The sequence below is a fragment of the Pithys albifrons genome, chromosome 4 (genome assembly GCF_047495875.1).
Source record: "Pithys albifrons albifrons isolate INPA30051 chromosome 4, PitAlb_v1, whole genome shotgun sequence".
Classification (NCBI taxonomy): Eukaryota; Metazoa; Chordata; class Aves; order Passeriformes; family Thamnophilidae; genus Pithys; species Pithys albifrons.
The window spans coordinates 42,727,026-42,799,114 of record NC_092461.1 but is presented as its reverse complement, the minus strand read 5'-3'; the positions used below and the strand labels follow the sequence as shown (position 1 = coordinate 42,799,114).

Sequence of the window (72,089 nt, the reverse complement as noted above, 5' to 3'; positions counted from 1 at the left end):
ATATGCCAATTTCATGTGTGAGTTGAGGGATGGTGAAGAAGAGATTGATGCTGCTGTCCCTGTGACCTTCAGTAGTGACTTACAGAGCATTAGAGCAGTGCTGGCTCATTTGAAACTGGCATGGCTCTCTTGGCTCTTGGTGGTGTGGGTAATGCCCACCTGCTTAAGTCACTTGCAGGTACTACAGCCTTTGCTCTAGCTCTTCACAGCCCAACACTTTGGTGAGCAGACACTTGCTGGCTCATGCTCACCAAGAGCTCAGGGAATGCAGACGTGCTGTTACTCATCTGAGCCACAGCATCTCCGTGAGCCCTGGATATGAGGCCATGACTTTCATCAAACTGCCCAACCCTGAAGTTTGCTGCCTAAATCTGTAATCAAGCATGTGAGTGCACAGCCTGTGTCCAGAGTCTGGTTAAAGAGAAGCATCCATGAAGAGGGCAGAGAGAAGGGCTCTGCTTCCTTGGGCTCCCTAATTTTTCTCAAATTGACTTTGCAGCTCACTATAAACCTCTGTGATTTTAACACTGGCTGCTTACCCAAGCTTCTCGTTTTTGACATGCTGAGGCTGTACATTTCCTGGAAATAAAATGACTGAGGGAAGCAGAGCTGCAGAAGGAATTTGAAGATTTAGTGATTCACACACAAAAAGAATCTTCTTCTTCCAGGCATGCCTGCCAAGTTCCAGTTTTCAGCCTCTGATGCCTTTACTATTAGATTAGGGCCACTGAAGCGGATCCAGAATTGGTGCTCCCAAGGACAACAGCAGTTGCTTTGCTGAATGGCAGGAGTCCTAATAGCAGCCTCAGCACTCACAGGAACAGCAAGATCTCTCTGTTGTCTCTCTGTGGATATCATCTTGTTTTAGACTAAAAATGTCACTGCTGTGGAGGGTTCCATATTTGGTGTTTCTCCCTGCTAATCTACTCATAAAATCACTTCCTTTGCTTTCCCTTCATGTTATGCTTATTTCACAACTTCCCAGTTATAACTAGAGGTTTTGTGACTGTTTTACAGGGTGCTTGTTGGCTTAAGTAAAGAGTTCTGGTGCAATTGTGAATGTTTACTGTGTTTCGTGTGAGACCTCTCAGAGCACAGAATCTGGGTAAAGAGAGGGCTCAGATAATGAACCTGCAGTTCGGGAGTGTGTAAGGAGTCAGAAAGACCTTGCAATTAAACAGCACAGGGAAATAATCTGAACAGAGCTGGAGAGCCCTTGGAGCAGGAGAGGCTGGTGGGAGCTGCCTGGAGCCTCTGCAATGCGGTGAGCTGCGGCTCTGCCCCTGAAAATCCCATCCCTGCAGCTCACAGGGAGCCTTCTGACATCAGCCCTTATTACTGCTCACCATGGTTGCCCCAGCCAAGATCAAACTTTATTTGGGTCACTTGTAATTCTAGCCCTTCTATTCCTTCTTGCTTTGACAGGGCTGAAGGAAGGCTGAAATAATTTCTTATGTGAAATACGACCTGTTGTCCATGGACTCCTGTATTTCTGTGGGTATCTACCAATCAGCAGCAACTGATCAGTGCAAACAGTTCTGAAAGTCTCTAAATGCTGTTTGGTTGCTGTTTCTCATTTTCCTGAGCATCTCTGTCTCTTCATACTGATGGAACACACTCATTGCAACAGTATCACTGCCCTGCAATGAAAAAGATGCTACTACAGCACACCTTTGTAATTAGGAAAACTTTTTTTTTTTTTGCCAGGCTCTTTTGCGTACCTGAAGCTGTGTGTTAGAGAGGAGGGTCCCTAGGACTTTTATCCATAAATATAAAGCAAGATAAATGGAAATATACATTTGTTTCTTCTTTGTGTGGTATATGCTTGAAAATACTAATAATTCTGCTGTTCTTACACAAGCAAAAAATGGACTGCCTGCAAATCACAGCTAGAAATAGAGTTGCAGGATGTGCACTAGGTCATGTTTTATGCTTACATGAAAAATATATTTGAGATAAAGTTCATTGCCTGCCATTCACCTTTTAGCTGCTGTTTCCCAGGAACGATACAGGTCCCTCCTGTCAATTCTGACCATCTCCAGCAGCATCACAGCCTTCAGCTCATGTTCCACGCTCTGTTATTTGTTTTTATTGTCATGATTTTTATGAAAAGCCCCAAATAGCAGTCAGATAAATACTGGATGCAGCATTGCTTGGACAACTGCTCACAGGCCTCGGACAAGCCAGGCTCTGCCACTTCCTACCTGGGTGGTCATAATTAGTTTTTATATGATTTTGGTATTACGTAGTTAGCTAAATGTTTTGAGTTATAGTGATATAAATGGGGGAAGAGCAGGAATCAGATAAATCACAGAATTATACAATGTTTTGGACTGAAAGGGACCTCTAAAAGCCTGCTGGTTCCAACGCTCCTGCAATGAGTAGGGACATCTTCAATTAGATCAGGTTGCTCAGAGCCCTGTCCAATCTGACCCTGAGTATTTCCAGAGATGAGGCTTCTACAGCCTATCTGGGCAACCTCTGACAGTGTTTTACCAACCTCATTGTACAAAATTTCTTCCTTATATTTAGTCTGAATCTCCCCTCTTTTAGGTTAACCATTATGTCTTCTCCTAACACAACAGGTCTTACTAAAAAGTTTGTCCCCATCTTTCTTATAAGCCTCTTTTAAGTATTAAAAATTGTGAGTTGTTGCTAAACTGTAGGTTATACATGAACAAATGCAAAGCTGTCTTTGCATCAAAGCTAAAGCAAGTGTTGAGTAAAGTACATTGAGTGACAGCAATGTAGAGATCAGAAGAAATCCATCTGTGGTGAATGTGTGCAATCAGTCTCTCCTCATGTAAATCTTTCCCAGGAAATTCTCTGACTCAGTAGAAGGCCAGAGCTCTCACATTGTGTGCTGCAAAAAAGGTACAAGGGCTGAACCCAGAGCTTTGAAACTGTGAATCTAATTTAATGACTTAGGGAAACTGAGTCCAGTAGATGGCATTTTTGCATCTCAAATAATAAATCCACAGTTCTTTATGGCAACGGCCTGTAAATGATGGCATTACATTAGTTCTGTTGTGCAAAATGCCAGTCTTTTGTAAATCTACATCATTTGCTTCCTTTGAGCAGGAACGTGTACCCAGGTAAAGCCCATCTTCAGGGTGACATTCAATGACTGTTCAGGAGCCTTCAGCCAAACATTCCCCCAAAATAGTTCTGGTTTTGCTTAAAAGAAAAACTGTTTGTACTTTCCTTAAGAAAATGATACATTTCAGAAATTGTGTTTTTCACTGATTGGTATTTACTTACCTTAATCTTTGTGATGAAATAGAAGTCAGTGGTAAATGTCTTACCTTTGAGCCCATTTATCTCCAGTGCCAATGACACTTCATCTGACAAGGGTAGGATTGACCATGTAACTTTTGGATGCCAGAATAAGGGCAGAACAGCACCACACTCTACACCAGGGACACTGATGGGCAAAGTATTGAAATTGAGTTCCAGTATGGAATTCACTTTGAGCCTTGATTTGTGTGGGCATTGCTCAGATACAAGAGAAGGACAAGGTATAAACCCTGAAATAGGCAATAGGGATGAAAACATCTGTATATACCAGATAAGAAAATTTATTCATTACTAGGCAGCTACTTTGCAGTAGATTATCAAGCTAGCATCTGTCATAGTAGAATGAGCTATCATACTAACAGGAACATGTCATAAATATTATTGCTTTGAGAATGTTGCCTACTTTTTTCAAATCCTTTCAATTTTGTCCCCAGTTTCTCTCCAATCATTGTCAATGGTAGATCTGGATGGAAAACAGTGGTTTTGTTGTTGTACTCTAGGAAAAAATAATTTCTTTATCATTATTCTCAATTCTAAACAAAAACTTAGAGCCACCATGGTGAAATTTCCAATTCAGTAAAAGTTCAGACTTTTGGTCAAAAACAACAAAAGCATTTCATGGTGATAATGTCATGTATTAGGAAAAAGTTTCTTGTCCTGGATTTAGGGTAAACCTAAATTTAAGTTTTGATTTTTAGAGCAGGTCTCAGATTATCAGCTGACTCGAGCTGAGTCAGACTAGCTGACACTGACTTCTACTGGCCAATGGTATTCCATACCATATTCTGATGTCATCTCAGTGTAAATACAGTGGAGGAGGAGGTGCTTGTCTCTTTGCTTCATGGCTACTGGACTGGGAAGGACGTGTGTGCTGTTCTGGGGAAAGAGGCCTCATTGCTGCTCACTGCTACTTTCACAGCTGGTTTTGGTTTGGGAAAATAAACATCTTATTGTTGGTTTTTTCACCTCTTGCTGGGTATCTTTTGGATGTTTTTATGGGCTGGGATGGTGGAATCTGTATTATTGGTTGAGCAATTTGGTGTGGAGTTATTGTTTCTTTTTACCTTTGTATATATGTGTTATATTATAGTTTTACCTTTTAATTTTCCCTCTTCTGTGTAAATATATAGACCTGTTTTAAGTTTTAGGGTTTTTTCCTTTCTTTCCCTTTTCCTGTGGTGGGGGAAAGGAGAGAAGCTGTGCTGCTTTGGTTGATACTTGGCACTTTGCCAAGGTTTTCCAAACCAAAACAAATACACAATATCTAATTTATTAAATAAAATCAGAACATAAATACAAAAAAGCATTTTGACACTGCCACAACAAGCCAGCTGGAATTTTTCCTCTGAAAAATGCAATCAAATTTTACTCTCAAATCTAATACAACTGCATTTTCCAATTGAAGAACTGATCCATCAGCTGGATTTAACTTACAAAGCCTGATTCTGCCAATGGGTATACTAAAATTGACAGCAATCTTACTGGCTTAGAGTCACAGAGCTTTGGTCAAACTCCTTCTCTAGTTTAAATTTGAAAAAACTAATCTCTGGGACAGGGCCCTGGCTGATGAAAGACAGTAACCAGCCTGACTTCTGTGAGCCCTGCAGGGGTAATGCCAGATTAGAGCCACCTATTTCCTCATGGTCCAGAGAACAGAGGTGTGCTGATCCACAAGAGCTGCATTGGTGTCCCACAGCAAACACCTTGCCGTAGTTTGTCACATGTAAACTACAGCAAGAAGATGGTGCAAATCAGATTTCTTCCATTACTTGTGGAAACCAGGAATGAAAATAAACTTGGCAAAGCATCTCTTTTCTTGGAGAACTCTTGCAGTGATCTTTTCTTTCTCCAAATCCAATATGGTTTAAATCCATTGCTTCCTTCATTGTATACTCTTTTCTGTGTGACATTTTTGACAAGCCAAAGTAATTCTTACAGTGATGATTTTCCCTTAAAATGGTACAAACTGGTTTTACACCTAGTCATACTTTCAGATCTAACACAGATTTCTCTTTTTTGTCACATTTTAGAGAAAGCATAGCACAAAAAAAAAAGAAAAAAAGCCTTTCCATTAATTCTACCACATTTTCTGCTCTCCATCTTCCCTCTCTGAAGTAGGATTGATCCTCCCCTGCCCAGTGTGCATAATGAGCTCAATGCTCTTGCATCTCTACTCAGGAAGTTCCTCCTGCAAAGACACGGCAGGTCAGTGTCCTTGTGTTGTTAATCCATTGAACTAACAACTGAAACCTGGGAGGATTTTTAGCCAATTATAAATCAGCAAGTTATTAATGATTAAAGTTACTCAAGCATGACTTTGTATTCCTCGCTTCAACCCCGCTCCCCTTTGAATAGTGTCATCATCAGAGAAAGAAAAACCTTGATATTGAAATGTTCTTGTACTCACAGACTTTGGCAGAAAGTTAGCAAAAAATCTAATGCTTACTGGCTCTCTGTTATGTAGAAGTTGAATTGTTTTTAGAGCAACTTGGTACTTGATAAATGAACTTCACCTGAGATGAATCCAGAGCCATGACTTGTTATTTTCCAGCATGCTGTTGCAAACAGAGAAAATGAAAATTGTATCCTCAGAGGTGGATAAGCACACCAAGGTCAAGGGTTTTACATTGCATTTCTCACCTAAAAAATATTATTGCTGTTCACTGAACTGCTCTAGACAGCTTCTTACAGCAGTCATATCAGCCTTGTCAGCAGGAGGTCATTCCCAGTGTGATGTGACCTGAGTGATGCTGTTCTAGCCCCTGAGCATGGTACACTGACCAGAACACACCATCAGAGCCCTGCGGCTCTGCTAATCTCCTCAGGCATTCCATGGGTTCTTCAGTTCTCACAAAGTTTGAGCAGCTTTGCAGGTGTTTTAACTGTCATTTAAGCACATGGTCTCATTTCATTGTGAATTAAATTTTAGGTTTTTCCAGCAGAAGGAAAGCAGTAATCATCTATGATTTTCCCACAGCTATTCCAGGCATGTAATAGCTGAAATGTGCTTCAAAGAAGAAGCCTTGGTCAAGGTGAGGAGTTACCTAAATTACAAAGTTATTCTGTGGACTCCCCAGGTAATCCAGGGAAAGAGCATCATGGATCAATTCAGAGCAGATGCCCAAACTGGACTAAATTTCGGATGTCCATCTTCTCATCCTTCCCTCCTACTGGCAGCCCAGTTTCCCAGTCTAACCCTGACTTGAGGTTCTTCCCATCAACATTTGCTTCTTGAGTGTAACTCAGTGTAGCCTTTACTCATCCCTGTTCATAACTCTCAGTAGGTGACAGGGCTTATGAGGCAATTTTTTTTATTTTTAGGGATCTGTGCTATTGTGAGTGAAAACATTGTGTAAATCAACCTAAAGACAGATAAAACATTACCAACCAGCACCCCAAATAAACATACCTCCTGTCATTGCTCAAGTGAGAGTGTGGGCATAAGTAGCACAGAGTTTCTCATTGCTTGTTTCTAGTTATTGCAAGGATTTACATGAAATCTTCCCACATCCTGAAGGGAGTCCTGGTGTTTAATTTGTATTGCAGAAATAAAAATCAACACCAACTGTAAGTATTTTATGCTGGATTTTACCTGTGGCACACCCAAGTCTGGCCAAGCCTAGTCAAACAAAGCAGAACTGCAGGGAAGCATCTGCCATTTCCTCCTTATTCTGATGTGACCCATAAGCAAATCTGATAAGTAACTTCTGCAAAATGTTGCTTGAAATACAACATTTTAATGAAATGCCATAGAAAGTGGGAGAAGTGATTCTTAATGCACAAATCTCTTTTGTTCTATTATGCATTGATGAGGGAATTTGCATGATCATTAGGGGATGACTGAAGTTTGGAATCTTTTTAATGAATATTACATTCCCATCTATTAAGGGGAGGAATGACAGTAAATTCTCCTTGTTGTAAATTTCTGCCATCTGTGTAACTTTTCCCTAGAGCTTTCCTAGGAATCAAGTCAAAGAAAGCATCTAAATAGTGCAAAGGAAAGAATTTTAGCAAAGTAAGACCTAACCAGGTTTCCCTGTAGCTGGTAGCTTTCTCTGTGGAAGTTTGCCTTTTCTTGTCTTTATTCTTCTTCTCCCCCTTTTTTGTTTTTCATTTTGCAAATTGACCTATGCTCCATAATGTTCAACTGACCTGTCTTCACACTCTTTGTATGAAGTTTATGAAATACCATCAACAAACCAACTTATTATATTCACTGAAACATATTTGACAGAAAAATTGGCATGGATAAGTAGATTAAAAATACATGAAGTTTTGCAATAGTTTTCTACTTCTTGGAATCTACAATTTTCCAGTATTTTCATAATTTAATTAAAGGAAGTTCAGATGTACTAATTTCCTAGTTTTCAAGAGTATGGACATGTATTCAACCAGAATTTCATGTTTATGAAAGAAACACAAGGGGTTTTTTCTTAACTGAACATATATTTTAAAAAGATAACAAGTCTTCATTAAAAGGAGCCTGAGTAACAAGTAGTTACTCATGTACTAAAACAGCTAGCATGACTAACTAGAACTGTTTAAAAATGTTTCCCTCCCTTTTCATTATTTTGAATCCTAAATCAGTGTAATTTTTTCTCAGAGTGCTTCTGAAAACAACTCCAAATACAGAAGGTGTTGCTCAAACTCACCATAATCAAATCTGATTAATTTACATATTCTGTTATACTTGTCTTTCCCTCTTTATTGAGAAAGTATATGTGTCATGAGACCTTTCTGAAACAAAACATAATGAGAAATGTAATCTTCATGTCAGCAGGGCAACATGCTAGTAAAAGCTGATCCACAAAGCCATCGAACCGAATATTTGTACTGAAAACAGATAGAAAACATCCCCATTTCCACAGAGAAAACTTTTTGTTTGAAAAGTCATTTATCTGGAAAACAAATGGAATTTCTCTGTTTGCAATTATTTCAGTTGGCAGTTTAATTAATTCTTCAATTTATTTCCAAACTTCGGCCTCCAGCCATTTGATATTGTTGTTAAGGAATGACCCACTATTTCTTTAGAAATCACGCTGTTATCTGATATCTTTCTCTTACAGACACTTTTTAACCACTGTGCAATATTCTTTGACTTTCAAAAGCCAAGTTCATCTCCCTTGGTTTCCTCTCTTGAGGTCACAAATCATTCCTAGTTTCCCTCTGAATTCTTTCTAACTTTCAGAATTCCTTATGGACGGTTTTTTTTGAAAGTTTTTAGAATCTTGCCTTTCCCTTTCAAACACCCTCATAACACTCTTTCTTCTAATGCCATTTGTGCAGGTTTAAGAAGACAGGAATACATCTGACTACTTACTTGAAGTGTCTCACCACCCCCTCATACACCAGAAGTAACTCTCCTCCTAAGGTCTGATGTCAAAACTGCACCCAGCCTGTCTGATCCTTGGGCCTCTGAAAATGTCTGAAGTTCCAAATCCTTGCTGTTGAAAGGACCAAAGCTAAGCAGGACAATGAAGCAGATTCACCAAGACCCCATTAATAGGTACAACAGAAGGTGGACAGTGTTCCTCAGACAACAAAAGAGCTCCACAGTGTGGGTGTGTGAAGCTCACGTCAGTCATACCATGGGCAAGAGACCTGTGAAGATCACCTGAAAATGTGCTGCACACTCCCACACAACATATTTCTCATCTCTTTAGCTACTTTCCATCTTCTAGAGGTGGAAGAGAAAGCAGTGAGCTTTGTGTGGCCTTGCTTTTCCTGTTTTATGGAGCAGCTGTGACTCCTACTGGAGATTTGCTACTTACCAAACCCAGCACACTTGCATAAAGGCACATATTGGTTCACCACTACGTTAAGGAGAAACATGCTTGCATGGGAGAAGAGAGGCCACTTCTTCTGGAAATTCATTCATACACTGAGACAGATGACTGCTGAGATACGGATTTCAATGTTCCTACCACAAAACCTCCTGGGGAGACCTGTCCTTCAGCTGTTCTTCCTGTACTAGGTGTGGGAGAACTGGTCACTGTGACCTCTTTGTTCAGGCTGTGGCTACTCTTGGGAAAGAAATGATGCAGTGAGTTAACTGAAGGAAGCAGTTGCTGTCTTTCTTTTGCTGAAGCCATCAGTGTGATTTCTGACTTGGGGCAGGACAACATTAACAGCCCAGGCCAGCAGAGAGCTTATTGACTGCAGCTTCTCAGCTCTGGTGGAGAAAAGATGGTGAGTTAAATCTATAACCACAACCAGGCTGAAACTTGGGTGCTGTTCTATTTGGGGACTTATCAAGATTTAAAACATAGCTCAGGAGAAGAAATCAGTGTAAAGACAAGAAGAAGATACTTTTAAAGCAGAAAGAATGGTTTGACAATTCAAAAAATTCAGTGTATTTCCTTGTCTGAGCCATGACCCAACAGAGGTTAACTACTGAATTGTACTGCCAAAATGTGTATTAGTTAAAGTAATTGTCTATCTTGCCACTTCCAGGAATCCAGGATATATTTTTCTATCAGCGGATTAAAAATAGCCCACCGATACGGTGGAGAGTTTTCCGCTTCCAGGAGCCAGGCTAGGAAAGCGACAAGCAGGGCTCCCTAGGATCAGGCCCCTTAGAAGCGAGGGTCGGCTCCTCCCGCCCCCGGCCCGGCGACCGTCCCGAACGGAACAACCCCACACTTGCCAGGAGTCCACGAGGAAAAGCCAAGTTTATTGCCGCGCGCTGGCTTTTGAGGAGAGCATGGGAATTCCCCAGATGTAGGCGGGGAAGAGGGGCGGAGACGGGGCGGAGTAACACAGTTCATTGGGTACATGCAAACGAAGGGAAGGAGGGAGGGGAGGAGCAGCAAAAGGACCAATGGGAGAATGAGATGGGCGGGGAAAGTCTACCGTAGGGCTTCAGGCACTTCGAGGCAAGCACAGCCCCCGCCCAGGCTCCAGCGGCGCCTCGTGGGCGGTCCTGCCGGCAACCGCCTCCATGGCCGGGTCGGGCCAGGACAGGGGGGATGCCACCCGGAGGGTTCTGTGGGAAGAGGGAACCCGGACAAGGAACTACCAAGGGAAAAACAACCAGGGCAGACACATTGGGGTGTATAATATTCAAACTGGGGAAACATCAATATAGGGTGTGAACATTAGAGTCCTTATAAATCTCTCGCAGAGCTTCCATATTCGGGGAGCCGGGTTCCTGGACTTCGGCATCCTCGTCTATCCATCTCTTGTAGTGTTTTTGCCACTGTATAAACCCTGGGTCTCCTCAGACATTTTTCTTCTATTTCCATGATAGTATTTTATGGAAACAATTAAAAATAGAATACTCAATTTAGGCTGAAGTGAAGTACCTGAATCTTATATAGCCACCAAAATCAATGAACTAATTTTCAGAGATGCTAATTATTTTGCAGTTCCTATGAGAAAAAAGAGCCTATGAGTGTTTGGAATTTGCATAGACAATTTCTATTTTTATTCGTCTTGCTCAGTAAACCTTTATTCACTAAGAATATGTGGGTTGTTAGCTGTTAATTATTATTCTAATGATATTCTGCTAAAGGTGGTCTGGAAACCTGTCTTCCCACTTATTGACTCATCTAGTTTGAAAAAAATTGTATTAAGGCTGTTTAAAATAACTGTGACATTGATATTTTATCTAATCCCCGTTTTAACAGAAGTAGTCAGTGTCCTCTCTTTGCATGAGCAGATGAAGCTGTATATTGCCACTCTAATTCTCCAGTTCTGTGATTGGATTTCTTTAGCCTCTTAAGCTTAACAGCAGTGCTTCCAACATGGAAAGATATAGTATCCATAAAGATCTGCCCCATAATCTGCTGCTACAGGACGAGTCCTTACCTCCCTCTGAGGAACATGTGATTCTTGTAGACTTCTTCGGTGATTAAAGGTAACTCAGATTCAAAAATCCTTTGTATGTAGTACAGGCATTCAGCTCAAGATTGAGACACCCAAATTAAGATCTCCAAATGTAAGGTCTTGATTCAGGTGCCTAAACGTAGGTGCCTAGTGCTTTTCAAGATGCCCTCATGAGTTTCTTGACATGGTCATTTGGCCTTCAGTTGCATGTCTAGAAGAGCACAGATCTCCTGCAGGTCATGGCTATATCTGCCAACTGTGTAGATTTCCTAGGTTATCTCAAATGGCACTGGACACCTATGTTTACTAGTTGAATAAAACCCTGCATAGTATTAGACTAAGGGACACAGAGAGAGTCAGTGGAGAGATTCAGCTCTCACCAGGTTGGCAGCTGGATCTCCCTAACCTCCACTTAGGGTACTGACTACAGCAGGGATTTAGGCACCAAGCTAATCTATGGACATTTACTTGCAAACAACTAATTTTAGGTGTCTTTATCCCAAACTGAGACCAACCCATGAAGTGTCTGTTATAACAAAGGATGAGTTCAGAAAAGGAAGGCAGAACATGTGAAAAGGAGGGAACTGCCTTTGTCAGTGACTCAACACAAAATACAAATACTGGCTTGTAAAAGCTCTCCTCCAAATGTTTCAGTGAATGACATGCCCAGAACAAAGGTGATTATGAAACGGCAACTTTCTCTTTTTACCTTCCACTGTCTATGGGTAAACAGTGCTTCTTCCATGGAAGATTTATATCAGTGAGCAGCTGTAGTCCAGATACAATGACAGTTTTTTCATAATTGTCCTGTTCTTTTATTAACAGAATTGGCTTAAGCACCAATCAATGCATTAAAAGTAATCTGAACTTTATTGTGCCCTTCTGTTTCAATTAGGAGTATCTACCATATGCTTGACAGAAACGGACAATATTGAATGGTAGAATTTTTGAAATGCTTCCAAAATTAACCTTCCAGTTTCTTACACTACTAAAAACAATTCTCTCCTGCTGCTCAATGCAATTTGCAGGAGGTGCTGTGAAGGAACAACCTTGAATTTTCTTATGACAATAACTCCCATCATGAAAAATCTCAAGGTGAGAGCCTCTCTTACAACCATGTTTCTGGATGACATTATAGTCAGAGATGTTTTTTATAGTCTCTGGTGGAGAAAATACACCAAATTTTACTGGCAGCATCTCTCTGACAGATGCCACTACTGTCCTTGTTTAAACCAGCATTAAAACATTAAGCATAGTTGGAAGAAAACCCTGTTGTGAGAATTTTCATTTAATGAAGTATAGAAATTTAAAAAAAATCACCAGAAATTAAAACCGAAACTGGAATTTGCTAAAATAAAAATATGGCATTAAAGGTGTGTTGTGTGGGCTGCTGAATTCCAAAAAGTAGTCCCAATAGGTGTAAAATGGAATAGTTTGCAAAACTGACAAAAGAATTGCTGTGTGTGCCAAAACCCCCGTTTCTTTCTTAACCACTCAGTGAGTTTTAATTTGTTTAATGTCTACTTTTAGCACTGTTCTTTAGAAGTGGAGGAAACTATTTAGAAGCAATTTTACAAGATGGTGCCATACCAATTACATGGAAGATCACTTCATATTTTTACCTAAGGATTACAGTCCTGAAAACAGAAAAACACTCTTGCTTTTAAGAGCAGAAAATTGTGCCCTATTTGAACTGTCATCTTTGCATTTATCAGGACTATTATCACAGGTTGTTCTGAAGTTCAGAACAAAACCCCTAAAAGTTCTCTGGCCCACATGGCCAACCAAGCATTAGTCTGAGTGCCTGGAACTCTTGCTTTACTTTTTGTATTCACTCTTTGTATGATAACCTAAGTGAGATTTTCTGTGGCGAAGGGCTGGGTCTTCCAGAAGTCTAATCATGGCTTTACAGTGCATAATCCTGCAATCAGGACCTCTCACGCAGCTAGTTGCACCAGCAGCAAGACTGTGGGCAAATAGTGAGAGGCTCTGGAAAGTTATGTAGAGCTGCTACTGAGTAACTTCTGTGAAAGGTAACAGCCTTCTAGAAATCCCAAGTCAGTGACCTGAATAGGAATGACTTTAGATATTCCAGACCCCATTCCTGCCTTATCTGATTGTTATGGGTTTAGCCAGGTGGGCCTAAACTTAGGTTTTAAAGTTCAGCTAGGCCTAGGATCGTCAGCTGATTTAAGCTGGGCTGAGCTAGCTAACAGCTGACTTCTTCCAGCCAATAGTATTTTATTCCATACCATACTACATCATCTCAAAGGGTGTAAAATCCAGTGTGTGGGAGTGGCTTGGTTAGTTCCATCATGGCTGCACTAAGAGGAAGACATCTAGCAGCTCCTCTACTATGCTAGGCCCTGCTTCTGTTGCCTCTGCTTGCATTTTGTTTGCATTCAGGGAAGTAGAAACATTTTTGTTGTTACTCTTTCTGTTTCTTGCTATGTGTCTCTCAGAGTACTTACAAATCTAGTGTAATAGACTTTGCTTTGTATTAATTGGGGTGTGGGAAGTTATTCCTTGTTATATATATGTAACTTGTGTAAGTGTGTGTTATATTGTAGTTTCCTCTTAATTTTCTCCTTTCTGTATAAATACATGTAGTTAGTTCCAGCATAAACCTGGTTTTGAGGGTTTTTCTTTCCTCTCCCTCTTCTTTTCCCCTTAGCTGGCTGGGGGGAGGAGGAACCCTCTTCACTCTGTCTTGGAGAGTTGGCGTTTTGCCAGCTCAACCCAAGACACTGATCTGATGGAGATCTGTAATGTTGATGGAGCTGTGGAGTACAACAGGAGCCATGTGTGGTCATGAAATTGCTTGTCTCGTTTGTAATGCTGTTACTAATATTGAATTCCAACATAACCATAAGCATAGAGTAGTGTGTATTACTTGTGTACCGTTACTTGTGTAACATGTTTGTAGCATGTTCAGTAGTCATCTGCTTACTCATTATGAACACAAACATGGATGGCCTGTCTAGTCATTCAGTAAAAAGTGCTTCAGTCTTTCTGTTGTAGCTTTACAGCACAGAAAAATGTCTGAAATATCAATTTTTGCTGTATAGTAAAAGTGTTGCCTGCACAAATCCAACTACCATCATTCTGAAATCTCCTGTATTAAAAATTTTCCATATTTTGCCATGTCTTGAGACAGCAATTCCCATTTTTATGATTCAGACATGTAAATATTGGAATTAAAAGCCTACCATGAACATGTATCTTGTTTGTGCTCTGACACTTTCTATTTTCATTTGCTATATATTTCACAGATTGTTGTTACTGATTTCAGTTTAGCTCAGATGCATGGGCACTTTTTACTGTCAGTACTGTTCAGTACTGTTCATTAGTCAGCTACGTACATTTTCAGATACTTCCATACCTTTACATTGTTGTCCTTAGTAATTCTAAATATTCTGACCTCTACCATCTCGAAAAATACTCAGTAAACCTGTACTGAAGTAAAATCAGGAAAACTACACCTGTCCCTAGCTCTCACCAAGAAATATTTGTCCTGGTACTGCATTAAAGAGCCATATATAAACACCTTTAAGACAAAGAGATGGAAAGCAGCTGCTTGCATCAATAAGTCATTAGCAGCAATTAGGACAGAACAGAATTGGCATCTAGCTATTTCAGATGATGATAGAAGAGAAATCTAATTGTAAAAACTATGAGAATGTAAAAGAGGTATTGGAAATCCATATCCAGGGAACTAATGCAGGCAGTGTGAGCACAAGCTGCAAAAGTCACTAAAATTTGACAAGCCTTTTTGAGCAACACAGTTCTGAAAGCAGAGAAAAGGCATATGAGGTGTGAAATAGTCTGTAAGTTAATAGCTGATAGACTGCCTGGTCTTTTCCCAAGTTCCTTTGCTAGGTCTAAATAGTCAGCAGCACAGTGAGAATAAACACAGCCAGTTTTCTCTTGCACAGGTATTACTGCACTGATGTCAAGTGAGTAGCATTTTTTAGTGAGAGCAAAATTTGGTCCACAATGAGAAAGCAAAGCACAGATGAAACACCCTTTGACAAAATATGGCAAAGAAGTGGATGGAGTGGTGTTGATACAGCTCACAAGTGCAAGCAGGTGGGAAGTGCAGGAGATGGGACAGGCACCCAGCATACTCCAGCACATGCAATTCAACTAACTCTACACTGTGTTTGGATACCTTCCTAGTAGGATTCATTTGCAGTAATGCAGGCTGATTTAGGTACCCAGCCACGAGTGTGTGGATCTCCTGCATCAAATGGCCCAAATCCTCCTTAATCTGGAATTTGGATGCTTAATCCTTAATTTGGTTGCTGTTCATGGGGTATTTATTGTGCCTTTGCTAGCTGTGGAAAACAACAAGGTTTTCCCTGCTATGTAAATATCAACACTAGTATTTTTACACTTAAAAATTGAGCAGTTTTGCATGTGCAGAAAATATGCTGTATATACATGGTGTCCAAAATACTCTGAAAATCCTCAGAAGTGACTGCTAATGAATACAGCTTAACAAGGCTAACATTTCTGTCTCTGTGTCTATTTAGTACTCAGCCCTTCTGCTGTCACTACTCCTAATGGGCTGAAAGGCAGATGCCTGTGTGGCTGGAGGCATATTATTACTTCAGGTGCTTTCGTGCAAGTCATTAAGGCTTTCTCTGCCCATCCTTATTGGATCTATCAGCCTGTACCAGCCACATATTGTGATGATAGCACTACACAAGACCTACTTACAGATCTTTTTATTTATAGCATCATGTGAGGCCTAAAGCACTGCCAATTCAATGTGAGGCTCTAACAATGGTGTAGCAAAAGAGGAATCTGCTTTGGCTCAAGCAGCCTGTGCTTGGAGGCCACTGAAATAGTTGAAATGAATATAGTCATTTCCAGTGGGCTTTGGAACTCTCTTCTGGTTGTGTCTGTGAAGTCCTGAGTGTGAATCAGAGTGGCAGTTGTGGGCTTTTTATGTTTAGGACTATAAACAGAATCCTTCATTCAGACGCTGTGATGCTGAAATCTGTAGAAATCCCCTAGGCTCATATAAAGAGGAGGGCTCTTTTGTAAAAAGGATGGGATTTTTTTCCCCTTAAAATACTACAAAACCATGTTATTTCCATTTATTTAAAAGCAGCTTTCTAGCTGCCAATGGATACTTACAGTGTTGGATTATCCACTTGAGTATTGCGACTTCCTGATTCCAAACTGATTTTTCTCCCAAATGGCTATTAGATTGCCTTTATCTCAAAATGTTTTCCAGAGAAGACCAGTGACATTATTTGACTTTTACAGATCGAGAAACTTAAATCCTCAGAACTTCATCCCCATGAGCTCTCTCTGGCCCTACTATATTTCAGTTCAAAAATTCTTGGCCATACAACCTTGTCTCACTGCATGTCCCAGTAGATGCATATGAAATGAGATCCTGAAGGAATTAGCTTTTCAGAAGAGCTGCCACTGATGTTTCTGGTGATGTGATATGACCAGCAGGTTGAGGGAGGTGATTTTCCTCTCTACTCTGCTTTTTCAAGACCCCACCTGGAATACCGTGTCCAGCTCTGTGGTCCCCAGCATAAGAAGGACATGAACCTGCTGGAGTGAATCCAGGGGAGGGCCAAGAAGATCATCAGAGGAATAGGGTACCTCTCCTCTGAAGATGGTCTGAGAGAGTTGAGGTTGTTTAGCCTGAAGAAGAGACGGCTCTGGGGTGACCTTATAGCACCTTCTAGTACCTAAAGGGGCCTATAGGACAGCTGGAGAGGGACTTTTGGCAAGGGCATATAGTGACAGAACAAGGAGGAATGGCTTCAAATTGAAAGAGGGCAGGTTTAGATTAGATACCAGGAAGAACTTCTGTACTGTGAGGATGGTGAGGCACTGGAAAAGGTTGTCCAAAGAAGCTGTGGATGCCCCATCCCTGGGCAGGGTTCAAGGCCAGGTTGGATGGGGTTTTGAGCAACCTGGTCTATTGGAAGGTGTTCTGCCTATGCCAGGGGGACTGGAACTAGATGATCTTTAAGGTTCCTTCCAAACCAAATGATTTTATGATTATATGATATCAGTTCTCACACTATTAATGCTTTTACACTGTGGTAGAGGAGACTTGTATTGTTGTTTGTAAATGAAAAATTAATTCCAGAAAAGTTATAGCCACTATTTACCTTGTTGTCTAACTAGGAAAAAAATTAAGTAATTAGTTTTGGCTTATTTTATGTAAAAGGAGAGCATTACTTGATCTTTGATTATACAAATTTTTCTCAATATGGATCTCTTTCATTCTTTCAGAGCTCCCACTCTTTGTCTAGCCAAGGTTTGGAGAATAGGTTGATCACAGACTCAAAAATCTATCATTACCTCATTGGAGTAGACAATTCTATATTTTCTTATATAATAGGCACATTTCTTCTCTTCCCCCTGCTCCCAACCTTGAAATATCTTTTATCTTATTTTTTCCCCATCCAAATCTCCAAAATGCAGTGTGGCCTTTTATTTTGAAACTACCAGTCATTATGTGAAACTTTCATATTCAGGTGATTAAATTCATTTAACTTAATTGCACACATAATGTTAAGCCAAGTAGCAAAGGTTTCTCAAGCCTGGTGGAGTTGCAAAGTGGAAGCTATAATGTTTTGGACTGAATTTTGTACCATCATTGTCCTCTCTCCACTAAATATGCAGGAAAAGTCATGGGGAAAGAACCTTCAAGTATGTAGTAAAAATATAGTTCTCCAGTCTGGGAAATCTGTGCAAGGATTAAATACAAATAGGGCTTTGTGCTTATTGCAGCAGACATCATTGTTGGCTCATGAAGTTTAGTTTGCATAGAGCAGATGAAAGGTCTTATCTACCAACCCTGAAAGAGTCATTTAAACTATAACATCTTTATTGCTTTCTGATGCAGGCAGTACATTATTAATTTGCTATCTCACCAGGCTTATGTGCTTCTAAATTTGTCCATCAAGTGAAGATTTTTAACAAAGAGCTTCAGTTTACAATGACAAGTAGTGAAAGCACAGAGAATGTGCTCTTTCGGGAAAGAGTAAAAGCACTGCCATGGGAATTAATGAGGTGATAATTGGCGCAGAGGATGCTCGGCTCACACAGGGCTCTACTCTGGAGCTTAGCGTGTACCTTTTGCTCTGTGAATGTGTATGAGGCAAAAGTCATGGAATTTCAGTCATAATGAGACCTAAGTTTGAAATTCAAGTTGTCCTACAGCTGCAAGTGTGGTGTAGCTGGTAATCAGGGGTGTGCCTGGGTGTGCAGCCAGCACACTTGACCCTGAATTCCTGCTTCTGTTGCTCCCAGACAGCCTCTGATGCATGAAACAAGGGGTGTGCCCAAGACAAGACACTGCCTCCTGAGCAGGGCAATGCCTGAGCTCCCAGCCCCCGCACAGCAGAGCTCTTGGGCAGCTGCTGCAGGAGCCCCCCGGAAGGAGTGTCAGATTGGCCTGGAGATTACTGTGGGCAGCTCCTGCTGTGCCTGGATGGACTGACAGGCAGTATTTAGGTGTTAGATGTGTTGGTTGAAATGGACAAGAACCTGGACATCCAAAGGACCCATCTGGGCAGTTTCTGCTGCAGAACTGACCAGATTGTGCATAGGTAAGATGCTTGTAAATAGTGGAAGCTGTGCAGATGCAGAATTGGGCATAAAACACAGTGTTTGGTACAGAGTCAAGATAGATATTTTCTGTGTAATTTAATACTATCAATAGAAACAAATCATGAATGTGCTGCAGTGGTCATGCAGGACCACTGCCCAGATGGATCATAACAAGTGAGCAGAGGTTTGGGGAGTCTCACCAGGTCCAGCTGAAGATGCTGTTGGAAGGACCCTCCAATAGAGACTCCCATCACCATCTGGACAGTAACCAACCATGCTGTTTGAGGAACTGGAGCATTACTCCATGGAAACAACCCCTCAAATCTATTTATTTTTAACAAATGGTCTGTCAGTGAATGTAATGCTCCTGGGGCACAGAGAGAATGTGCAGAGAGCAGCCCCCAACACACACAACACACAGAAAAGAGAAACATGATTTCACCTCCTTTGTCATAGAAAGCAACCAGAACCCATATCTTACTCCTGAAACTCCTGTTTTGGACTTCAGGTCTTGTGCTAATGTATATTTTATTGTTTTACTGAAAGTGGGATCTGTAATAAATATTTTCTACCATCTTATAGGTATCATGTGGCAATTAGACAGTCTCCTGACAGGGAGAATTGAATTGAATCTTAGCATGGATACTTAAGCATAGATTCTACATGTCTCAGGAGACTATCTTTGTAACTAAGTAAGACCTCTTGCAATCTCCTCTGCCATCTTGCTTGGGCCTCCTCTTGCTTACTAGTAAGAGTCTGCTTAAGAGCTAGGAACTCTTGGCTCCCCTTATAGGGTCCGGTTTGAAGGAACCATTCATATCTGTTTTAAACATTTCTCAAAACCTTCAGTGACAGAGGGTTTGTGCCCTTGTTTACTTGTTCCATTGTTTAGCTAGTCTTCTAACTAGACAGGTTCTTGCCCAGCTTTCTCTTTTGCTGCAAATTATTATAATCTACTGCTTGTGCTTCTTGTGCTCTGCACAACCTCTGCAACATCATCTTTCTTTTGCCTTTCTACCAGCCTGAAAAGCTAAGTCAAACCTATTGTATTTCAGTCATGCCCTACAGAAAAATACTTTCAAAGTGCCACTTTTCTTAACACCAAGCAGACGGTCTTTATCTCTTCAGATATGCAACATCTAAAGAAGAACATGGCACTCCTTGCTGGGCTTTACAAGTGCTGGTGAGAAGAGAATGGCTGTCCATTTTCAAGGATAGAAGCTGCCTTTCTGGCAACAGCACGACATAAGTTATGTTTAGATTACAATTCCCTACAATCATCTTTTCTGCTGTGCTGCTGCTGCTGCCAAATTATTTTTCCTTTTTTATTTTGTTCTACTTTTCAAGTGTAGCACTTTTTGCTCTTGTCTATGCCACGCTCTATCTTCCCAACTTCAGATAATTTCTCTAATGTATTGTTTTAAATTCTAACCCTCTCAAGTGCTTTCTGTCTTCCTTTGCTCATTATTTTCACATTTGAGGACGTCCATGCTTTTCTGTTATTCAGGTCATTAATGGGAATATCACACAGTACACCTAACTGTGTACGATACAGCCTGTGTGAGTTATTGAAAATTGAGTGCAATCTTACAGCAATTTGTGCATTCACCTTTATAGTGTTTGAATCCACTGAATTCATACTCATTTCATAAACTCCATTAAAAACATCAGAGCTATGCAGGCTAGGCAGTAAAAAATGAAGTGTGGTTGTGAACAACTGGATGGCCAAAGTACCCATTTAGTCAGATTTTCAGCAATAAAACATTAATAAAGCTTTTTCTAGAAATCTTACCAAGCCCTTGGCAAAACCTCAAGTTTCAGCAACAGAAGATCTATGGGGAAGTAGGACTGACCCCTTCATACTTTAGTTAGAACACTTTATGCCCAAAAAGCTATTACTATCACTGCTAAGGTTATATTCTGAACTCTCCAGATTGTCTTTTACTTTTCATTTCTTTTCATAAGATCTACTACAAATGAGCATCTCTGGACATCAGTGTAACAGAAAGAACTGTTATCCTTATACTGCGAATAGTTCAGGAAAATTTGGCTCTGGACATCAGTGTAACAGAAAGAACTGTTATCCATATACTGCGAATAGTTCAGGAAAATCTGGGACTCTGGCTACTGTTAGAGTTATTGCTGGCTCAGATTACTAAATTTTTTAACTCCTTGATAAGTCATTTGAAACATAAGCTTCCCAGACTGTTTCAGTTTATTACTCTTTTTAAGTGAGCAGATCTAAATTAGAATCTCCTCAGGTCAATAGCTCATTTTTATCACAGAACATTTGGACTGTACCATATAGATCAGATAAATCATCTTTCACTGCGCTCAAAAGTTTTAAACTACAAATCTGTGGTGTAAAACTACCAAAGATTGGGTGCTAGGAAAATGATGCATTACAACTGTTTCTACCTACCTATGGCTTTTCCTGAATAAGTGCTGTGTTTCAGAAGAGAAATTATTTTAATTGTGGATGTTTCCACAGACGGCATGACATATTTCTCTCTCTTAAAATAGGCTATTTACTTTTTACATTACAACCAGAGTCTCTTCATTGGGTGTCATAGGCACTGTTCAGATTATTTACATTATGAAAAATACTAAATAAGTTATTTGACAACATGTGCAATCCAGAGCTAAACGCAATAGGAGACTCAAAGTGGAAGTTAAAATCACAGCTGTGTTCTTGTCAGTGTACAAATCACAGGATCATGGAAAATTCATACTGGAAGGGACCTTAGAAGGTCTCTATCCCATCCTCCTACTACATCCAGCCTGAATTTCTCTTTTGCATTTTATGCTTATTGTCTCTCATCCTCCCACCAGGCACAGCCGTGAAGAGCCTGGTTCTATCTACTTGATGACACACCTGTGGGCAGTGGGGGTTGCTTTTGGGTACTCCCCAAACTGTCTCTTTTCCAGGATGAACCAGCCATTGCTCCCTCAGCTTATCTCAGCATCTCAGTGGCCCTCAACTGAACTCGTTCCTGTTGATTGATGCCATCCAAAGATGATTACTCCTTGGTTTTGACATGTCCTAGTTCAGCAGGAGGGACCAGCTAACCCTGTGTGGGGGTGATCAAAGCTGTGTATTCTACCCCCTCTGTTCATTCCCCAAGGTCAATGGGCCATTAGCAGCAGCTGCCCAGGGAGCCATTATCACCTTCACACCCAGCCTGAGGGGGGCGGAGCTGCTAATGGGCCATCAACAGTTCAATACCCCCCTGGCTCCCAGCGTTGATCACCCATTGTGTGAGTCCCTGCCCAGGGGGAGGGACTGGGTGCTCCCTGAGGGTACATAAGTGGTGGGTAAGAAGACCTCGGGAACTTCTCATCGCATCCAGAGCAGCAGCAGGACCTTGATAGGAGGAGATCACCGCTCTCACCCAGACCACAGCCCTCGTCTGCACCAACAGGTTTTTCATTTCCTTTTGCTCTGGACTTGGGGGAACCACAGGGGTCTCAGCACAAGGGCAAACAAACCCCCTTGGGTTTGTGCCCCAGGACACTGGGTTATACTGCTGGGGTTTTGTGAGTTGAAAGCAATTTCCCTTGTGTGTCAGTGTTGTTATTGTAATATTATTATTAAATTTTAGCTCTGACTTATAATCTCTCTCATGGTGAGTTAATTTCCCCTGCTGGTTCGCCTTTAAACCAGCACATGACACTGCTACAGTTCTTACATTAAGCCATTATGTGGTGTCTGCTGATCAAAAACTGCCACAGCAAAGGTCACTACAGGGACTTCAGAGGCAGATGACATGACAGGGAATAGAACCACTTGAAATTTTTTTCTGAAACAACTTTTTTTCCTTTGGAAATATAACCTTGCAACCAAAACAGATGGGGTTTTCACAGCAATTTTCATTTTTTTTTTCTTTTCTCTTTTGCTTCTTTCAGCAGAAGTTCTTGAAGGTGTGTGAGATATATTTCTCTTCATTTTGCCTAATTCGTATGTCAAATTAAATAAAGGATTTTTAATCTCAGTTTAAAGTACAATTATTTTTAAACAAATAAACCTCTTTTCAGGCCCTGTAGTGAAAGATCCTGTGAATTTCAGGGCAGACGGAAGCCTGATGTAGATGGGGACCATGCAGAATCACATGAGCAGGAACATGTTCTTGCCATCCAGCAGGATACTGGTATGGAACTGCAGCCACCAAATCCCAATAATTAATTTACTCTCAGTGCCTTGACCTGAGTCTTTCCAGGTGGCAAATGTGAAAGGCAAAGTTTCAGAATCACAAAGATACAGACCAACATTTCCCCATGTTCTTGGACACAGGTGTTTATGAAATGCCTGAAGCCTTTTTCCAGGACACCATCTGTTGCCCTAGTCAAAGCATGGTTCCAGAAAGGATTTATACTGCTGTTAGAAAACAAGGACAACTTCCAGAGTTTTTCACTGTATTATCATTGCTTCTGTTGGACTTGCAGCCATAAATTACAGCATCACCACAGCAATCACAGGGAGGCATCCACATCTGTGAGTCTGGACAGGGTTACCTGGAGGACTGAGAAACAGGATTGGAATTCAGAATACTTTTGAAAAATTGAGTAAATGATTAAAACAAAAAAAGGAGATGCAAGTCAATCAGACCAAGTGAAAGGTATTTATACACAGGTAGTGGTAACTGTCTACTCCAATATGCAATAGCCAAAGTGGGGTAAGCACCAGTATAACAGGAGATCTGGCTGGGGCTGAGGGCACTTAGTAAATCACAAGAACCAAAGTCAGTAACTTTATACTGTTTCCAGAGAAGTATCTATTGCCATGAGATACATAAGCAGGATTTTGTCTATGTGACACATAGTGGAAATCTTTCTCCTTTCAGCACTGGCATGGCCCCAGCTGGAGGCTGTGCCTGGCTGCTGCCACTCAGAAGTGATGCATCCGCTGGTGAGTGTTCAAAACAACAGCCTGAAGGAACTGAAGCTGTTTGCCAAAGGAAAAGAGCACAGAGGCATGGCTGTGGCTTCTAATATGTAAAAGGTAGCTGTAGAGAGGGAAGGAATTAATTCTCCATTATGAAATAATGGCTTAAATTACAGTGAGGTTTAAGTTAGGCATTTGGAAAAGCTTTCTAATAGCAAAAGTAATTAAGCACAGAAATACTCATGAGGAATATCCATCATTGGAGGCTTTTAGAGAAGACTATGTAAGCTCTACAGGAATGGGCAGCCCAGCCATGGGGCTGAAAAGGGGGAAGAGCTGTACTGATTTGGGTGCTAGCACGTGGAGAAGACTTACACTTTTCAAATGCAAATCTTACAGCTGTAACACAGAGTTGTCTTCATAGCACTAGCACACAGATGACATGGAGCAATTAATTTATTGATGTGTGCAAACCCCAATAGAAGGCATGTTTTTACAGATGGCACCTCAAAATGTTAGGAACACATGGAGCAGAGCATCAAAGCAAACCTCTGATTCAGACCTTGGTATGAGGTTAGCTCAGATGCTCTGTAGGAATTGGGGTCCAGCTGACACTGCAATGTACTAGTATAGATATGCAGGAAAAAACCTAGCAGGTGGGTGCAACCAACCTTTGTAATAATCAGCATGCTCTTACTTACATGCCTTCCTGACAGATTTTGCTTAGATCAAATTTTTATTGTTCTTAGAAAACCCCAGACAGTGGGGGGGGTGGAGGGGGTAGGGTGGAGGGACACTGGTGAAGAAGTTTTTTTGTAGTAGAAACACTAACTTGTATTTTATCAAATCAGCTCATATGTTTGTATCCTACAGATCTACAAAACGAAAATATTTTTAAAAAAGAAAACTAGATCCAAATTTATCAACAGGCTTTTAATATTAGAAAAAAATTCAAGAGCCAGATTCATATTAAATGCAAACTTATGTACCAGCTTGATGCTACCCCTGGTATCATCAGGTAGCTCAGGGGCTTGATTACAGTCATCATGACAATGCTATAATAAAAGATTATGAATAGCTTGTTGCTGACTTGGGAGCATTCTGGAAATCTCATATCATAAAACCAGCATTCAGTCTCTTTAACTTCATTATGTTAAAAAAGTTATAAAAACTCACTTCATAATTTTTACTGTGCTCCATACACAAGAGAGCCATTATTTAACTCTTCATTTAATTTCCAGATGCTTCATATGCACCATATAAAAGGTATCCAGAGAATCTGGGCAGGAAACAGACTTACAGTAGGCAGCTCAAAGGTATGCATGTGTGGAAAATACCATTAAAATTATAGTTTGTCTAGTGTGATTTGCTTCCCTAAACTAGAAGTGTTTCAACTATTTCCATAGGCTGAGCTTCAGGCTGCAAGGTCCATGTCCCTTCAGCCTGTCTGGGAGTCCAGGAGGGCACTGCCTGGGGATCACATATATGCTACACTTCTGAGATGCTGGATCCAAGATTCTCTGGAGTTTTCTGCCTTGAAACACACAGCGTGTCCCATTTGGATCTCTTACAACACAGATACATCACTACATGCCATAATGCAGTGCAAGAGTGGCAGTTTTTGAAGTCCCAGTTCTGGCCTTATGCTGGACCTTTCAGTTTTACTTTAGTGAAAAGAGAGAGAAAATATGTGGCTGCAAAGAAAATCTTACTCAGGTAGCAATTTCCAGGAGACAGAGCAATGTGGGCTGCTTTTCCCCAGGAGGTTTCAGGCATGCCATCCTTGTGCAATGACACAAGTGTGGCTCAGGAGCCTTCATCCTGTGGATGGGATGCACCCAGCCTGAGTGCATTGTGCATACTCAGAAACCAGAGAGGGAGCAAGCAAAAAAAAGCAGCTCACTTCTTCATAGTTTCATGGTTCTTGAACATTTGAATTGTGAGACCTGGTTTTCTTCCTTCCAGAATATTACACATTATTGCAAAGAATATTTTGGAAGTCATGCAGGAAAGAAAAAGGGCTTGAGCAATGGCCAGTGCCTGCATAGCCTAGGCAAGAAGGACGTCAGGACTGCTCCAACAACACTGCAATTTGACAGGCTTGAGAAATCCTGGGTACTGGGAAGCCTTTACACAGATTGTCCCTGCAAATGCTTTTACCAGGTTGCTCTGTCCTTTTCCTAATTCAAACTGCAATTATAGTGATGATAAAATGGAAAATAAAAATATATGCAGTAGCTGAGAAAAAGCAATTCGTTTTGCACTGGTGAGAAATAATGCAGAACTCCTTGTGTTTTTAGCAAACTGGTGCTCAATATATATTGTAATGTATTTTCATGACCCAAATATACTTAGGAAGAGCATGACAACAAAATATACATTGGAAGTGTAATAAAGGAACTAATGCAGTAAAGTTACTATATTTTATTAGTAGAAGAAAACAATTAAAATGGTATCCAGGTAGTAACTTAGGAGCCAAATGTCATAGCTGTCTCTTTTGCTGCCAAAATATGTGTACTCTCTTTCTAACAGTCTCTTTCCCCAAGGAAAAATAAATGTATCTAAGAAATACTTGTTAGCAATGCAATTACCAGCCTGATTCCCCAACCAGCTGCAGACATCATAAAAACAAAACCAAGCAGAAGCCCTTTGCAATTGCAATGGAAAAGAGACAGAAAACCACTAAGTGCTCAGAGGAAGATAATATATTTTTATAACAAAAGCTGACACACTCTTTGACAATAACATTTGAGATGGCATAAGCATTTGTTTTTTCAACTGCACTCTCTTAAGCTACAGCCTAGAATGAAAAATTTCTTCTAAGGGTAGACTGTGCTACTCCTGAACAGGACTTTTGGGACACTCAGACACCAAAGTAGCTTGCCAGACTCTCAGAAAAGCAAAGCTACTTTGTATCAAAATAACATTTCTTGGCACTACTTACTTCTGAAGGTCTGGTCCCTCCAAGGAACTTAATGAGATCTGGGTTATTTGTATGATGTGGATTCAACCATGAGAGCTGAGACACTGGGAATCTAATTCAGAACACTTCTGAAATGCTGGCCCTAAGAAAATGAGATCAAAACAAAAGTTTGAATAAACAAGATAAAAAGGACAAAAAAAGCTAAACCTTATATTTTTCTTTTTTTCTGCTGCCATACAGAAAAACCTGTTTTCATATCACAGCTTGCAGAAAGAAAACCTTCAAGAGGCCTGGCACAGGCCATAGGAAGTTCATAGCTGTACAAGGCTCATGTCTGTGATGTCCTTCAGGATTCCCACTCTGGGGTCTAGATTCATCCATGTCTCCCCCTGCATTTAGCACTGCACTCCCTGCCCAGCCTGGGCACCCTGGGCTCTCTCACTATCCATAGCAAGGTTTTGAGCTCCTCCAGAGACTTCTCTCTAGGTAGAGGCTGTCTCATACCTTTGGCTTCTCCAGGAGAAACTCTGCGGTTGGACACTTCCCTGTGTGGGAAGTAGATGTCTGATATTCTGGACCTGAAGCTTCAGACTCTGTAGAAGGATTCCCACTTGATTTGGTAGCAGCATAGACTTGTATTGTTGGAGGCAGAGGTGTACACCACAAAATAGTATTGTGCTGTGTTTCTGCTAGATCCTCGCTCCCAATGCAAACTTGAATTTCTTTGACAAGAAGCTGAAAAGTCTTTTTCTCCCAAATGACTTTGTGCAATTTAAAATCTCATCTAAAACATTGCAGATGACTTCTACCCCTCAGTCAGTTACTATCAAAAGTCTCCATTCTTTTGAAATACTGTCAGCAAACCCAAGATAAATATATTGAAGTTTAAAATTTTAGTATTTTAAAATATTTAACATTAACATCTTTTTAATGATTTTTATATTGGATCTAAATCAGGGTAGATATTTTCCTTTTGACACTCGCTTATAAATGGTTACTGAATTGATAGGTTCACAAGAAGAAGAAAGTGGTTTTCCTTTCAACTTGTCTTGCCTCCAGCCTTGGATCCAAAAATGACAGATGGTTGGAAGGCACTGGAGCTTCACTGGGTGAAAAAGCATATTCTCACTCTAAATATAAAAACTGTAATAACCAAGCCCCAGAAATCACAAATGCCTGGATCCCTGGGTTGCAGGCAATGCAGTACAGAGTTACTAGTGCTGATGTCAGAGAAAGGTAGAGAGGAACTTTGCAGATGATCTCTAAGATGTCTCTTGGCTCATAAAAATGATCGACTTCACTGGCATTTTCAATTAATAGATGCACTGACTTTTCCTCTGTACATTTAAGCTGTCAGTATCTACTCCCATAATGACAGGATAAGAGGAGTTGGCTTTTTTCTTTTTCTTATTTAAAGTGTGGCTGATTGAAGTTGAAATGGGATCAAGGATATGCTTTTTTTACTAATGGAGATTTTGGATAATAATGACGAGAAGCTTTCATTTGCAAAAGCCAGTGTGATGCCTCACATGTCCTTATCGGATGTGAATCTTGAGAAATGTCCTTGACTAGGGTCATTAGAACTGGTATGATTGGATATGTGACATTTTTAATGTAGACTCAGAAACAAACGGCCTAAGATAAATTTATTGAGATGGTCTGAATAATTTTTCTGAAACAGAAATTCCACAGACAGCTGCTGTCTCTCTCTTAATGAGTTTCAGAGTCTGTATAAAGAGGAAACCCAAGTCTTTGTGGAAAGCTCTGAAAAGATTTCTTTCTATCTTGCCTCACAACCTGTCTCCCGAGAAGCACAACCATCAGCACTGACAATAATAAACACAAAATGCAAGTCTAGATTAAATGCTGTGAATGATCTATGGCTTTGTTTTGCTGGTATGCACCTGAGGCTCAAGACTCTTTTGCAAAATGATGGGAACATCTATCTCACTAAGAAAAGTTACATGCTTATAGTGATTAGAAACAGAAACTGGCTTTATCTGTAATCTTCTGAGGTGGATTTTAAATTTTCCTTATGTTGAGGGTGCTTGGACCTGATACTTTGGCTTAGCACCTTAGAAAGGCTGAGATCCACTGTAAATCAGGTCTCAGGCCAGGTTTGTTTTTTCAGGCATCCCCAGACTGCAACAGGATGTTGTTGTTTGGTAATTTCTAAAGAAAAATGAGTTGAGAAGCTCACAGAGACACTGCAATAACACTGACATTTATGGGAAGGAGAGCCAGCAGAAGCCCTTGTTGGGCATGAATTATAAACCTATGTCAGGTTCCAGAGTCCACAGCTGGAAAGCCATATTCTTTTTCTCCCTTATTCCCTCTTGGCAGCAGAATAAAATTGCTACTTAATGGCCTTTCTGGGGTGGTAAGTAGTGTGGTACTTCTGTTTTGTAAGATTCCTGCAAATGGCCTGGGTCCATACTGTTCATCTTTGGATGTGATTTTTTTTCAAACCAGCCTTGCCAGCCACCCACATTGTCAGGTCCAGTAAGTGGGAGCAACTTTAAAATACATTAAAGACCAACTTTTAATGGTCAGAAGGAGATTGGTGTTCCAGACATGAGTCATAGAATTGATCTCTTCCACCGATTGGCCTGATAAGGGTGCACAGGTGTGTATAAGCCCCTGGAAAAAAGCTCCCAAGGAAAGAGCATTAGAGAGGCAAAGGTGACAGCACATTGTGGAAAAAACCCCATGCGTTTCTGCTGTGGCTGTTCATAAAATCACCTGAGATACAGTCAGCTCCTTGGCTCACAGGTTCTGGGGGAACATTTGCACAGTTGACATGCATGAGGCAATGTGGGGATATCTGATGGCATAAATCCATTTTTTCATGTAGAATGCAACCCCACCTCCATGAATTTCAGACAGAGTGTGTGCTCTGCTAGCTGGGGGCAGGGAGTTCCCAGCTCATCATATCCATATTAGATTACCCTACCCATGTGAAAAGACTGCCAAATTTAGGTGCAGCCCCCAGTATTTTCTCACTGCCTAGTGCTAATCTCTCCTGCAAAGGCAGTGCACAGGTAGGGATCTCAATCATGGTTTGTTTCCACCAAAAATATGGTAAAAGACAGAAAGTGTCCGTGCAAAACTTCCCATTAGTGCTGAAGTGAATGTCTGAGGTCAGGCTGTGAGAGAGGTGAGGCTGGAGGTCTTCCCTCCTCCAGGGATTGTTGCTGTTGATAGAACTAACAAACTGAATAAAGCAGAAATAACAACCTGCAGTCCTTCCTGCTGAAATAAAGATTTCAAGAGCCTGTGTTGCAAATGGAAATAATAAGCAGTCTCTTCTCTTTTGAACCATTAGGAGCAAATATGACAGGGATAGAGATCAGTCTTTAGAGCAATTGCTCAGATTAAAAGGCTTGTGCAAACCTGAAGTGCAGGAGGTTTACTTTCCTCCCAAGCCAAGGAAGCAGAAAGGCAAACAGAGGTTTGACTGTTTCCAGGCAAATCAGGCTGTTTTAATCACCTTCCTTCTCCTTTCCAGGGCATCCATGCAAGCCCCTGTGTGCACTTTGATGTGTGCACACTGTGCTTGACCCCCAGCCCAGGACTGGGAGTGCACGCACCCACCGAGTGACCAAAGAGCATATCCAGCGTCAAACATGGAGGAGAAAAAAAGAAAAACAGGGAGGAAGGCCCAAATCATCCAATCTGCAATGCTCAGCAAGTTACTGGTTGGCATGGTAGTGACGCCACCAGCACTAGGAAAGCAGCTTTCTCTTGCAGTGGGTTTACTGAGAAGATTATTAAAACATTTTCATTTAAAAATATTTGATAGAGACTTCTGCATATGTCAAGAGGATACTTCTGCCCATATCTGCTTCCAACAGAGAAAAGAGAGATTGGGGGGGGTGGGGTGGGAAGAAACCTAAGCAAAACTCCATTGACTTTCCTCATGGCTACCAAAAAGGATCTTGAAAGAGCTTGTCTTGTGAGTGAGAAGGACACCAAGAAGTACTCCTTGGCCCTGGACAGGTAACACAACTCTGTTTCCTTCACTGCCACTGCTGTGTCTGAAAAATATGAGATCACTGATCTGCCGATGGGGTGCCGGAGTCAAAGCCCAGAGAGCTTCATAGTGCAGACAGGGAATATCTTTTACTACTTTCAAAATGTTTTGCTTGATTTTTTTCCTTCCTAAACTTTCTTATTAAATGTTTGAAGCATTTGCTAGACAGCAGTCTGACGTCTCTGTGTATGTGATGGATTGAACCAATCTACTGCTGAAGCAAGTGTCTCCTGCTATGTATTTTATAAGCTTAGTAGATTTATTGTAGGATGCAAAACCTCATGGATTATGCTGCAAATTTAGGCTGAATTATAATCATGCTATTGACACCATATTTGATTCAAGGCTCCTTCATGCTTGAATGTCTAAATTATCCATTTGGTTGGAAAGAAAGGTGATGCTTTATTCCTGTGGATAGTCTATTGGACTTAGAGCCAATGTACCTCTCATGTGCCAGAGGTTCTTGTGAGTAAATGCTTGTTCAAGTGAGGAAAGATCCTCTGAAAACATAAGATATGCTGTAGCTTGTGTTAAAAAACAAAACAAAACAAGACAAAACAAAAAAAAGACGTATAAATGCCTATCAGAAAATAGTTTTGCAGTTTAACTTATTTTCATTCTTCCTTTTGACTCAGACCAGTAAGTATTTTTAAAAGAAAATAGCTGCTCAGTTACAGCTTAGCACGTCTTGACATTTCCATTATCTCATTGGTTTTCAGGTTATTTATTGCTTGGCTCTCTTAAAATGTGTGGGACAGAAACTTGGCGTAAACACTGTCAGTTCAAATGGAAATCTACCCATGTTCTTATACTGGGGTCAGTGCCATCATATTTTAGTCTGTTGAGTGTCTGGGTTATTATTTAAATATTATTACGTGGCTCCATAAATATATATGGCACTGTCCAAAATGACTTCTGTGTAATATTTATGTTTCAGAAAGATCCCATATGATCCTGCAGTTCATTTTAGTTACTGAAGACTCTCAGGTTTTTTGAAAGTTTGCAATTTTGTGCACACAGCTTCGGTACTTGAGATCCTTTGGCCCCTCACCACCTCTGGACACAAAGGACAACTCTGGACAACCCCTGTACATGGTTTCCTGAGACAGGGACAGTTGTTAGGCTACCTTGTGAGGAAGTCCTTAGTTTCCCTGAGTCACTGATAACAGGGAATATTCCTGGTAAGAGTAGGAATAGGATGCACGCAGGGGCCAAGAATGCCTGGCAGCTGATCCTTCCATCTGTGAGCTGACTCACCTTCTGGAGGAGTCAATTTGTTACTGATGATTATGTCTTAGTTTAAGATTGAAGTTTGTTGGGGTGAATCTCTGGCAGCAATTGCAACTGTTGGGCTGATGGCTGCAGCTGCATCCAACACCTCTGAGCTGGAGGGCTGGTCTCAGCAGGGTTCTCCAGTCCTGAAGAGCCTGAGTGATGGAGGTGGTAACACCTCTCCAAAACAAGGAGGCCTTGTTGTCCAGCCATGTGGCTTTTGTGCTGCACCTCCGTTTGGCTTTTTCTCCCAGATGAAACTTAATTAACTGCACAATCTAATTACTCTGTCCAGTCCCAGAAATAACCAGAAATGGGACTGAGAGACAGTGACTTCCTTTTGTTGGGAAGAGCTGGAAGCTCAGGGGAAGCCCATGTCCAGCTCCCCATTGCAACCCAGTGGTCCAGGATGCCAGCCCAGCAGCTTGGGGTGCCAGCCCAGTGACCTAGAGTGCCAGCTTGCAGGCTGGAGCCAAGCCATCAGGGGATGCAGTCCACTGGGCTCGGGCTTACACAGACCAGCTGCCTGCACAGCTTCAGGTGTCTTAAGCTGATCAGTAGCAATAAGCCTTTGGTATAAATTACCACATTTTTCCATTCCCTTAGTGTAGGCTTAATGAACAGCTCTAATGCTTTCAACAGAATTTATTTTGCACACAGATTGCCTATTTCTTTGCCATCCCCCAGCCTCTTTCTTTTTGATAAATGCCATCATTAGTACACAGGAAAGAAGGGTTTGTCTTGACCATGTGAGTAGGAAGCCTGAAAGCAGACCCTTTTCCCTTCACTCAGGGTTGTTCAGGAGGCTGATTGGCACATGCCAGGTGTGTCTGTAGTCACTAGCAGGTTTGGATGCATTGAGGTTTCCCATGCTAAACCTGAAAGGTTTACAAAGGGCTGGGCTTCAAGTAAGCCCTCTGAAAATCAGATCAATTGTGGGCTTGTAGGGTAATTCACATTGGAAAGAATCTCAAGGAGGTCTCTGGTCCAGCCTTCTGCTCAAAGCAGGGTCTGCCAAGACACTGAACAAGATTGCTCAGGGCCGCATATGGTCTAGTCCTGAAAAAATCTCTCAGAATGGAGATCGCACAACCTCTCTAGGCAGTCTGCTCTAGTACTGAATTAATCTCACTGTTCTGATATTTTTTTTCCTCATATTCAATCTGAACTTGTTTCAGTTTATGACCAATTACCTCATCCTTCCTCCATGCACAGTAATAAAGGTCCATCTTCTCAATAGCCTCCTCAAAAATATGGGCAGGCTGCAGCTTGGAGATCATGGAGCCACCTTTTTTCTAGACTGGACAAGTCCAGTCCCTGCAGAAGTGGTCCAGCCACCAGCCTCAAGGAAGGGTATGAACCATAATGGTGACAGGCTCTGAAGCTGAGCACTCAGAACCTCCTGCTTCATGCAAGAAGTGTTGTCTGTAAGTCATTCAAAGACACAATCATATAATTTCTCTTTGAATTTGGTCAGAACTAGGTGTCTAAGATAGTTTTCTATAGTATTTTCACAATCAGTGCTGGTGGTAAGAGAGGATAAGTTCTTCCAATGATTAATCATTTATTATGCTGGATTTTATTTGTTACCACCTATCTAATGATCTACATAACAAATTATCACAGTCTAGGTAATGGCTCAACCAAATTCCAGAAATTTCCAGGAATGAAGACAGGCCAGATGATTTTATTTCTTGCTGGCAACAGATCACTGTAATATTGACCAGAAATATTCAATAACACACTTCACAGGTCTGTGACTTTGTATCTGATTGTGCCAGCTATACTGTGAACTAGATTTTGGCTTGATCCAGCATGGTTTTACAAATTGCCGATTATGCTCTTTATGTGACAGTGTAGTGGAATTTTGAATACCATCACACAAGTGAAGGTTTTTTGTTTTCTTTGGGTTTTTTTTGTTTTGTTTTTATTTTGTCTTTGAGACAAGAGAGAAACATAAGGGAGGAGGGATAATGCCAAAAGCAAAAAAGATGTGTAAAAATCTTAGGACTTGTCTTCATGAAAAAGTTTTTAACACAGGGCATTAACATGACCTGTAGATATTCTTACAGGGCATTAGTGTGACCTGTAGATATTCCTGTATATTAGTCTTAGGTTCATACTTGAGTCCTGCCTGCCAGGCTCATACCAGTAGGCAAAAGTTTGAAGCAAGCCTGGGAGATAATTTCTTCAAGTGAAGAGTGATTTTGTATGGCAAGTACATGAGGAATATTTTCTTCTTTTTCTGCCTTCCTGCAGGCAATATGAAAACTCTTATGAGATCAAAGAGCCCTCATCAAATAAAGGCTTTCCACCGCTCCTTATGCTTTACAGAAGTCAATGCTCAGGAAAACTGTAGTTGTGACTTCTGAAGTGTTTTAACTGAAGACCCTGTGGTTATGTCTCCTTTGTACTGGCTCACCAGCTGGTCCCACTAGCATGCAGTATTTTGGCAGACTCAGCAAAACCTATCCCACTGCCTTTGCCCTCCTGTGAGGTGACTTTAGGACCCTGCAGAAAGGACTGTGCCTGCCCAGTACTGGCCATACGCCATCTCCATTATGCCCACTTCAATTATGGCCACTTCATCTCAGAAAGAAAATTAGAACCAAGATAGTAAGTAGTATGAAACAGAAATTAAATAGCTAGGCCATCAGCTCAGAAAATTGATGGTTCAGAGGTATAACAATGATACATAAAATTATGAATGATGTCATGAAGGTAAACAGGGAATAGTCATTCATTATTTCTAACAGTACAAGAACTAATTAAAATAGCAGGCAGACAGCTTCAGAGTAACAAAGGATGCAATATTTTTACACAAATCATAATTAAACTATGGAACTCAACACTTTCAAGTCAGCTGGGATTGTGGAATAAAGATCTGTAAAGGGCTGTTAGGAGCTCTGGTTCAGCCATCTCTCAGCCTCCACATTTGTACAACTAGAGAGCAGCACCTCTCTGGACATGTTCATTTTTGGTACTTTGTCCTTATGTTTGGATACTTGGCTATTTGCACCTTTGGTCTGTCTCCAGGCAGCTATTGCTATACTGTTTTGCAGAAGGAAATTTATTGACAATACATTTCTGTGTACAGGGCCAGGCCCTCAAAATGAGACTAAATAAAATAACCAAGGCATGAATTCCCATTTACTAGACATCTAAATGCATGCAAATATGTAAATACTTGTCTTTATTTTGTGTCCACAATAAGGAAAATGAAAAACTGGACAACCAGGCTATTAACAGCGTCTTAAGTGCCTTGGAAATATTCAAGATTGAAGTCAGAATTCTGCCAGAATAAGGGAAGTGACTATGGCTTTGATAAATTTTTCTCTGAAGGCAGTTTCATTATCCTTTCCGGCACCAGAAAATTACTATTTTCCCTTGTGAAGGAGATGATCTCCTGTGGGAAGTGCAGTGATTCCACATTTTGCTCTTTTGACTGGGGAACTCATAATGGTCTAGGAGGATGGCAATTATTCCCATCAGCCTGCAGATCAAGACACCCAGCAGATCAAGTGAAAACAAACAAAAGGAAGTTGTAATAAAAAGCTATTGCTAATGATTTGTGTGGAATCTGCAATATGTATTAATATTTTCTACATTCCCCCTTCTGGGCATGACTCAGTAGGAGTCTTTCTGTGATATTCCCCTGTCTATCTTTTTTAACAAAGAAAAGAGAATTTCAAATGAAGAAAAGATTATTTTTTAATCTGTGACTCTGTAATGTGCAGGTTCAGAGATCTGATACTCAAAGGCTACATCTTGCTCTAACACACTCTAAAGGGGTTTCTGGTTTAACAGAGCTGATCTTTGCACCTTAAGCTTTTGATTCACTCTTTTATAAAATTGCCTCTTAGATTCTTTTAATTAGTGACAGACTGCTTTTGGAAGAGAAAAATAATATGCAGAAGCTGGCAGGAGTTTCCTCAACTCATTGGGCCAGATGCTGTTCTGTGAGTTCAAAGGGAGCAGTGAATGTTCACCACCTCTGGCAACTGGGGCACTTTTATTTAGGTGCCCTTTAGACAGAAAAAGTGACATTTGTAGGTTTATGCTCTCTCTGTTTGCTTTTGCATCTGTCCAACAATACCTGTGGATAGTGCTTTCCTGCCTCTCCATGATGCCCTAAGGTTTTGTTAGCTGACAGAGAGACCTGAAGATTAAAAAAAACCCAAACAAACAAACAAAAAAGGGGGGGGGGGGGGGGGGAGAGGGTCACAGAGTGACCTATTTTGTTAACAGCAAGGCAAGGATTTGGTGGCTCAGAAACATGCAGCAGTATTTTTGGCATCCCTGCCCTGACAGGCTGTTGAGCTGATTGTGACTCATGTCATTAAGGTGATTTTAACATTCTATGCCAGCTGATGAAAATTGAGGTAAGGGGAAATTAATTTTACATGCAAACTATAGAAAAGATCTATAGAGAGATCATGATAAAGAAAATCTTGCCTGCCCTGATCTCCAGGGGAGAGTGAGAGAACGACAGCATTTTATTCAGCCATCTGGAAAGAATTAATTTGTGGTACCTTCTGTGTCTAATTCATCAGGAAAATACTGTACAAAAGTGACACAGTGCACATGAGGACCCTGATGAATGTAAAACTAAAAGACTGGAGAAGGACTGGCTAGTGGGGAACCCAGCTGCCAGATGGACAGCCTGCTCCCCAGACAACCCAGCTCCAATTTATTCATTGTCGTGAAGAAAATAAAGAAAAACGCTGACAAAAGGACTAAGAAAACTCACTGTCTCCAAGCATCAGGCATTAAACCTGACCAGCTGATTTTTCACACAGGCTCCTATCATAGAGAGAGAACCAGTTGCCTCCTCTGAGCAAACAGAGACCACATGTTAACCAGGCTGGGAAAACAGGCTGACTCAGGGGAACAATGCATCCTTGGAACACCTCAATAATATTTACAAAACCAAATCCACACTGATTATCTACAGTTACAGTGCTTGGCAGCCAAGGTTGGTCAGCTTTTCTCCTTCTGCCAGTACCTCTGTGGTACTGATGAACACAAAAGGCCGCAGCATCCACAGCCCTGCAGGTGTCTTTGCCTCTTGCCCTCTGGTGTGGGGCATCTGGCAGGACTTCAGACATGCTAAGCAGCTGCAGCCTGCTCATGCTGCCCAAAAAACACAGCTAGAAAAAGCTTGTAATTTCAGTACAGTTTTTTCCTTGACATTGACTACTGCAGGTTGGCAGCCACCATTGATTTATTTCCAGTGAGATTTTAGGCATCTTGACACTTCCATAAACAATGCAGAAACACTATAGAAAGTCACCAGGATCCATATTACTTCCTGGAGCACAGGTTTTCTTCATTCAACTGAAGAAACAGTTCTTCTAGGTCCCAAAGGAAACTCTGAAGTTAGAATGGGGGAAAAGTGGCTGTTATTATTGGGGAAGCTAAGCCCAGGCCCACATCCTGGCCCCGGGCTATTTTCAGACTTGAAATAAAGCAGTGGGGTTTGCTGTGTTCCTGGGTCAGCCCAGACCTCAAACTGCTGCAATATGTGATTATGGGGATGTTACATACATGCATCTCAGCAAAATTCACCTTCTGATGCCACAGTCTCAATACACATTTACCACATCAGGAGTAGCTCTTGCAACTAATGTTTTATCTGGAGAGACGTAATGGGTTTCAGTTGAGCCTCCTGGGACAGTGTGAGCCTTTGGGCTCTTCTCAGTTGAGAGATAAGGAGAAGGGAAGATCCTTGCTCATCAAACCACCTTGACTGGGGCAGTCTCTGTGTTGCTCTAGTGAAAGCACCAGATGTCATGGTCATCCAAGAGCTTCCACATCTGCAATGCAGTGTGCTTGGCTCTGGATCTCTGTACCCTCACCCCATATTTCCTGTGCAGGAATCTTGACAGGGACAACACTGAGGTTTTCTGACAGCAGACTTGGCTGGGAAATGACCTTGTGATGGAGAAATGCTCAAAGAGCCACTTCTGCCGAACTTCTTGCCTTTCCATGAAATCAGTGACACAAAGGGGTTAGCATACTATGAAGAATTGATTTACTTGATTTTTTAAAATAACTTTGAAATTTTTGGAATAATATTTTCTATGCTCAGGTTCTGCTGGAATATTGATAGTTTTGGTACCTATCTGGAAATTTGAGATGAAAAAGTTCTGTGTGCAAAGAAAGGAAAGAAATATCTTTAGTCATTTATATTTGAGAAAAAGAAGTTTGATGTTTTGGGGTTTTTTAATAGTCTTTCTGAGAAAGTTGTTGGGAATAAAATCCTGATTTTTTCAGTCAAATGCCTCCATGCTGTGGTGAATTTGGTAACTATTTGCATGAGATATGACCTTTTGAAAATCATTTGGTGTACATGAAATACACAGGCTAAGAAAGCCACCCTGAGCTTCATAAACTGCTAAATAATGTAGGAGAACCCAAATGCTGGGAAATATAGCCACAGAAATAATTTTTGTGCAGCTCCCTCCTACAGAGCCCAGTTTGTGGGAAAAAAGCCTCTTCTGTGACCTGCTCTGGTGTTCCCAATGCTGCTTCTATTCTTTGAAAGTATTAATTACATAGTTTCTGGTTTGTAGGGCTAGATGCCCAAATAACCAGGGTTCTTCTTTTTTAACCTTCTGTTTCTTTCTATCCTGAAGGATGAGCTCACTTCAGAAGAATTTAAATGAAGAGAGGCAGCAGCAGGAAGCAGAAGTTACTGAAGCTAATCCAGCATATCACTGTCATGGCTACTCACAAGCCTATGAGAACAGAAAGAGGGAGCAGCATCAGGCCAAGAGGAAGCTCTGTGTAGCATCAGTAATTTGCATCTTCTTCATGATTGCTGAGATAACAGGGGAGTATTGTGTTCAAAGAGATCTCAGTCTGGTACAGCCACATTTATGCCTTCTGTACATTCTCTGCCTACAGGGGCCCATGGTACACAGAGGTGAACCCACTCAGGACTACGTAACTCTCCTTTGTCACCATTCACTAAAAGAATCATGGTGGGGGAGGTGCAGGTGTAAGTGAAATTATCAAAATATTTTCATATATTCATTCAATCATTGCGTCCAGGCAGGAATACAAAGATCTGTTAATAGTCTGAACTGTTCTTCCAGGTCTTTAACCTTGGCTAAAACTGACTACCGTGTCTTAGCATCATGCCACAAAAGGTTTCTAATAAATTGGGTTATATTTTTTAAAAAAGATTAAAAGATTTTACATATTTATTCTGGCCAATGAGACCTCAGCACTTATGAAGGTTGCTAGCAGAAGGACCTGATAACAAATGCAAGAGTCTCCACAAAATCCAGGGAAATCCAGGGCCAGATTCACCATCTGTTTTTCTACAGTTAAGTCAATGTATTTATGCTGGGCACATTTATCTTTTAAATTGGCCTGCTGGTGTGTCTCTGGATCAATGGAAGATTATTCCCCTACCTAATTAGCTTTCATTTCTGGACCCATCCTATAATATCCAATATAAGTATTTGGCTCGCTCATAGAGCATTAGCTTTCATTTTGTCCCACTGATCTACTCTCTCCATGGATTCTGCGACGTTTATTTCTGCCTGATAGTTCCTGGCTCGTTAATTTGCCCTTCTCCACAGTGAGGTGAGGTAAGGGAAGGCACAAGGATTCCTACAGACTTTTGCCATGTGTGTCCCAGGCGAGGTAACAAATATCAGCCAGGAAATCCTCTGAAACCCATATTTTCCCAGTTTTTTTTTCATGGGCATTTGTGGACCCCCATGAAAATGAAAGAGGAAGGCTTTGTCTTCCCCACAGGTGAGAAGTAAAGACACTGAAAGAGTTACTGCATTTCTGCCTTCTCCCCTGGCTGCCAAACCCAGCAGGGACTTCTCCAACTCCTCCCTCCCAGGCACTCCATCTGTATGAAGCCCCAGTGTTTGTAGGTCACGTGCATTTCCCCCATGAAAACTCATGCATATTGCTAATCCTCATGCAGTAATTTCCAGTGCCAGAAGTAATGCATGATTAACAAAACCATATAATCAGCAGGCTTAAGTTTGGTGAATGCAGCAATGCTAGAGGATAATTGGAAGGACAGATGATGTGTTAACTAAATGTTTCATGTTGCTTAATGAATCATACAGCTTTTTTGCAGTGACAGCTTAAGTAACAGGCTTGAAGACCATTTTGCTTCAGACCATTAAACTCTGACAAACCAGTTATTAACTGCAGTTACAGACAGCACTCTATGGAGATTTTTGTAATTATGAACCATACATTAAATTTTTTTAATAATTAGGCAAGATTTCCTCTTCCTGATGATTGACCATTGAGTGACTGACAGTTGTTACTACTTGTGGTATACAAAGCTGTAAACATCCATTGTAGGGAATAGTAAGCCATAAAGTCCAGTTGTTGGGAGTATTGATACAAAGCAGTAAAACCTATAACTATTACACAGGCTTTACTCTTGAAAGTAAAGAATATGTTCCCCTTCCTTCTACTCTAAGGGCAAATGGCTTCTCTGGGCGTTGTCATGCTAAACAGAAGAAACAAAGCTGCATCACTCTCAGAGAAGTTGAAAAGTTGTTCTTTGTTGAATGCTTAGGTCTTTCCATGATATTTGTGCTGGCCATTATTGCTCTCCCAAAAGGGGCTCTATTCACTGAGCCTGATATGCCAACTGTCTTTGAAAGACAATTATCTTCCATTCTTCTAAGGCAGACCCATCACAGTATCCATGGATTTGGAGATACTGGTCAAACCAATAATACCCTATGTAGAGCCCTGATGTGAAAGTACTTTCCAGGCATTTTTAGGGGTTAAGGACCAAATGTGGATTTCAAACTACTTAATTTCCATTTGGGCACTAGAAAGAGACAAACACTGCTTGTATCCTCATGTCAGAACACAATATAAAGACGTAAACAAGTTGCTAAGATAAGCAGATTGAATTCTCAGAAACTCACCCAAGGCATTAGTTATGCCCACAATACATAAAATAATAATCTGCAAACATTTTTCAAAGACAGAAGGCTAGAAGCAAGGTTTTGCAATGCTGTCCCACAGAACATGGAAATACAGTATCTAAAATGCAATAGTGTTTTGCCCACAGCTTCTGCTCTACCTATTTGTTTGCTGAAAGGGAGCTGCTGCCTTGGTTGTTATCATCTGTGCACTGTCAGACAACCCTTCTCCCCTCTGCTATGCACAACTGCCTCCCACTTGAGATACAACTACCCTGCTCCCATGAAAGCCTGAAAGCTGTGTCATGACAGAAAAGAATATGTGCCTATATACCTGTGCATGTCCTGGGAAATACCTATTCTGTTGAATGTTTCATTTTACTGCAAGGAATGAGATGCCCCCAAATTCTGCAGCCATGCTCGCTCCCTTCTGGGAAGTAACTTTCAAGCAGTTGTAAATGGGACATATAGGGAGGCAACAGAATAATTATATATGCCTTATATGTGCAAAATACTTCTCCTGTGGTGACAAAACATACAGAGTTTGGTATTCAAATCTAAAATCCGCATACAGGAGGAAATTAAATAGACAGTGCATCCTGCTGGAATAAAGACATTGCATCTATTAGGAAACAAGAAATATGTCTATATGTCCCTTTGGCAGTGGTATCCTGCCAAATATTTGAATGAATGTTTTCCAGGATTCATTGGTTCTCATATGGACGGTGGTCAGGAGAAATGGGTGAGCTGAAATTAATTAAATGAGTGAAGAATGGAAATGTATTGCCAAATGCAGAAACTAGGTGGTTTGCCTCTATTAGTTCACATTTCCATTTTTCTATGTTTGCACTCTGATGAAAAGAAGTGTCTTGCCTGTCATTCTTGTCTTCTCTTGTAACCATCAGAAGTGGGGTTTGTTTAGAGCAAACTTTTAGTTTATTTGGATTTGCCTTTAGCCCTGAGACATGGTTAGAAGAATTTGGCTAAGCAATGATATTTGGCTTACTGGGTAAAAGAAATGTGGATTACAATAACCTAAAATGGTTTGAGCTTGGTTTTTTTCCTTCAGAGCTCACATAAAATCCAACTGCCCCAAAGTAAAATGATATTCAGCCACATTTTTTGAGCTTTAGCAGGAAAATTAAATCATGTATTACAGATGCAAAATGACAGATTAGTCCTGAGAACAGAATATTTTTCTCCATGCCCTCACTCAAATGGTTGATTGTTTATCACAGCACTTCTACCAGGGCCTTTCCATGTATTTCTGTTTTAGTGTTGCCTGTGACAAATAAACGTCATGCATCGAGCCATCCAAACCTCAGGAAGAATATGCATATTTTCCTATAACAGGAAATGAATCCCATAAGCTACATCTCTGAGGTTTTGTGCATGCATAAAAATATCAGTGTTCTATGAAAAGATAGGGAGAGGATACTGGAAATGTGATTCTTAATAGGGCTTTTCATGAAGAAATCTGATACTAAAATAGTCACAGTAAAACAGTCCAATAGTAATATAACCGCAGAATTAATGCATCACAACTCTTATTGTTCTTGAGTCTCTCACACATAAAGAAATTTGGCTTGTGTATGTTTTTTAATTCATACCTTTTACTGCATGTGTGTGTGTGTGGCTCAGCTTCGCGAACGAAGATTTGGGAAGGGCTGTCCCCATGTGGGTGTGCCCTTCCAGCCTGCGCAGTGTATTTTACTGCATGAATGAGGTACAAAATGAAACAGTCTTTGAAGGGGTTTGAGTCTTGTCTATGATGACTGAAAACTGAGTGTTTCCTTTTATTCACAGCAAAGTAGGTCTTGAATTTGATCTAGTTGACTCAAACTTCTGACCAGAGCCATGATACCGACATGTGTTTCACACAGGTGGGCAGATTGCCGGGAGCCTGGCAGTGATCACCGATGCAGCACACATCCTGGTGGATCTCACAAGTTTCCTGATCAGCCTCTTCTCATTGTGGCTTGCCTCCAAACCTCCTACCAAACAGCTAACTTTTGGGTGGCACCGCGCAGGTAGCAAATATCTCACAATGTGAACTTGTGGAATGGGAAAGGGAAGTTACCATATCCAGGGGCTGGAAAACATGCTGATGTCTAACACTGGTCTGCAGGCATTTAAGACAGTGCACTAATGCCCTCAAAGCCTCCAGGACACAAGGCAAATAGAGTAAGACAGTGAACTTCAAAGAAGTAAAGAGTGTCATCATCTCTTATCTATAGGTGTGTATTTCAGTTAATTATTTACTACAGTTTTGGGCTGGTGCCATCTTTGGCTGAGATAACAGCAACTTCCTTCAGTGATCAAGTGTGAGGAGGACTGAGCCCTGAATCTGTAATGAAACACAAGTTTCTATAAAAGCAGCAATACACCTAAAAAATGACGGTTTACTCCATTTATAAAGCAAAAGATTAAATTAGTTTTAGAAATCAACAATGTTACTTTTGTAGAAAACTGAGATCCTTTAACATTTGCCCTTTTCTAGATCTTCTCTCTGCAAGTCCCTTTATCACTGCTGGTTATCAGATGCAAACACAGGAAGGTTTCTAAAGTTCTCTGTCCTTAATCAAAATCAATATTTTTACTGATGACATCTAGTACCAAAAGCCTGACAATCAACCACAAGTGTTTTGACAAAAGACAAGACAGCAGTGAAACATTAACCATGACAAAATTTTCTCAGACTATGAGTCTGTTCAGGATTTGGACACCTAAATATCAATGTCTACCTGTGTATGAGCACATGTAAGAACAGGGTTCAAGCCTCTGATACATTCAGCAGAAATCTAGACTCCATTCAGCTGCCTAAACACAGAAGTCTAGTGCTATAGGGGGAGCCCCTTATACCGAGCTGGGCTGTGGACTGATGGTCAGAAGAGCTCAAGCACAGCAGTCATCAGAAGGCTTGATCAGAAGGCTCACATCTTAGAGAGTCAATGTATCTCAAATGACTCCAGTCACCTGTGCACTTGAACCAAGGACTCAGATGATAAATTCTTCAAGGATATTCAATATAAAGATCCAGAAGCAGCTTCTGACTAAGGCTGTCTGTAGCCCAAGGTTGTTTGTAGCTGCAGAAAGTATTAGGGAAGACATATCCCATGCTCATCATGTCTTATGTAGCTCTCGAAGTATATTCTATCAACTCTGTTGGAAACAGTCCCCTGGCTGAGAGGGAGGTGCAGTATGACTCAAGCATGGCTGGCATTATGTAGGCAACACACAGCTGAATTTTGCAGCCTTAGAAAACTACTATTTGCCATCAGTTGATCCATCATTACTTTTTGTGTTTATGCTCTCTTAGCCTGGAGAAAAAATAGTGAGAGATTTCTCTCTTGCTGCTGTAGGCGCGTTCAGCTACCTCATGTAACTTCATCCTCAGTCTGAAGTAGACTATTTTTTTGCCATTGCAATGCAGAAATTCAAAATCAATCCTTTATTGTCTTTTTATCTGCAAAGAGAGCCCTGCATCAAATGGTAGGGGCTATTTAATTGCATTCCATTATATTTATCCTGTTTCTTGCTTATTTTCCCAGCAATATTTCTGGTTTAATATGCAAGTGGGTACCTTAATAGAATAGCTGAGGGTAGTCAGGTGGCAAAGTCATTCTTCACTGACTACTACCAAGGTCTTGCAGGTGCAGCACTCCATGTCACTGCAGGCTATTTCTCCACCTCTTCTCTCAAACTGGTAGATATTGTCAAGAAAAGACTGTGTGACAGGGCCCAGGTTTAGCAAAAGCCATCTGAATGCCTCTTGCCCTTCAAACCAGAACCAGTGCAGCTACTTTCAGCAACACAAATAGAAGCACAACATTGAGTAAGGTTGATACTGTGAGCCAAACCTACTTTCAGGTATAAAAACTCTCTTGTCACCTCAATTTCCCTCTGCTGTGATTCAGAGATTCCCACACAATCCTACACTGTTATTTGCTGTGCTCTATTAATGCTAGTAGTTCTGAAGAAATGCAACTGAGAACATTTTGAGTGAAGGATTTAGTGCTGCTGAACTGGTCTGTAAACTCAGCTAAACTTTTGCTAAGATATTACATTGAAAATTAATATGTATTTTCACCTATGTAGGTAAAAATGAACTCCAACATATTCTGTTGTGGAGGATATGCACACATCCACACAGACATGAGTATAGGTGTTCACAAAAGCTTTTGCCTGCTTTCATGCCCATGATAGCACAGACATCAACACCTTTAGTTGGGCCATGTTTGTAGAGTTTCAACCTATAACTTGCAGAAAAAATTGTATACTTTATGTGAGCTTCTATCTACTTTTAAGCAAAATTAGATTTCCCTGTCAGTGCACTTTCATTTGTTATTTGCCAGCTTTAGAAAAAGTGGTTATTTGCTAAGCATTTGGAACGTGGACTGCTGCAAAAGGGGTGACCCTCATAAAAATATATTCAAAATCATAAGCTGTTTTCATGAATTGTCAGTGGAGGTCTGTGAAAATGCTTTCTGGCTATCTACTGCCTTTCACCTTACTGTGGTCTGTCCTTTTTCTTGGTATTGTCTCAGTTGTTCTCATTTACCCATTCAAATTACATGGCAATTACTAGTACCACATCCTATTAAAAGCATACTGTATGTTCATATGCACTTCCCTGGACCTCTCCTATGGCAGTGCAATAAAAGGTGGCCTTGGGGACTGGATTTATTTGAGCCCAATTCAGAGCCAGTAGAGACAAAATTAAATTTTGCTGCCCCAGGGAAAAAATAACTTCTTTTGTTCTTATCACAGCTGGTGGCACAAAGATGATTTTGTGGCATTGGCAGGATGAGTTTCAGGATAAGTTTTGCTGCCAGGACCTTGTTGGGAGATGTCAGTGCCTTTCTGAAGTGTAAAGCAATGAGAAGTGTGCAGAAAGGGGGGGGGGGCTAGTGGAAGAGGATTATGTCTGCCAGTGGATTTGGGTGAGTTGTGCCTCTCCCTCCTGCAGCCTCTGCTTCTGTGACCAAAGGGCTGGTCTTTGGGGTGTTTATACCACATTGCCAGGCAACTACACAAGATTTGCTCTTTTGTGCCTCCTTCCAATTATAGCTCTTTTTGCTCCTACCAGAACTCCCCAAATGATCTTTTTCATCTCTCCAATTTCTTCTAATGTTGCATGCACTCAATACTTGAAAGGAGACAGGAGCAAGTAGAACAGGGCTAGGCCACCACACGTGTAAGACCTCCCTGGGAAGCTAATGGATTTGCTATGGCCAGAAATGATTTTGGCCCATTCTTTGTGTGCATCATCTGCCAACATACAAGAAGCAGATCTCCTTGCTATAAAGCTCTCAAGCCTGGAACCATTACCATTAACCTCTTAAAATTTCTTGCATTTGTGTTCTGACTGTTGAAATTAGATTGTCTTAATTCCTAGAAATTCTGGGAGCTTTGGTGTCTATGATAATTGTTTGGATGGTGACTGGTGTGTTGACATATTTGGCCAGCATGAGGCTGCTACACCCTGATTACGACATTGATACCACAGTGATGCTCATTACCTCTGCTTGTGCCGTGCTTGCCAACATCCTGTAAGTTATTCTGTTTTCCTCTCCATGGAATATTTGAACTTTGAACCTGCTTCTGTAATTCAATAAAAAACTATAGAGAGATATTGGCCTCAAAAACATTAAATGTTTATGAATTTCATGAGGATGTGGAAAGGAGTCAAGAAGATAGATCTTACTTCTCATTGAAAGTTGCAGTAGTTAGCTGCCACACTGGAAAGGCAAATTATAAATGCACAAATTCCAGGAAACGATTAATCTCCATCTCACTTTTTATTAGATGTCAGAATATTCAACAAGAAAATGAGGGCTTATAATTACCCTGCTCACAGACTTCCTTGTTTGTATTCGAACCGCTGAAACATGTTGGAATTATCTGCTTAGCCACTCTGCATTTCTACTTAATGTGTCAGATTGTACTGTTCAGCATTCAGAAGTGAGAGGGGTGATGGTATGTGTGACACCACTGCTTTCAGAGGTGCATTATATCTGCTGGTATTTGCGGCTTTACGTCTCTTGCAGCCTAAGCCTGATTCTGCACCAGACGGGCCACGGGCACAGCCACGGGGCACAAGACAGGGAACACGTGTCAGCCTCTCAGGAACAACCAGCTCTGAGCAATGCCAGCCTGCGGGCAGCCTTGGCGCATGCCCTCGGAGACCTATTCCAGAGTATTAGTGTGCTAATTAGCGCACTTATCATCTTCTTTAAGGTTAGTTTTATTAGTTCACTTGCCTTCCTTGCAATCAAGGATAAGAGTTCCTTACCTCACATTGTGACACTAGGTACTAGGTAAATATTTCCTCTGTCTAAATGATGCATATTGCAATTTAGTCAAAGAAAATAATACTTATTCTTGGGAACTGAAGGGATTGTTGAGAGTGTAACACTTACTTCTTGGTGTTCCAAGTGGATGGTTTGGTGTCTCTCCCTTACTTCGTCTGTGGCACCTTCATTCCCTGTGCTGAGGCTCCCTGACTGGTGAAGGAGGCCAGCATTCATTCTTTACTAGATGAATGGAATATATTATTCTTTTATTTAGATAATTAAAAATTACAATAGCCAACAATAATGAAATTAACAAAGTGATGTGTTCATATTTTTCTAGCCAGAATACAAAATAGCTGACCCGATCTGCACATTTGTGTTTTCCATCTTTGTTTTGGCAACTACCATCACCATTTTAAGGGATATTTTGATTGTGCTAATGGAAGGTAGGACCTGATTCCAGAATCAATACAGTTCTATTTTGGGTTTCCTTTTTTTAAATCTCCTTCTCCATAATGCTTATATGTGCTGAAAATATTATAATAACGCACTTCTGCATCAGTTTCCAATATTCTCATGATTCTGATTATCCTTTACACCTACTTACAACTTTAATCAAAACTGTGTTCTATCATTATTCTAGGTTTATACATATGCCAGTTTTTGTAAAAATCAATGCATTGGTGTTTTGCTAGTGAGCTCTGAGTTGCTTTTGTCTGTCACATCTTTAGCATTGCTTTTTTTTGGCATATGAGATGCCGACACACGTTGTTCATTGTGTATTTCCTTTACCTGTGTGAAATGTTCCTGTTAAACAGGCTGAGTGCAAAAGGCAGAAGTTTAAAAGGTTTTTAGTTACCCCAGGCTGAAAAAGCAAGCTTTTGAACATTTCCAGGCACGTTCAAGTGTTCAGCACATCAGCAGCAAGAAGAACTAGGTTTAGCAACACTTAATCCTCTCAGCTATGGGTCTGAACATTCGATTTGCAAGGCCAGATGACTTGAGCATTCACAGAGGCATGGTTGTGCCTTCCTCATACTGAATAATATAATGCAACCTCTTTCTCAGCTATGAAGACAGAAGGATTAAAGGGAAAAGTAGCTCTAACAGTGCAGGTTTTGAATGGATACTCAGTTTGACTGTTTGCATGGCTATTTACTCCTCTCTTTCATTTGGCACTTACTTCCATTTCAAGAAATAAAATTTCCAATATTGTTTTACAGTAAAGCTTCATTCTAGGGTTGGTTCGCTTTCAGTGATTGTGAGATACAGATACATCCATGTAGAAGTGTACCTGGACAAGAGTGCAGCAACTGGCTGCATTTTGGGTGACAAAAAAATCAGAAAATCTTTTCATTACTGAAAAAAAACCTCTGATGCTCAAAAGTCTCTCAGAGCAGTGACTCCCAGTTTCCATAAGCAGTGCTGACATGCCAAAATCATGCATGTTTCCCCCATGCAGGAAGCCCCTTTACGCTGTCCTCCTGGGGAGGACTCGGAGGCCAGTCTCCTGTCTCCTAAATAGCATTCCACCCAGAATTTTGAATGTTGGAGTTAGTGTTGGAGGTGGCTCATCCCACACATTCAGTCTGTCCCAGGCTGTCAGCCCCAGAGCCCCTGTGACTGACTGTGTCATGCAGGCACTAACTGTCCATGGCTTTCTCTAAAAGAGCATGAACATGTCAGCATCATAAGTCAGTACTTCTTATAGCACACTATTCTTTTAATAAATAGATAGGACAGAGTATACAACACTGAGGTCATTAACAATTGCAAGTAAGTATCAGTTATGGTATGAAAGACAAAATCAACCAATACTGTGCTCATCATTATTATACTTCATAACTGGTGGAATTAAAAATGTTTTTCAGCTTACTGATCCAAGTGGATCATGAGGAGCATCCTAGCTTATAGCTGATCATGTGTATTTGCAAATTCCCAGGTCTCACTACAGGAATGACTACTTAGTCAAATTTGGATTTAGATTAAACTTTGAATTTCATGTTGCAACTCATCCTGTCACAATTGTCCTCACTCTGAATGAGGGTCATCATGGTAAGAAGGCTTGTCTAGGAAAACCATCACTGGCTACTCCTACTCAATAACTAGATGTGGGTTCTAATATACTTTAAGATTCCTGAGTCAAATAACTTTAATCTTTACATTTGTCTTCCCTTCTCTGCTAAATAGATGCTTCTCTATTGTAAATATTGAGAACAAAATGACCCAGAGGTGCTCAAGTGATGCCGTAAAATCTGCACTCACAAAAGATGTTGCAGAAATAGGACAGGTTCTGGCTAAATGGCTCACCCTATGTAAACTGAACCTTCAAGGTATCTCCTAAAACATGGACAAGTATAAAATAAGGGGTAGGACTAAATAGCACAGTGAATTCTGAAATAGATGGGCTTTCCAAAGCATTGAATATTTTTATAGGAATTATATATCTAAGTGAGTAAATGTTCATAGTACATTTTCCTTTATTTATCATCATTCCTATCCCTTAAAAATATTCTTTTCCCATCAATTTCTCCTTTTCAGGAACATCAAAAGGATTTACTTATGATGAAGCAAAAGCAAGAATTTTAGCAGTTGAGAAAGTGGAGTCTGTTCACAACCTTCATCTTTGGTCTCTGACAATGAATCAAACTGTTCTCGCTGCTCATGTTGCCACAGGTCAGTAAATTTCTGTAAGCAGAGAGTAAGTATTCTGCTGCTGTCTAGTAAAGATCAGTCTTTCCTGATTCAGACAAAACTGACTGTATATCTGTTGCTTGTTAAAAAATTGTCATAATTTTGTTGGAAAAAAAAACCCAACAACAATAACAAGAAAAGCTCTCAAATCCTCCTTCCAGAAATCTTGCAAAAACAACAGGGACTTCTACTTAGCCCAAAACTTGAGAACTGCAGAGATTGTGAAGCAAGGCAGTAAACTAAAAGATACTTTAAATAAATTAGAAGTCTTAGGCTCAGACTGGATTTTTCTCACAATATCAAATTGATTTTGGAGTGGATTTGTCGAACTTGAAAACTGTTGATCCCTATAAGAAAAACTTACAGGTAAATCTGTATTGCCAATGTACCTCCAGCTGTAAAACAATTTTTAAACATAGTTTGGAATGTAGAGGTAAATCTATGGCAATAGTTAATATTTTCAAATATTTTTAAAATTGTATTTCTGATGCCAGATGATAAATTCTCCAGTACCCAGATAATTTTCCTCATTTATCTCTTTGTTTTGTACATATTAAGGTCTATCTAAGAAAAAAAAATCCATCTAGGTTTGGACAAGGACAAGTTCAGAGATTAAGTCCTCCATGGGATCCCCACTTCCCAAAAACAGAGGGCCTATGAGCCACCCAAATCACTTGGCACTGCTGCTACTCCGTGACTGGATGAACTAATTTTATTAAGCATTTCTGCTTTCCTCCAGTCTTCTGCCAAACTGAATTTCTATGGTGATTACTCTTAGCTTAGCTCTTGCCAAAAATTTCATATTCCAACTACATTTGAATGAACAAACTTTTGCTGACATGGAAGTTCCTGAAAGAAGGATAAAAAGGACAAGAAACACTTCTCAAACAAACTTCTTGTTAAAAGGTTCTGTCAGCAAACACTTACTCTTCTTTAAAGTATTATTAAAATGTATGTGTTTTGATTATTTTCTGCTTGCTATCTATAGCAGACACAACGGACAGCCAGAAGATTTTGAGAGATATTACCCAAGCCCTCTTTGAGCACTACAGCTTCCACTCTATCACCATTCAGATTGAATCAGGAGATGATCAGAAACAAGACTGTACCTTCTGTCAAGAGCCCAGGGATTAAAGAGAGCCGTGCTTTGTTCCAAATAACAGTCACCCCTCTTACAGGTCAATGGAGACTATATGTGCTGGTTGTATGTATCTGACTAACAACAAATGGTAATTAACTGACATAACAAGCCCTGCCACTGCAATCAGTGCTTGATCCTTTCATTGTTGGCATCATCTACCATGTAGGAACATGCACTGGATCCATCCATCAGCCTGATTGTCTGTCCATCAGCAGTTTCTTTCAATTACAAGAGAAATATCTAAATTATTCTTGACTAGAGCAGCAGACTGGCACTAAAGCAACATTTAAGAGTGCCTGGTTGTAATTACAGTAACAAAAAACTAATTGACCTTCAAATTACCAACAGACCAATTATCACAAAGTGTAATGAAAGCTAAGTTAGGTGTTAGCAAAGTTCAACACTTACTCAGGATGAAAGAGAAAATTTAAATTACCACAAGGGATGAAGGGATTTGGGAAAGAAAGTGATGGTGGCATGTGCTTTCCCTGCCTTTTGGCAGACACTCCTCTTCCTGCATATTAAGGGAAGTATCAGATGTGTCCCATACTCTGCAGCAAGGATCGCAAGGGAATTCACTCCATTCACATTTGGCAAATAGCTCTTTGCATTTTAGGTAGCCCTGTTTATCTTTCATCTAGTCAGGCAAACTTTTCTGCCAGACATGAGTAGTATTATCTATTCCATTGCATCATGACAGGCTATGATAGAAGATTTGAGGTGGATTTTTGCATGTCCATGTCACAATGTATCACTGAGTCATAACAATAAAACAGACCAGGTGCTACTAAAAAATTTAAAAAAAATTAGGGCAGAGGAAGAATGGGGCCCATTGTGAACATCCTGTCATGGTTCATAGTATGGCCTGTGGGGTGTTACCCAGTAACACTACATCCCTGGAGTTATATCAGATAATTACAACAAACCTTTGGCATATCACACAGCCATTCACTCTCCTTCAGGTACCTAATTTCCAGATTTCCTAACAGGATGTGTGTTGTGGTTTAGAAAGGGCATTCCCTAATTTACTGTTCCTTCCAAAACACTCTAAACCTTGAACTGCTCACCTACTCCCCCATCTCCCTTCCCCCTCCTCTGCAGTGGGATAGAGAGGGGAATTGGAGGCACAAATGTAAAGATTATGGATTGAGGTATGAGCAATTTACTGGAAACAGCAATGAAATAAGAACATGAACAGTAGCAGCAACAACATTAATGGCAGAGTGTAAAAAGGTGAACGATTCCCATGCAAGTGCTCACCACTACACCATGTGGAAACCCTGTCAATACCCCACTGTGCCACCACACTACTCAACCTGGAAGAGACTCCTTTCTCTGTTCCTGGAAAATGATGTGAGGTGGTATAGAATAACTCCTGTGTCTTAGCCATGCTCCCTCCTGACTACTATAAAAATTAACCCTGTCTTGGCCAGAACCAGGACAATGTGTTAAATCTTCCTCTTTTACATACCTGGCAGTGGTTACAGCAGAACTGGGAACAAAGACTCAGGTCTTACTGCAGTGCCTCTATTTTTTATCAAGCAACTGAATTAAACTCTCATCTGTTAGCAAAAGTAAAGGTTGCACTTCAAAATGCATGCTCCAGTGCTTCAAAAAACAACTTCAATTCTGCTCCTGGCCTTAATAGTGCAGGGGTTTTTTTCCAACAAGAACTAGGCATAATGTTTTCCCACTCCACCATCCTCTTTCCAACAGCTGTAGGGCTCACTTTACTAATAGGTTTGTTAGAATAAAATAAATTATGTGATACCAAGTGGTACTGAGATTCTAGACTGACAGATGGAAGGACCATTGTGTTATTAAGGTATAAAAAGGCCTTGCTTTTTAGTGAATTCAGTTTTATTTATAATAGGTTCACATTAGTTTTCTACTTTATCATCCAAAGGAGAATAGAATTTATTATTGGGGCTTTTGGCTACAGGTAATACATAACTATATGATGATGTATCGATGTATTAAGCTGGCATTTGTTACCTGGGTGGGGGAACAAGAAATTATTCTGCTTTGTGGAAGATCTTAGTCAGGTAAACCTCCCACTGAAATCAGACGAGATATTAACACAAAACACCTGCTAAGAATTTCATGAGTATCTCATTATTTACTGGCTTGAAAGAACTGAGACCACAGCAGTTGTATTCAGTACAAGGATAAAGACAATTCTTGACCTTCACAGCTGAAACTCCAGAAGATAAGACAGAGAGAAATCAAAGCACAGTAAGAAATTCTAAATGGAGAAGTTAATTTGTATTTTGGCCAGTTTCTCTTCTGGTATAATTTAGCATAGTTACCTCCTACCAAAGGCAACTGAGATGTGCTTGTTAGGTAACCTGAATATTCTTTTCATTAGTTAGGGAGGACAAGTTAATAGTGTGGTCTTCATATGAAAAAACTGTCTTTCCAAATGTTTGGAATAAAATGAGAACACAGACCGGAATATAATGGTGACTTCTGCAGAACAGTTTTATAGTCAAGGACAACGTAAAATATAATGAGTGGGTGACAGAAATGTCCTTATAGGACACAGATTCAGTTCTGAGGTTTTTAGGTCAGAGCAGAGAAAAAGACCAGAATTTTAAGAGCAGTAGTGGATCTTGGCAAAAATTTAAAAAGAAAAGTGATATGGTCCACCAAGAAAGTTATGCTGAGTAGTGGAGCTCTGAAAAAGCTGGATGGAAGCAACACAGGAGTGGCTGGAAAAATTAAAAAAAGAAGCAGCCGGCACCAGGACTGCTGAGCTTATCATGCAAATAAGTTGAAAGGATGAGAAAGTGTTTCATTATGTTTTGGGAAAAGGAGCAGTGAAATACAGAGGTAGGAGTAAAGAAGGAGTTAATCCAAAATAATGATCCTTAATGAAAGAATGTGGGGGAAAAGTTGTGAAGAACATTTAAGAAAGAGGTGAGGCAGCATCCACAGTAATGTAACCTGGGTATGTGAGTAGTAAGTCAGGGCAGAAATGGGGAGGCAGAGGAGAGGTCTGGGATTGTTAGCAGCAGAGGATGTATTTCAAGCTAAAGAATTTAACTGCATATCTTTAGCAAAATCTAGAGACCTGAGGGAATTTCACCTAAGCATAATAGATTGAAGATGAATTTACAGCAAATATTTACCTGTAGTTATGAGTATTGCTATAAGGAGCTGAATCTTTAATGTTCCTACTATGTATACGAATGTAAAATGGATGTTTGTTCTTCATTCCTGTCTAGTCTGATCCTCTTGGTACAAGATAACAAGGTTGTTTTCAGAATACTGTCTGATGACTGTGAAGGATTTCTGCAGAAATGCTACTGTGATATAGAGGCTGAGTAGTCCAAAGACAATTTCTAGAATTGTCTGCTTTTATTAACTTTACATTCCTTTGATTGTCTGAAGAATTAACTACAAGAAAACTGACCAAAAATTGTTGTCTCTAAATAATTCTTGATCTACTGTGAAATAGAAAAGTGTTTGTCAGGTTTTCAATGCCTGAATGTTTTTTGATGGAGTTCAATTCATATGGGCAAGTACATGGCTTTACTGGCTAGCTCATACTGAAATTTTATGAATGTAAGCATATTCATTTTCTTCTAAATATTAGTCATTTTGCAGATTGTAAATTATATATTTCTCCTGTCCCCTTAAAAGCATTATCTCTTTCACTTTCCAGAAGGATAAGGAGTTTGTAGAAACTCAAGACTTTTTGGAGTAGAAATCATGAAATGGGCAAATGCAAAATTTTCCCCATTCAAAACTGAAAAAGGATGTAAGTGCCAATAGTGTGCTGAGATGACCATCAAATAATGGCAGAACTATTTAATATTATTCAAACTGGGAACAGTTAAGGCACAAATCTGTCATTAACACCAATGGAATAGTCTCTTACTGTAACTAAAGTCATAGCCATAATTCTGTATTCTCCTGTCTGAGATGTAACTATGAGAATTGCATATGAAATCAAGGATTATATTGCTGTGAGAAATCACAGCAGTAATTCATCATCTCCAAAGAAAGTGAACAGATATCCCTGACCATGGAAGCAAATAGTGGCCTAAGCAACAAGGACTGCATAAGTCTGCAATATGATTCTTTCCAATGCCAAGATGTTATATCAGTTTTGGCTCTGAGGACTTTTTCCTCTGTTGTAAAAGCTAGTATGCCCCAACACACCTTCCCCACTGCCTTCCCTCCAGCCATAGCAGATGTGCTCTCCTTCTTTTTTTATCTTCTTTTACTATTGTTCCCTTCTTTGTTCTTCCATTTTTCACCATTTGTGTTTTTTCATCAATGCTCTATTACCTGCCTATTCAAATTTCAATGCCAGCACATGCTTGCATATCCTTACATATCCTTTCTGCTTATAGCCCTTCCCATTCCTCTTTAACCCATGTGGCTAGATAAAAGCTCTTCAGAAAGAAACTGCTTTTTGTTCCATATCTGTTGAAAATATGGCATAATGAGCCATCTTTTTTCATTACCAGGGCTTAATAAAAACCAAGAATAGCAGCCATTCCAGCCATAACATATTGGCCCAGCACTCCTATATACTTACTTTGTACTAAAGTTATTTAGAACTTCCATCACCAAAAAATTACCTGAACTATCTCCAGTTTATGGTACTCTTTCATGTTCTCAAGCTTACTGATAATCTTTCAGCGAAGAAAAATAAAATCCTTTCTCACCTGATTACACAGAGTTTAAGAAAGAAAGGAATTAGAGATATCCAGTTGCTTAACTGCTTCCTTTGACTTCTCTCTACTTGGACTTTATGTCAGACAGTCAGTGTCTAGTGAGAGCACTGCAGCAAAGGAAGCTTTGGATAGCAGCCCGGTGAGAACAGTGTCTGGAACAGGAGCACAACAGAGGGCTTTTTATATGGTTACTGGTGCACATTCAGAATTTTCCATCCCAGGTGTTATGTTGATGAGAGACATGTCTGCTTTTCACTACAGTCTCAGGGTTTGACTTCTGATCTTTGCAAAAAGGATGAAAAGAAATGACTGAACAGAAGCTATAAGGTTTGTATTGTGAAACATTCTGGGTGGCAGCAGAGACATTTTACCCCATGGTTTGCACTCTAACAGCAGGACTCTGAAGTTTGCCTTCCAAACTGCACTGCCACATGCTGCCTCTCCTTACCACACACCATAGAAGCTGGCATGGCATGCAATGAAAGGCGTCCAGCTGGGACACGTGCCGTATGACTCCTTGCATGGTAAAGCTACAAGCTTCTTGGCTGTGGGGACTCCTCCTAAATTGCAAGGGCAGCACTATCATCCAGGCTTTGGTGAAGCACTGACTTCTTTTTTCCTACTGTGTAGTTATATTCTGTACTAATATTCTTCTTGGAGGCTGAAGCTGACTGGAACAGTTTATGCACCTTCTGTCTAAATGAGAAAGAGCATGAATTCATTAATCATGGCACAACCTGCTAATCCACAAAGAGGCACAAGGCACTCTGGGCTAGCTCTTGGTCTAGGCAGCAATTCTGATGTCAAAATGCTTGGAACTGGTGTGCTTCCCAGCAGCAACATGAAACCTGGATCTCTAATTTTTGGCTGCTGCCCTGCTTTCTCATTTGCTGACAGGCAAGCACTATCAGTGCTTTGAAGGACATGCTGTGCTTTGAAGGGTGTGGTGCCCTTTGAAGGATGCGGTGCACTTTGAAGGATGTGGTGCACTTTGAAGGAGCAGCAGAAACCACTGATGAGTTTATGAGGATGTTGCATCCAGCCCTCCCATGCCATAGAGACAGTTTTTGCAAAAGCAGATCCTTCGTAGGATAGAAGAAAAAATTATAAGGTCATAAATGGGAAGTCCCATGGGCTGCGATGTTATCACAGTGCCAACCATCTGGGAAGTGGCTGGGAATGAGTGGCAGAGCTGTACTCTGCCTGCAAAGGGGTACATTCCCCCTCAATATGCATGAGCAGCACCAACAATTCCACAGGAGTGCTGACAGAAGACTGTGAATGTGAAATGAAATTTAACAACTCCCTCTACCCTTTAAACTACACTTACAGAATTAAATGCAGGATCAGGGATCATAAAAAATTGCTCTCTTAAAAAGAATAGTTTTTACTTTCTCTGAGTATTTTGTTCACTGTGAGTGATTTTAAGAATTGATCAGGCACACTCATTTCTACAGTGTATTATCAAAAAACGACTGGTCATCCTTTAGTCCCCTGCTGAGTTTCAATTGCAAAGATATGACTGAAAGCTGGTATTAACTGTGACATAGAGACTTAAGAACCGTATAGGCTTCAATTTTGCATAAAAGACATGAGTCAATAAGGCTTTTCAATAGTAGTTTAATGTCATTAATTTGTATTCTCTGAGCACATAGAGTTTGTAGCAGACACAGCTCAGGTTTTTGGGAACAAAGAAAGCCCCAGTCCCCAGAAGGCTCTGCTCTACCAGAGCTGGACAGACAAGGGACAGGAGAGGGAACACAATGAGGAAAATCAGAGATACAAATCAGACATCTGTGGTGGAGGCTGTTACACAAACCAGCTTTCTTTGAGCTTGCTTTAATGCCCTGCCCAGGAACAGACACAAAACCATGTATCTGTCAGCTCTTACCTGTATGGACCAGGTTGCATTAGACAGCTACTTTAATACTATGGGAAAGAAGAAAGTCAGAGATGACTCATCAACAACAACAACAACAAAAATGATACCAAGTAAGACACAAGGAGAAAAAAAAATTCACAACCCCCCCAAAAAACAACAAAACAAAATCTTCTTTTCAAGGTGCTACTAAAAGTGTGTGTTAGAATATCATTTACTTTGTAGTAACATATCCACTTAAGGAGGCTGACTTTGAGGACAACCAAAGGTGTACATTTTTGCCTTGGGAGAGACTGCAGACTTATGGAAGAAGAGATTTGTTCTCCATGAGCTCTGTGTTACATCCCCTGCATAATGTTCAAGCAAGGGAATGAACCTGTATAGTGACAACACAGTCAAGGAGACAGGCAGCAGTGAACATAGTACTTCTCTTCCTACCAAAAAAATATAAAAAACATGCTATATTTATCATGGATATGTCCTATGCTTTCTCTACCAAGAAAGCATTGAAGACCCAGCCAGACACATCACTGAGAGCCTGGGCTGCAAGCATGAGTCACATTTTTTACTAGAAAAATTAAGTTTTCTTTTTATGATCCACTAAATGGTGAGAGGAGACACCCTGTCATGGAACAATAAATTCAAGCTTTAATCCTAAGGCTGGAAAAAAAGATTTTATCTTTCCTTGTGTAATTCTTCAGGCAACTTTTAAATTTCCCCAGAGTATTCTGAGCCTCAGCTAACACAGTGTTATTCCGTACACTAGTTGCCTGTAGAATACTGTATTTTGTTTCAGTTTTTCACTTCTGTAATTCAAATTCTTCCATAACAAAGAAATGCCGATTAATCAGGCCTGGGTTATTGTAGTGGAGGTAATGTTCTACCTTGGTGTAAAATCATACATGAAAAAAAACCCACACACAAAAAGCAAATATTGCCACCATTTTAGGGCAGGCACATGGAGTAACTTAGTCCTGGTGTTCCAAGCACTGTCTGTGCAAGCCTTAACACACAGACAGATCTCACTTCTATAGCATCATTGCATTCCTGAACAGCTCATCTCTAGCTGGTCATTAGTGGAGGGTGCTCGGAGTGTCTTAAGGATGAACTTCAAAACCCCGGGGACATTTTATTTCCCTGTTGATAGGTTATCTATTTGGGAAGTCGCAAGGCTGAGACAGCTTTCATTCTTCCTTGTCATCTGCTTCTTTTGTGGTGACCCAACTTGGACACCATTTGTACATCAGGCATGGGAACAAGATATTGGTGTCTTGGAAAGCCACTCCCAGGACTTGGTAAGGATTTACTCTCAAGCGGGTGTCAGTTACAGCAAACCCCAGGGATCAAATGCATCCTGCATAGGCACTGCACCACACCTCGTTTACAGCTTTCCCTTCTCCAAAACACTGACCTGGGTTAAGTGAGCAATGAAACACCGAAGAAAACATTAAAAACAAAATCCAAAAAACAACAGTGGAATTATTAACTACTAAAAATCAGCAAAGCACTAGGAAGCTTCTTTGATTATTTTTCAATGTATGTTACAAAACATTATTGAGAGGAAAGAATATAATCAATACTGAGTAGCAATATAGCTAGCTGTGCAGCAATTTAATGTTAGAAATGGATTAAGGTGACAAGAAAAGTCAATGCAGTCTTAAATTAAAGGTGAGGAAAGTCAATGAAAAGTCAAAGCTGGTTAGAACTCCATCAAGTTCTGGAGGCTAAAGCTCTAGTAAGTACAAAGTGCCTCAGTAACCTTACCTTATCACTGGAGCTCTATTTTTTATGTGTTCGTTCAAAAGAGTAACTGGGTATGTGTTTGTTCTCAGTTTGAACCATTAAACCATTTGAATTCATTGGGCTATTTCAAAGAGGATTTTAAAACGGGAGAAGTCTGTGGTTTTATCTTCTTTGTTTAGGGAATAAAAGGGTGGAATTTTCCCTGTGTATTTTATTTTACTTTAGCGAAGTCTTTTCCCCTGAATGAATCTACAAACCAAACTCACTGGAGAATAAACAGGATTATAACGTTACTAGTACCAGAGGAGGAAGCTTTGGTTAAATAAGGGATATTTTTTACTTGCAATTTTAGCTTAAACCGTGCTTTGCTTTGTTATATCAAAACAAATGATAAGGGAAAAAATTTGCTGCCTTCCAGCAACCCCTCTACCTTTAATTCTATGGGGTTTAAAGACCCTCTGATAAACTGAGAAAGCCCAACCTAATATTGCTCTTATTTCTTAAACAAAACAAAACAAAAGTCTGTGTTTTCTGTGTTTCTGAATTATGTCACGCTACTGAGAAACAAGGGTGTTCAACCACTCTGGTGTGCTGTTGAAAGGCTCTTCTCATAAGTCCTTGAATCCTCATACTCTTACTGGAACATCAGGCTGACCAGAAGAAACAGAAAATGTGTTATTTACATGATAACACCTTGAATAGCTGTTGAGATTTCAACATTTCTTAAGCTTTGACCAGTTCATAGCAGGAACTAGCTCTGAGGTTTGTCAGTAATGTGGAGAAAACATACTGATAAGTTCTCTGTTTGCTCAAAATGATGTCTTTGTAGCTTCATTTTTGATGATGCTGAAGCTTTATGTTACATGTTGTTGTTCAGTCAGATGCGACCAGCAAAATAGGTTTTGCCTGTCTTGCAATTGCCAGTACCTGAGATGTCAGGCAGAACTTTCTCTTGCTTTTAGCATCTCCAGGTGTGTAACAGCACTTGAAAGAACTTTCATCTCTTGCACCCACTGATGCCTGAGGACAGGCTGTTGTCTGAGTGCAGGCTTTGCTCCCTTGATGTTTACACCCACTCCAATTGGTACAAGAGCTGTAGGAGTCACCGATTATTTGTACCCTACTGAAAAAGAAACTGTGTTTAACAAAGCTGCTTTACTTAGGGACAATCTGTAGCACAAAGCTGTGTGAATCTGCCCTCAACCCAGGACCAATAGGTGATATTTCAAAACACAGTGCTTTGTGACATGTAGTAACAGTAAATCCACACAGAAGTATGCATCCTGTCTTTCTTTCTCTCTCTACAGATGATCAAACTTTCTGATAAGAAGGGGAGTTTGAAATCTCTGCAATCACAAAATACAGATAATGAGACAAAGCAGTTAGCATATGGGGAGAAATTTTAGGGCTGCCAGTGTTCAAGTCCAATTTATAAACAATTCATTGCACCACAAGAGCAGAAGATAAAAAGAATTATGGCAGTTCAGCAGTAGTCCTGTCAACTTTGCTGATTCCTCTGACTGGTGTTCTTGAAAGTGCAAAGATTTTTGGTTGAAAGGGCTTTATTCCAACAGCCAATGAGCACAATGCAATCTAGTTCCCAAGAAACTTGGAGATTTGCAGAGAGACTTCAAGACTCAGTTTTCTTGCTAGATGCTTTTCCATCATTCAGATGATAATTAAAAAGAGCACACAGAGGAAAGGCAATGGGCCACTGTCACATCATAAGCGCAGATTTATTTACTCATTTTTCTTGTAGTGGAGTATGTAAAGGAGGTTTGAAGTTCATGTCAGTGGTCATGCTGCTCTCTAACAGAGGAATGCATACTGCTATTTAGAGGTAAATACCTGCAGAAAGTCACTTAAGTAGCAATAGCCAGCAGACTGGATTCATTGATTCTGGTTATATGAAAGGGTCTATTTAAAATGACTATCCAAATCTACTTCTTTTTACGGTGAAATCAAATCCAGACTTTCCTCTAAGTTTAGTCAGTACATCATCAGACTTGTGGGGAATTTGGGCTTCGGAGACCACCCCAGCTTATTTGTTTCTACAACTGAAAACACCATGAAATATGGTGACATTTGGGTGGGAAGTGTATTTCCCCCAGTCATACATGCCCCATTCACAACTGACCCTAAAGGCCTCTTGATGCTCAGGACACCTGCGGTCTGGGGATGGTTATGGGTAATAAATCTCATTGTAGATATATGACATTAGGCCTGTCCTTCCTGACTTGTGTTTCCTGAATGCTCCAAAGACAGACAGAGGAGACAGGGTCCTGAGTGGATTTTAAGTGATCTTCAGACTCACTGCTACTGCACAGTCTGTTGCACCAGTCTATGTTTTTTACCATGTCCAGATTACACACCAGAGCTTGGGATAGTTTGTGTCTGTGGCAGTGGTATCACTGACACCAAGCTAGGATATTAGTGAGGGGGTTTGTCTTGCTCTCTCTAGCCTTCCAAAAAGTGCACAGGAAGTCTTCTTGTGAGGGCATCCAGAAGATTTGGCTTTGAGAAAAGTAAATAGTGCTAGGAAGGCTGATTCCTGAAGCATTTAGCAATTCTAGTTGCTTAAGGGAAGAAATAGAATCTAGAGAGGAAGGACATACCATTTTTAATGTGATGTTGCTGCACCAAACACAGGTTTGCGGAGATTTTAAAGTTCATGGGTTTTTGAAGAGTCATACCTATACTTCTGCTAATATAGTTCACATTTAACATTGCCTTCATAATCAAACTAGAACTGAATGACTTTTCAGTCCACAAATCCATCACATACACACACTGCTCTAATCTTACTCGCACACCAAGGGAATTTGTTTCTCTAGCTAAATCCCTAACACAACATTACACAGATAACTTGACAGCTTATGTAACTAGCACAATTTGGGCTAGTGAATGTGTATGGGTAGTGTGCAGAAAAGGAATAAAATAAGAAGTAGCTTTATATCGGAGGCAAAAGAGTGCTGTGAATTCTGATGTATAAATATTTCCTTGAGTTGCAAGCATGCCAGTGTGGAATGAGATGAAACACTGAGATTAACCTGAATAACAGAATAGTGTTTAGTTCTTAAAGCAAAATTCAAGTGAAATGCTCTCAGGCCTTATCTATTCCCATTTACCTCACTTGACATATTTCCATCAGACTTCAGAAGTAGGCTTGGTCTTGGCAGAGTTTTTATATTTTTTTAAATTTTATTACAGTTTCACTAAATGGCCTTAATCACTCTCTGCTCCTCCTAGGGGTCTGAACCAGCAGCTGCAGCTCAACTATGCAGCATTGTACACGATGTCCAAAACCCCATATCCTTCCACCAGAATAAAACCCCTTAAGGGGCATAGCACAGCTAAATAAACAAAAGCTTTATGCTCCAAATACTGAATTTAGCTATCCCCAGTGGTGCTGCCATTCAGCCCCTTCCTTCTGCCTGAATGTGGTCTGGGTATTGCTCAGGACTATGAAGGCGCAAGCAGGTTATGATGGTACCCACTGCAGCAGAAGCTAGGAGCAAGGCTTACTTTCCACTCTGCTGATACTTCAGAAAGCCTTTATCTCAAACTGTGGAAAGTACAAGCCTTTGAATCAATCAGTGAAATCATCTTATTGATGTGACTCATAAATTTGCAGAATAATCTCAGTTGGAGGGGACTTGAGGAGGTCACCTAGTCCAACATATGGCCCAATGCAGTCCTAATTAGAGTTATGCTGCTCAACTCTGGTTGAGTTTTAGATCTCTCCAAGGACAGATATTCCACACCTCTTGAGGCAACCTTATTGCAATATTTGATCACTAAACATTTTCTTTATATCAAAGAGGAATTTCCTAAATTTTATATTGCATCTGTTGCCCTCTGATCCTGTAGAGAAGAGTTTGTCTTCTCTGCACCCTCCCATTAGGTAGTTTCAGATAGCAGAAAGATCTCCCTGAGCTATGTCTTCTTCAGGCTGAAAAAATCCAGCCCTCCGTCTCTTTTCCTTGTCACATGTTTGAGCCGCTGACCACGTTGGTGGCCTGTCCACTGACTTGCTGCAATCTGTAAATGTGTTTCTGGTACTGGGGAGTCTGAAATTATAATCACAAATGAGACTTTGACCAAAGGAACCAGTCATGAAAGAATAATGAAATCTCAGCAAAAATGTTGGGATCCCATATCAGAACTTTCTTTAACTCTTATATCAGGACATGCCTATCCTAGCACTAAGATCTCAACAGGTTGAGTATTTGTAAGTCTGGAGTACACACTTTAAGAAGCACCAATCTTACCTATGAATTCTCATTGGAAGCTGAAATTAGGGCCTTAATATAAAGTTTAGTATAAAGATGAATGTAACCCACATTAATTCATGGAAGTTGTTTCTCTAATCCTCTTATGCACATCAGTCCTTCTCCCTCGGGACAAAATACACATGAAGTGTCTCATCTTTATTCTTCCAAGATTAACTGAAGCAAACTCTTCACAGATGGGGGCAGAGTCTTTTCCAGTCACAAATTGCTGAAAGAACTAGAGGGAGCCTGATGTCGCATGGATGCTGTGTTTGTTTTGAAAGGCAAAGCCTGATTTTGAAGGGTACTTGTTCAGAAGATGCTGTTTTGACTTTTTTCACTAAAACCGTTAGAAATTTTCATCAACATGTAGCTTACATGCAAGTAGCAAGGTCACTGTTTCCACCCATGTTACAGTTTCAGAATTGTAGAATCAATTTCAAAAGACCTTTAGGATCCTTGGATCCAACTGTTAACCCAGCACTGCCAAGTCCACCACTAAACCATGTCCCTAAATGCTACAACTATGTCTTTTAAGTATCTCCAGGGATGGTGACTCAACCACTGGGCAGCCTGTTCCAATGATTGATGACCCTTTCCACGAAGAAATTTCTCATAATATACAATCTCACCCTCACCTGGTGCAACTTGAGGCCATTTCCTCTTGCCCTATCACTTGTTACCTGGGAGAAGAGACCGAGTCTCACTTGGCTACAGCCTCCTTTCAGGGAGTTGTAGGCAGTGGGAAGGCCCTCTCTGAGCCTCCTTTACTTCAGGCTAAAGGTCCCCAGCTCCCTCACCTGCTCCTCATAATGTTTGGGCTCCAGACCCTTCCCCAGCTCTGTTGCCCTTCTCTGAACATAGTCCAGGCCCTCAGTGTCTTGTAGTGAGGGGCTCAGTACTGAGCACAGGATTCAAGGTGCAGCCTCACCGGTGTCAAGTACTGGGAGACTCACTGCCCTGGTCCTGCTGGCCATACAGTTTCTAATACAAGCCAGGATGCCATTGGCCTTCTTGCCCACATGGGCACACACTGGCTCGTGTTCAGCTGCTGCTGACCAGCACCCCCAGGTCTTTTTCTGCCAGGCAACTTTTCAGCCACTCTGCCCCAAGTCTGGAGCATTGCATGGAGTTGTTGTGACCCAAGTGCAGGACCTGGTGCACTTGCCCTTTTTGAAGCTCATAAAATTGGCCTTGCCCCATCAATCCAGCCTATCCAGATCCCTTTGTAGACTCTTTCCACCCTCTGCTGGTCAACACTCCCACCAAACTCGGTGTTGGCTGCAAATCTGCTGGGGCAGAGGCATTTGATCCCCTCATCCAGATCATTGATAAAGATATTGAACAGAACTGTCCCAGATACTGAGCCTTGGGGAACACCACTGGTGACCAGCCACCAGCTGGATGTAACTCCGTTCACCACCACTCTCTGGGCCCAGTCAGCCAGCCAGTTTTTTAGCCAGGAAACTGTTCACCTGTCCAAGCCATTCTCCAGGAGAATACGGTGGGAAATGGTGTCAAAGTGGTGTTAGACAACATCCACAGCCTTTCCCCATCCACAGGGTGACACACCTTGTCATAGAAGGAGATCAGGTTGGGCAAACAGGACCTGCCATTCCTGAATCCATGCTGGATGGGCCTGATCCCCTGGTTGTCCTGCACGTGATGTGTGATGGCATTCAAGATAATCAGATTTATGACCTCCCCCAGCACTGAGGTCAAGCTGCCTGTAATTCCTCAGATCCTCCTTCTGGTCCTTCTTGTAGATGGGTGTCACATTTGCTAACTTCCAGTCAGCTGTGATCTTCACAGTTATCCAGAACTGATAATAAATGATGGAGAGTGGCTTGGTGACTTCTTCCACCAGTTCTCTCAGTGCCCTTGGGTGAATCCCATCCAGCCCCACGGGCTTGTGCATATCCAAGTAGTGTAGCAGGTCACTGGCCATTTCATCTTGGATTATGGAGGCTTCATTTCACTCTGTCTTCCAGTTCAGGGGGTGGGTACCTGGAGAACAACTGGTCTTACTGTAAAAGACAGAAGCGAAGAAAACATTAAATAACTCAACCTTTTCTCGTTCTTTGTTACTGTGTTTCCCCCCACACCCAATAAACGATGGAGACTCTCCTTAGCCCTCCTTTTATTGCCTTTGAAACACAAAAGGATGTAGGGGTTGCATCTCTGAGAGTTTTGGCACAGGCTGAAGCTGAACAAACATCTAGTTCACCCTCAATAAACTGTGCTTATTAGTTTATACTTGGTTTTCACAAACTTTTCTTTTACACTGCCTTCTGTAAATCTGAACAGTTTGAAAAAGCACTTTGTCCCCCTCAATGTAAAAATCCCTCTCTGTAGAGATAGACTTCTCTTTAATTTTAAGGGTACTTCTAAAGGCTTCCCCTGAGCCACTCCAGACCACAGAATTGCCTCAGGACAGCTCAAAGCTCTCTGTTTTCCTTTATGAATCAAACAAAATGACATTTTGATTCTAATTAAAAAGCTTAAGCTGCCAGTAACAAACAATTACCAATCATAGTTCCTGTTTCAGGATGAAATATGCTTGAACTGTGCCCATTTCTTGCCTAGTATATCTTTTTTTATCTCTATTTTCATTTTAAGATAGTTTGTTTCTCCAGTAGAAAAGATGGTTTCATCTGAGATAATGCAGACAGAACTGGTTCCAATTTTTCTTTTTTTATATAGTTTGCCAGCTATATTCAGTAATTCCAGTGCTGCTCTCTGCACTGATCCCATGCCTATTGGGAATTTTCTGTGTACTTGTATTCAAAGGCAGGCTGATGGATTCAGTATGACTTTTGCTGGTTTGCGTTTTGGCTTTTTTTGCTGGCATCAAGAGAAAGGCAACTTCCTGTCAGTTCAGAGTGCACAGATTTTAATAGCTAGCACCTCAGGTAGCATGAGGGCTGGCTCAGTGGGTAACCAGAGTGGTTTGGCATTTGTGATGGAGAGAAGACAGCAATTACTTTGTTAACAGGATCAGAGCAACATGTTTCCTGCTGTTTTCATTGCTTTCTGGGATTTTAAATGCAGAACATTTACCAAAATATCACTGCATCTAACTATCACTGATGCAATGCCATATGACAAATCTAGGGGCTTGCTGGATCTTGTTTCTTAGGCTTGTATGTACGGCCAGACTTCACAAATGAAGATTTGGGAAGGGCTCTCCCCACGTGGGTGTTCCCTTCCAGGCCGCGCAGTGGATGTTTTAGGTGAGGCACAGCATGTGCAGAACTGGCCCCACCATTTAAGTCCTGAGGTCCATCTGCCATGGCCGAGTGAGCTTGGACAGTGACAGTGAAGTCCTCGGGACTGGGTCAGCCCCCAGTACTAACCGGGGCTGACCCTGCTGAGCATCCGAGATCTGACAGGATGGGATGTCAGGGAGGCATTGAACTGCCAGGGGACGGTCCCCACTGAGACTTGAACTCAGGACCTTGGGATTCAGAGTCTGGAGTGCTCTCCTTTACACCACAGGACCGCTGAGTCTTGTAACATTGCAGTTATCATGTAGTGGGTGTTTGTGACCCTGGTGCCATGGAGAAATTTTGCTGATTTTACTCAAATGTCTTTTGGAACGTGTCCATTGGGGAAGGAAAAGAGAAGCAACCTGTAGCAGCCATTTAGGAAGTATGCAGAAAGAAAAGGGGAGAAGGGCACAGGTACGACCTTCCTAGGTCTCTTCCATGCCCTGTGGTGTAGTGACACTTAAAAACTTCTGTTTCAGATGCATAAGTTCATGAAGAGGACTTTTTATAAAGGGGAGACAGATGAGCCCACAACAGCTGTGAATGGCAAGGAACCTCGCCACAGTACTGAATGCATCCTAGTGATTACATACAGCACACCACAGTTATACAAAGGCTTTTTGATAATCTTTTCAACAGCAACATTTTGGGCTTCTGGAGTGTTCTGAAATGATGATTCAGTCTTCATTGTTAACAAAACATAACTGCATTATATGTTTGATAACTACCTTGGCTAACTGCTGTGCAGGAAAGCAGATACTCATGCCCTCTGGGATGCTGTAATCCAGGCTGAACTATGTAAATCATTACCAACTTATAATTCACAATGAAGAAAAAACAAACTCTTTATCCAGGGTCTTCTTTTCCTTCTAACTGTGCTTTGTTACACTGATGAAATTAAGTCCTACTGGTGGCTATGTGGCAATGCTGGGTAGACAGAAAGACTTTGGCTTCTGAAATAAATTAGAATCTGATTTAATGTTTGGGAAAGAAGAGACTCCACACCAAAGGCAGGGTGAACAAAAGTCTTCAAGTCTGTCAGAGAACAGATCGAACATCTCGGGAGCAGTCTCAGGCCAATCACCATCTCTGACTGTGTCTAAAAATTAAAAGAGCAAGAAATAAACTTTGAAATAAACTGTGGGCAAGATACAATTTGTACAACACCATCTTAGCTCAGGGCAGTGGTAGACACTGAACTGAATAACAGTGTGAGTGCCACATGAACACTGACATATTCATTCTCATTTTTAAGAAGTTATTATCCCTACTTTAGCATACAGAGAAGTGAGAGGCAGGGAATAAGCATTTTGACCAAGGTCACAGTTAAAATCTATAGCATGGATAGGAACTAAATCCTGATCTATTGAATTGAGTTCTGCATTTGAACTGCAAAAGAACCCTTTTTATGGATAGGTAGTTAGAGGACTTAGCAATGTGAAAATAGTTTAATAATCCCAGCAAACATGCCACAAATCCATAGCTGTTGTATATAAATACCTCTCAGATACCACTGCACATCCAAATCTGTCCTCCATTCGTTTTGCTGGCTCAGCAAAGTGTCACATAAAATTAGACTGAGAAGTTAACACATTAAGCATTTATTGATCTCAATAAGTTACAGTCAAATATGTCAAGTGTCTTAATGAAGAGAAATAAAAGGTCATCTACAATGCTCATATAGTAACTGTGATATGATACAAAATACTGGTTATTTCTTAGAACAGAATAAGTAATAAAGTCTTTAACTCTTACAATACCAAATAAAAAGGGTCAAGTTAGAAGATTAACCTATTTGTCTGATCTACTTATAAGACATTCCAAATAACTAGTATGTGCCTTGTTATCACTATAAAATTCCTTGACTAAAGCCACTTACTTGTAATAGAAGTTATTTCAGCTCTAATCTAGCAATATCAAACTGACAGTGGTCACTGCTTTGTCCTTTCCATGGCCAGGGTGTCAAACAGGACATCAAATTTGCTTTATAAACTGAAGTGGCTATTCACTTTTGCTTTTCAGGAAGTCTTCCCTTCTCTCCCTGCACACATTAGCAGAGCTGTACTCTACTTTTCTCGAGGTGATAGCAAAATATCAATAAATTTAAGACCGTCATTTCACTGATGATACTTAGCAAGAAACAGGAGAAAAGCACCAATAACAATGATCTCTGCCTTACAAGTCCCACTCTTTGGCATCTGCATTTGGATGAACATCTACTGAAAATAAAAGTTTTTGCCAGATGCTTTGTATGACTGAGAGCAAGAAGCATCCCTTGTTAGAGACAAAGGCAATTCCAATTAGTCCTTAGATGTCCTTGCTTTTACCTAGCAAAAACTTTGGAGCTAGGGGTGATGTGGTACTTACCGACTTGCAAAGCCTTGAAGAGAGAAAGCCTAGGGGTAAGGTAGGACAATTCCTCTTCAGCCCCTGAGCTTTAATGAGAAAGCAGATTAATTTTTCTTTTATAAGGGCTCATTTTAGTTCAGAGGAAGGCATGTTCTAAAGGTATCCTGACAACATTCAGTTTTATATTTCTACCTCAGAAAACTTAATGAATGTGTTTGAGTACCTTAGCAAACCTCTTGGTGAGGAACTGGATGAGAATAAGATAACACAAGGGTAACTGAGAATTTTGGGAAGCATAAAAAGGATGTGAAAAAAACTAAATTGTTTTACACTGTCATAGTTGCAGTCAATCATTTTCTTAGTACTGAGAATTCAGTTTTTGATCCTCAGAGCCACAGGTTTTAGTGAATATTAGGGACCTGGTTCTCTTTTGGAAAGTCATTGCCTCCTGACAAGTCCAAAATGGATTCTTGCTTGCAGGCCCTCACCACATGCCACAAAGTTTCCCTAAGAAGGGCATCTATGGAGCATTAGTAGTGAAGCTTTCCCTTGGCAATGCTTGTCTTGCCTGTTTGTTAACATTTGACATAATACCATCAAACTCGGTGGCTCTTTTTGACTGGATGCCCCAGGCAAACCCTTCCAGATTTCCATTTCCCTCAGCCTTACAAAGAGCAGGTGAGTGATGAGCACTTTGTCATTCCTACTGACAGTGGAGGTGTCAGAACAAATAAAAGATATCTTCACAGCAACCATGTCATTTAAACTTTAATAAACCTTCTGTCTTAGTCCTGCTCTTTGACTGACCCCATCCACAGCAGCCGGGCAGAGGGAAGCTCAGTCGGTGTTGGTGTTGACACAGCACATAACTGACCTTGATGCCTCACCAGGCTCTGCCATACAGGGCTACTGTTCAGTGAAACTCCTGCTACAGCACATCATCAGGACTCTATAAGAGCCACAGTCACCCTGAGAAGCATCCAAAAAGAAGTAAGCAAAGAAACGGAAAAATAAGAGATTAATAGATGAATGTGAAGTGAGTGGAACTACCTTTTTTCACATCAGCACACCTCTGCATTTCAGCAAAACTGGTCTAGGCTCAGACCACCACCACTGGAAATAGATCTTGGCTCATATCTGGCAAGTTATGGGGACAGAAAACTTTATCACTCTGTCAGGTCAGTCTTCTGCCCCAGATGCCAGGAAATGTCTTCAATATTGGATAACTAGATACCAAATTAAGTCTAAAGTCCTAAGTCTATGTTAGCGTTTATGTTAAACAAAATGTCTTCCTCTGTAAGATATCTTTCGTAGACACAGAGAAACTTTCAGTTTGCAAAAATTCCTCAGCAAAAGACACCTGGCAAGAAAAACTTGCTGATAAAGGAGACTGTTCTTCAAACTACTCTAAAAATCCTGTGACCAGTAGAAAAGAAGTGCAGCCATCTGGGAAGAGGCAGAGAGCCATAAGGAAAGGAGAACATGAATCTGACAGAAACCTTGCCTGCTCCCCGTCCTATTTGCTTTGAAATTGCACTTTTTCTTATTTCTGCAAAGCCAAAGTCAGATGACTGCTACTTTTTACCATACCTGGTGCTGACAACTGTCAGCATTTCATGAATTCTTTTAATAGTTTATGGTTTATCTCTGGAAATTTACTTCTGGAGATAGGTGACAGTGCCAGTCTCACCCCCTTTTGTTAAAAGTAACCTAGTTCCAACCCTAATGGTCATCAGAAAATCTGAGAATGTAACACAAATGCCTCCTTACTACAGGCTCAGGAATCAGGTAGTAAATATAATAAATCTAGTCTTTCATTCAGTCCTGTGACTTTCAAGCCAGTCTCAATATCTGTAGCTTGAATATGACCTTGGAGATAGGCAATAATAGAATCTCCTCATCTTCTTTGACAAAAGGCATTGCCCTTCTGTCCCTTAGGTTCTTCTGAGGGCAATTTGTCTTCCAAGTTGGCAGCGTATCCTTGGCCCATGGGGCATTTAATGCAAAAATGATATTAAACAGAAGCAGGCAATTGCATAGAAGATATCCATTTTCCTTCTTCTGAACTGCTTTTTTTTCTCTCTTCTTGGAGTTTCCTTCTGGCAGTCCCACAGCTCTGCTTATACACAAAGGCAGACCAGGATGACTGACTGGTCTGCTGTGGTGGAGGAGGTTGTCCTCATCTCATTACTTCTCTCCCTGCTCCCACCCTTTGGACCTGTGCAGATCTCTCTTCCAGGGCTGTGTAACAGTTTCCTTTTGGCAGAGTGTTTTGCTTACTTCCAAAAAAAAGCATCTAAACTAGTTTGGGATTCTTTCTCATTAAAAAAATTGATGATTTAGCCAATATTGGACACACCAGCTTAAAATTAGGGCTGCAGAGACTGCCATTTCTGTTTACTGCAAACTGACCTCCATGAGTGTGGATTTTTTTTTTCAGTTTCTTATGTTTGAATGACATATTTACCAAAATTGGAATTTACTTGTCCAAGTAATGGCTGAATTAATCATACACTTTCCGAGAGGAACTGATAAATTCCTGACATGCACAGACACCATGGGCACAGACAGACCATTTATTGGCAGGTCAGGAATTGATTGTCTTCAGGAAATGAGCTTGATCATTTTTCCAGTAATGAAGTGCAGTTTTCCCTTTATTTTCTGGTGCACTTTCTGCTGTGGAGATATTAAATGTCATTTTGCTGTTTGATTGTTGCTTCAAATTGTATTTATTAGCACTTTGTATAATTGAGCATCTTTCAACATTTGGATTGAATCTCCTTACCAAAATACTTTTTCTCCAATTTTGGAGACTTCTTCATCTTTATGCTGTGTCAAATACTGTCTTCAAGATTGTACAGAGCTGCTTATTAGTTTAACACTTTCTGTTACTTGAGCAACTTGGCCTTTCCATTTGCAGGTGTACCTGGAAAACTATAAAGTGAGCAGATATTTGCTCTACTGGTGATGATGTTGTTAATTAACTGTCACTATAAGGAGAGTAACTATCT

The 72,089-nt window shown here is 40.7% G+C and overlaps 1 protein-coding gene across 1 annotated transcript; it reads left to right on the top strand.

Annotated features, from left to right (window-relative positions):
- The first annotated feature begins 30,441 nt into the window (after positions 1-30,441).
- Positions 30,442-50,872, top strand: SLC30A8 (solute carrier family 30 member 8). The gene is made up of 8 exons (XM_071553042.1): positions 30,442-30,521; positions 38,466-38,671; positions 42,632-42,778; positions 46,147-46,300; positions 46,799-46,988; positions 47,385-47,490; positions 49,586-49,720; positions 50,727-50,872. The coding sequence occupies exons 1-8, from the start codon at positions 30,442-30,444 to the stop codon at positions 50,870-50,872; spliced, it is 1,164 nt and encodes a 387-aa protein (XP_071409143.1).
- The last annotated feature ends 21,217 nt before the right edge of the window (positions 50,873-72,089 follow it).

Coding starts and splice junctions, on each gene's coding strand:
- SLC30A8 (XM_071553042.1), top strand. CDS start 30,442: ATGGCTACCAAAAAGGATCTTGAAAGAGCTTGTCTTGTGAGTGAGAAG. Junction 30,522..38,465: donor TACTCCTTGGCCCTGGACAG/GTAACACAACTC, acceptor TCTATCCTGAAG/GATGAGCTCACTTCAGAAGA. Junction 42,779..46,146: donor TTTTGGGTGGCACCGCGCAG/GTAGCAAATATC, acceptor CTTAATTCCTAG/AAATTCTGGGAGCTTTGGTG.